The 71,558-nt window shown below is 30.3% G+C and overlaps 8 protein-coding genes across 12 annotated transcripts; 4 read left to right on the top strand and 4 right to left on the bottom strand.

The window, feature by feature from the left end:
* The first annotated feature begins 362 nt into the window (after positions 1-362).
* Positions 363-782, top strand: LOC113863811. Its single transcript, XM_027497530.1, has 2 exons — positions 363-510; positions 598-782. The coding sequence occupies exons 1-2, from the start codon at positions 391-393 to the stop codon at positions 691-693; spliced, it is 216 nt and encodes a 71-aa protein (XP_027353331.1). The 5' UTR covers positions 363-390; the 3' UTR covers positions 694-782.
* Positions 783-3,163: 2,381 nt separating this feature from the next.
* LOC113863345 (very-long-chain aldehyde decarbonylase CER1-like) lies at positions 3,164-11,795 on the bottom strand. Its single transcript, XM_027496901.1, has 10 exons — positions 11,724-11,795; positions 11,410-11,624; positions 11,045-11,277; positions 10,286-10,505; positions 8,787-9,162; positions 8,575-8,682; positions 7,095-7,298; positions 6,828-6,923; positions 5,288-5,461; positions 3,164-3,546 (listed from the first exon to the last, which is right to left on the bottom strand). The coding sequence occupies exons 1-10, from the start codon at positions 11,781-11,783 to the stop codon at positions 3,373-3,375; spliced, it is 1,860 nt and encodes a 619-aa protein (XP_027352702.1). The 5' UTR covers positions 11,784-11,795; the 3' UTR covers positions 3,164-3,372.
* A 7,467-nt stretch (positions 11,796-19,262) lies between these two features.
* Positions 19,263-21,997, top strand: LOC113863742 (probable protein phosphatase 2C 4). Its single transcript, XM_027497428.1, has 5 exons — positions 19,263-20,185; positions 20,345-20,630; positions 20,712-20,825; positions 21,194-21,458; positions 21,882-21,997. Exons 1-5 carry the CDS (start codon positions 19,263-19,265, stop codon positions 21,995-21,997), a joined length of 1,704 nt encoding a protein of 567 aa, XP_027353229.1.
* A 3,793-nt stretch (positions 21,998-25,790) lies between these two features.
* LOC113862880 (pentatricopeptide repeat-containing protein At5g16420, mitochondrial) lies at positions 25,791-27,898 on the bottom strand. 2 transcript variants are annotated; one of them, XM_027496154.1, is made up of 2 exons: positions 25,923-27,898; positions 25,791-25,829 (listed from the first exon to the last, which is right to left on the bottom strand). In XM_027496154.1, exon 1 carries the CDS (start codon positions 27,862-27,864, stop codon positions 26,248-26,250), a length of 1,617 nt encoding a protein of 538 aa, XP_027351955.1. In that variant the 5' UTR covers positions 27,865-27,898; the 3' UTR covers positions 25,791-25,829; positions 25,923-26,247. The 2 variants fall into 2 exon arrangements, with proteins under 2 accessions (XP_027351955.1, XP_027351954.1); XM_027496153.1 differs by having other exon boundaries at positions 25,799-25,829; positions 25,916-27,898.
* A 7,052-nt stretch (positions 27,899-34,950) lies between these two features.
* On the bottom strand, positions 34,951-40,943 carry LOC113861621 (pectin acetylesterase 5-like). Of its 2 annotated transcripts, none has more exons than XM_027494567.1 (12): positions 40,638-40,943; positions 40,482-40,564; positions 40,275-40,404; positions 39,587-39,660; positions 39,365-39,454; positions 37,821-37,945; positions 37,486-37,546; positions 37,295-37,348; positions 37,093-37,170; positions 36,904-37,009; positions 36,546-36,691; positions 34,951-35,416 (listed from the first exon to the last, which is right to left on the bottom strand). In XM_027494567.1, exons 1-12 carry the CDS (start codon positions 40,858-40,860, stop codon positions 35,309-35,311), a joined length of 1,278 nt encoding a protein of 425 aa, XP_027350368.1. In that variant the 5' UTR covers positions 40,861-40,943; the 3' UTR covers positions 34,951-35,308. The 2 variants fall into 2 exon arrangements, with proteins under 2 accessions (XP_027350368.1, XP_027350367.1); XM_027494566.1 differs by having other exon boundaries at positions 35,309-35,416; positions 39,365-39,450; positions 39,559-39,660; positions 40,638-40,936.
* Positions 40,944-42,355: 1,412 nt separating this feature from the next.
* Positions 42,356-52,772, top strand: LOC113863562 (DNA-directed RNA polymerase III subunit RPC10-like). Its single transcript, XM_027497192.1, has 5 exons — positions 42,356-42,498; positions 50,407-50,412; positions 51,040-51,156; positions 51,240-51,330; positions 52,461-52,772. Exons 3-5 carry the CDS (start codon positions 51,043-51,045, stop codon positions 52,586-52,588), a joined length of 333 nt encoding a protein of 110 aa, XP_027352993.1. The 5' UTR covers positions 42,356-42,498; positions 50,407-50,412; positions 51,040-51,042; the 3' UTR covers positions 52,589-52,772.
* Positions 52,773-56,496: 3,724 nt separating this feature from the next.
* On the bottom strand, positions 56,497-62,280 carry LOC113863054 (dol-P-Glc:Glc(2)Man(9)GlcNAc(2)-PP-Dol alpha-1,2-glucosyltransferase). Of its 3 annotated transcripts, none has more exons than XM_027496443.1 (9): positions 62,067-62,280; positions 60,636-60,952; positions 60,441-60,529; positions 59,040-59,373; positions 58,381-58,645; positions 58,147-58,284; positions 57,860-58,064; positions 56,934-57,076; positions 56,497-56,856 (listed from the first exon to the last, which is right to left on the bottom strand). In XM_027496443.1, exons 2-9 carry the CDS (start codon positions 60,723-60,725, stop codon positions 56,597-56,599), a joined length of 1,524 nt encoding a protein of 507 aa, XP_027352244.1. In that variant the 5' UTR covers positions 60,726-60,952; positions 62,067-62,280; the 3' UTR covers positions 56,497-56,596. The 3 variants fall into 3 exon arrangements, with proteins under 3 accessions (XP_027352244.1, XP_027352242.1, XP_027352245.1); XM_027496441.1 differs by having other exon boundaries at positions 56,518-56,856; positions 60,636-60,861; positions 62,067-62,238; XM_027496444.1 differs by having other exon boundaries at positions 56,518-56,856; positions 59,184-59,373; positions 60,636-60,861; positions 62,067-62,238.
* A 5,157-nt stretch (positions 62,281-67,437) lies between these two features.
* Positions 67,438-68,351, top strand: LOC113862395 (WUSCHEL-related homeobox 3). Its single transcript, XM_027495484.1, has 2 exons — positions 67,438-67,830; positions 68,121-68,351. Exons 1-2 carry the CDS (start codon positions 67,438-67,440, stop codon positions 68,349-68,351), a joined length of 624 nt encoding a protein of 207 aa, XP_027351285.1.
* The last annotated feature ends 3,207 nt before the right edge of the window (positions 68,352-71,558 follow it).

Genomic DNA, 71,558 nt, shown 5'->3' with positions numbered 1-71,558 from the left:
TCGTTTATCAAGGAAATTAGGATATGATACTATCTAAGCAATTATGGACCGTTTGCCAAAGTGTGCATATTTTCTTCATCTTAATATCAAATATTCTTTACAAAAGTTTACTTAATTATATATTAGAGAAATTATAAAGTTATATGGTGTACTAATCGCTATTATTTCGAAGGAAATCCTCACTTTATATCTAGATTTTCTGCCTAAAGCAATAAATACAAAGCTTCGGTTAAAAAGATAAAAATATCGTTAAATTAAAATTAAAATTCGTAAATAACAAATAATTAAAATATTGTTTTGAGACAGTTTGGTGGTAATTAAGGAAGAGGCACCTGCAATTACTTAAAGTGCCTGAACTGAGGTAGTGTTGTTGGTGACAAGACAGAAACGATGAACAAGAGTTGTTGTTCAGAATCTTCAACAAAACCAAACACCATCAACAATTCATCCAAACCCAAACCTCCTTTTATGCCAGCAAAGGACGACACCAAACCCGTGCTTCAAGACCCTGTACTCTCTCTCTCTCTCTCTCTCTCTAGTTTCTTTTTGTGCTTGGCCTCATCTTTTATGTGATTTATCTTCTTTATTCTGTGTCAGATTCTGAGATCCGATCCAATTGAGACAGAGGAAGCTGTGCTGAGATTGCCTTCATTCTCAATCCCCATTTCAACTTCCTCACCTCAAATGACCTAACTTTTAGGCTTTTAATCTCTGCCAATTTAAACCTTCTTTTCTTCTTTCGGTTTTCAACAATGGGTCTTCAGCTTTTTGGCTCCTGAATAAACCCATGTCATAAAGTTGTAATTTTTATTGTGTTACACTATCTTTAAGTGAATTTCAGTTATTGTTATTACTGTTCCTCCTCTAATGTTCATTTCCAATTGAGGGTCGAGTGGTTATGTGTTGTTCATTATGGAATCGATAACAATGTAGCATTCATAATGGTGGGGTTGTTCTTAGTTCTGAACAATTTATATGGTTTGTTTGTTTGTTTTCCTGGTTGAATTGCTTGCACTTGGTGGTTGGTAGAGCACTCTTTCACTTGTGATTAGTTAGTTGTGGAATGGCGGAATAGATTTTGCTGTTTTGCTTGTGCATTCAATATGGTACACACAACGAAACTCTCGTGGTGTGGCACGGATCAAAGATTTTACAGACTTGAAAAGTTTCATCTCAGAAAAATTACAATAATGTTTTTTGAACAATTTTGGAGGACGACTTTTAGTTGTTCCCTTTACTCTCTTTTTTTATTATTATATTTGGTGTATTTGGGATAAATGTACGCTGGAAAGACAACAAATAAGTATATACAATGTCATATACAACGTCAATTTTTAACTGTTCAACAACAGAACTACAAAAATTATGAATGGCTTGAAAGTTAAAAGATTGGTTTAACTGTCAAACTTGAGCTTGGATTTGTAGCTCTTTAGGCGTTTCTCTGGTTATGTCAGATTAAGAATTCAGAATGCACATTGTTAGTGCACACAATATTGTGGTTTGAATTGATATCACAGCAAGCATAGTTATTTCACAAAAAGCTTTTTAAATTGAACTTCTTATGTAGCTTTTCGTGTAGCAGTTCTGTAATTAAGGAACTTCTGAGCGAGGTCATTGGACTGATAGTAATATCCTTTTTTTATATATGGGATTGTTGCTTCAAAGTTGTGTATTTAGTAGTTTTTGAATGAGTGCCTTTGACTTGGGTTCCTATTTTAATTTTCTCTTCAACTGTAACGATGACATGATTTTATGAATGTTTTGATGACTGTAAAGTTAGGTTACCTTTAGGTTTTATGCATATTTCTCTTTGGACATAACTTGAGAAAAATGTGGCAAGCATGTAGTTTCATTGATGGAATGTGAACCTAAAAATTTAGTCAAGGTCCTGTAACTGCCACCTTATGTGGAATTTGGCTCCTCCAATTTGCAAATTGTGACAATCACTTCAATTCTGAGAAGTAGTGCAGATTGTAGCTTGCAAATCTAGATAATCAATTTGTGGAAGTATAGGAAATTAGTTGTGTCAATTTATCTCCCTTTCCTAAGAGTAACTTTATTCCTAATGGCTTGTGGATAGATAAATACATTGTTTGATTGGGCTAAAATAGAATTGGAGCCCATTAGTGGTTTGTCCTACTCCATTTAAATTCTCTTTTAAGCCCGAATGGTTGTGCCCAATGACACCACTTCAACCTATGCATCATCACTCAGTTCTTTCTCAAATGAATTCAAATTGCTATTATTTGCTGCTTTGAAATTCTGATCACTAGTATGTCACTTTGAAATTACATAAAAATAAAAATTTTAATTTTTAAAAATAAGTATTTTGATTATATTAAATAAGATTAAATTGATAAGATAGTATTTTTTTAAAATTTAAAAAATAAAATACAAAAATTAAAATTAAATTATAAAATAAAATGCTTAACAAATAAGAAGTCACATGACATAATAAATAAAAAATTAACACATTCTTTTTCGTATGAGATGACTTTCACGAATCCTCTTATTTAAGAATTAGGAGTCACATATTACATATAAAAGTATATTATTTAAGGGCTCATTAGCATTGATGTCTATACAATCCTCACCACTGGAATGTTCCAGGTCTAGCACCTCAAGTCAAAATTAGAGAAATTATAATTACATTTAGGCTTTGTTGAGAGTTTGAAAGAAGAGAGAAGGAAAGAGTATGAACAGGAAGGGTGAGGAAAAAGAAGAAAGTTAATAAAAAATTTCTCTAATTAATGAAATTTAAAAAATATGCTTAAAAGGAGATTTTGAAGGGTTTATAAAATTTTCACTTCTTATTTAAAAATTCTCAAACTAGGGTTATTAATAAATAAATCTTCCTCTTTCACGTTCCAAAAATTAAATTTCAAACAAATCCCAGAGTTTGGCACAAGTCTCTGAACCTTTTGTGAGCAACACTTTCATCAACCCACACAAAGTTTGCTAACCTATAGCAGGACTACATTTTATTACCGATAGGGTGCAAAACTAATTTGGATTTTATTTGTACCTGATGCATTAGCGATATAAGATAGCAAATATTTAGTGACTAACTTAATTATATTCCATATTGTTTGACACATTTTGCAATTAAAAATAATGGCATTAAACGTTGACATTCAAGAAAGATGATCAGGAACAAAGATTAATATGTGAAGAAAAGTTTTACTTTTTGTTGATTGAGTTCTACTTAACCTCTATGCATGCATAGTTTGAAATACTAGTTCAACGCATACTCATAACTCAAACAACATCAATTGGAGTCTTTAAACCCACAGCAAATACATGCTTAATATAAAATACATGCTGACAACTTAATCAACAAGGATATATTATTAGTAATTTGAACCCAATTTTTTAGGGTTGATCAATGGGAATCTTGAGAGGTTGAAAACCATGACGAATACTTGCTTCCCATATTTTCTTAATACTAAATATGGTGAAACCACACTCATGGACATTCCATCCTTCTAAGGCATGAAGTATTCCCGCAATACGCCAAGCACTCATTACTCTTCTTGGAAGCCAATTCTGTTAATACAAATCAATTACTTTTATCAATTTTATAATCATGACATTACAAATTATTATGAGATGTTTTTATTAACAAGAAAAGGATATAATGTTTTGATGAACAATAAAAGGATATAATATTATGTTTTATGTAAATTAACTAAGTTACAAAGAGATTAGTATTGGGTTCAATATTGCTAATATTTAAGAGGTATGAATATAATTTGTCCCAAAATTTATAGTTGAATGATAGTGTAATAATTTTATATCACAACTTTGCTAGTATAAAACTATTTTTCATTTTAGTTACTTTATATCTTTCTGGGTCAGAAAATATTTTTTATTTTCATGTTGGTATCATAAATTAATAATAATTTAAAATTATTAACAAAAATAGGACAATTTATGAAGTATGAATCTATGATCTTATTCTCATAAATATACATGTATAATGATTTTTTAAAATTAAATCACAAAGTATGATACATATATTAGCGATACACAATATTTCTTTTAAGAAATTATATTAGTGTTCGCTAGATCAAAGACTCGAAAGCATTCTTTAAATTGATAAATTATTAATTTACTGATTAATTAATGCTTCTCAAACTTAATAAAATTTTATATTACCATCATTATTAATTTATAGAGGTTTTGCTGTATAATTTAGTTGTATATAGTTTGTTTTTAGTAATGTATAATTTGATGTATGGAGAAAAGAGTTTGCCATAAAGCTTCACCCCGATATAAATGGTACTGGACTCAAACAATGGTATTGAACAATGAACATGGAGCTATATATACAATATATAGTAATGTTTCTTATTTTACATTCTCCCTTTTTTCTAATATAGCTAAGTGTTGGGATTTTAATAGTCTTTCCCCCTTTATTAATCGTTTTACATTTTTTTAATCTTTTTCTTGTACTAAATTGTTTCATGGATTAAATATACTCTTTGTACTCTCATGAGTAAAATTCTCGTATTATCTTGCAATTGATACACACACTCACACTATGGATAACTAATTAAATGTGGAAGTAATTTTACATTTTCAATCACAAAACTCTTAAAAATCTCAAGATGCTCTTCATGTAAAATATAAACATTAAATGTTGAAGTAATTTTACAATTTCATTACATATTGACTGAATTGAAAATAAAATTGGAATGTTATGTTGGTCTTTAGTATGGGTTGGACTGATAGTTGTTAATATATTGCTGTATATTTGATATAAATAATTAACAAACAAATTTTTTATAATATATATAAAATTGCATCATTAAATTTTAAAAACTATATACAACTTAAGTTACTAGACTTTTGGAGCAATAGATATTTTTATTTTATCAATTTATATTGTGCTATGTTTTTACGATAGAGATTTGATAATTTTTTTAGTAATTATCCAATTTTACAAAAAAATATCATCTAAAATGATTACAAAGTTTAGTTGTTTGTGATAAATAATTAGATTCTATTAACATAGTCTCTTAGGACTAATTTTAACATCTAAAAGTGGTTAGAATTTATTTAAAAAGAAAATATTTATCATACTTTTTTTTTATTGTGATATAATGTTAATCGACTACTTTTTCAATAAAATATTATCATTGTATGATGCTTAAAATTAGCTCTATATTAACATTTTTTTTCTTCTGAATTATTATATGTAAAAGTGGTCTAATGTGCATGCCAATAATTCGTGATCTTGATCATTTTCTAAGATAATAATATATGGTGAAGAGTAGCTACGAACCTCACAAGAATGCAAATTGTGGAATGTACTTGGAATGATCATTGCTGGTGTATAGTGGTAGAAGCAATCTTCCCGCATTTTCTTTGGAGGAAAAGGAGAAAAAGGTATGAACAATGATCCTTTTGATGCATTCATTTGTTCATCTTCATCCCATCCATCTCCAATTAACCATACCTGCTAGATTCATAATGTTATGGAATGTAATAGTAAGATACGACTTCATTGATTTATTGCTAGGAAGGGTTATTAACCAAGATTATTTTTTGTACCACTTTTTTTTTGCATCACTTTTTTTTTTTATAATTTAATATTTGAAAGTGTATTTAATACCTTTAAAAATTTATTTAAAAAATCATTTATACATTTTTTAAAATTTAATTTTAGAAAGTGATTTTATATCCTTAAGATAATAAATTTCAAAAGTCATTTATAAATCATGTCTAGAAATTAAATTTCAAAAGATAATTTTATATCTTCGGAGACAAAATTTTGAAAGTAATTTGTAAACCATTTTCAAAATTTAATTATTAGAAGATATTAAACACAATTTTGGAAGTCATGATAAGAAGGGTAGATTGAATAATAAAAAAGAATAGTATAAATAACAACCTCCTTATTGATTAGTGTTTAAATAAATTTCTTTAGGCTTATTTATTAGTGTTTATATTGTAAGAAAATTGAAAAGACAATGTTCTTCAAACCAGACCGGTTACTGAACTGGTTAAGACATTGATTCAAGGTTCAATAATTAACTGATAATCTTTAAATAATTTTTTTAACATAAAAAATAATAATTAAGAAAAAAAATAATATTTATGATTACATAATATTAAAAATTAAATATTACACACCATTTTAAATTTTAATCATTCAAAATACAGGTAAATTCAACATAATATTTAGGTTTAACATTAAACGACAATATCCACTGATGACAAAAATGTCTAGCATAACTTCTAAAAGAAGATTGTTATTGTTGTTTACCATAATCACTAATAAATAGGTCTAAAATTTTTTATTAAACAACAATATTCACTAATATTAGTGTTTACACATAAAGTCAACACAATATTAATATTATTTAATATCAAACAATAATATTCACTAATAACAAAAATATTCAACATTAAAAAATGTCTAGCATAACTTTACACATAAATATTACACACCATTATTACCATTTTATTTTATGTTTAGTATGAAAGTATTAGTTAACTACTATATGCTAATAAATAAACTTTTTGAGAAATCACAATGTTTTACGTCATGCTAGCAATAAAAGCACAAATAATAATCATGAAAAAAAGAAGAGAGAGTAAAAGCTTAAATATGCTTTGCCATTTTGTTAGAGTAGTGCAAAATATCCAGTGATTCTGAACTAAAACATCAAATGTGGTTTATCACAGCTTTCGAATGAATCTATAGCACGACTTACAATAAAAATAAAATAAAATAAAAATGAAGGGTATAGTTAGATAAATATTCATAAGAAAAAACTGAATTCAGTCAACAAAATTTGTTTTTAAGAAAACGGATTGACCTTTGGAGTATTGATTGAGGAAAGAACCAAACTTTTCTTGGATTTAGTGACCCTTCGTTGAAGCTTTTTCAGCTCATCCTTATATAATACAGCTACCTGCTTGCATTTCTATCCACCGTTAGAATAAAACTCTAACAATTAAAAGTTTTAGAGCATGAAAAGTTTATCATATTTCAGTTGATGATTAAGAAAAAAAAAGTTTCTGATAAATACGGAAACGACATTCATAATTTTTGTATCAGATTCATATTAAATATATATAGATACCTTTACGTTTCTGTAGCTGCATAAAGCTTTGACAACAGCAAAAGCAACCTTGTTGAAGTTGCCTCGAAGAAGCACTTGAGTTGTCCCTTTAGGAATGTTGTTCAGCACAATAGCAGCTGCTAAGCTGCTTCCATCTATAACCTTTATTTTCAGCTCTGGCAATCTTCGTATATAAAGTTCGCCATAGGCATTAAGCTCTTGGCTCTGCATGCATTCAAGGATAGTATTCAAATCATAACTGTTATCTCTGAAAAAGAAAATTATATTATAATTAAATTTCAACTACTATTATTAAAGTAGGATTAATTATAATTTTTACGTTTCGGTTATACACATGCAAAATTATAATTTTTAATACCATTAAACGGAGGCAATTATGTGTTAATTAGGATAAATTTAAGAATTTAATTTAAGTACATTGATAATGTTTTACATTTTTATTTTTATTCAATCATAAGTTATCATATCACTGCAAATAGTTAATTTTTATAATAATAAATATAGAAGTCGTATTTGTGGTGTACTGTAATTAATTGACTGTGTAAATATATTTATACTAATAATGCACTAAAATTAATTTTAAAATTTAAATAAAAATCTATTTATAGGTAACTAATGACAATGGAGAGACTAAATTTGTGATAAAAATAACTTTGATAAGAAGTTGCGGTAGTGATAGTAGAAACAAGAATAGTGGGATAATGATAATAGTTAGTAATGATAGAAAAAAAATGAAGGATATTTTTATGTACAACGAGTTATTAATTGTGATTCAAAAGATAGAAATTATGAATTGAAAAATTCTTTTTAAAATCAACAATAATTGCTTTTAATTATATTATAATTTCATAGAATTATATCTTAAAATTATGATATTAATTTTAAAAATATTTCCTGAATTATAATCTCATCAATTCGAAGATTCAATTTATTCCATAATTCAATCTCATGATTTGCATACAGACATAAGGATATTCAGATTTTTTAAAACTAGTGTATGCTCAAAATTTTCAAAACTAGTGGAAAGATAATTCTTCTTCTTTTTTTAAAAGTATTTCTAGTGGAATTTGCTCTCTCCAAACAGTTTTCATAAAATGAAACGCAGATATTTTTGTCAAAATAAACACTTTTAAAATGTTTTTCAAATATATTAAAATAGATAAATAAGAATGAATTTAATTGTGATATACTAACGAAATAATTTTTTTTATATAATCGACTAATTAAATGTCATCCTAGATATAACTTTAAAAATAATTATTAAAATTATTTTTAATTTTATAATAATGTAATTATATGATGACTGATAGTGTAAAAAGTTTATTATTGTCAATATATTTTAATTAAATTTAATAATAATTATATAAAAAAACGTGCAATTACTTAATACATTCTTGAGTTACTCCCTTGGTCAATGTGATATGAAAGTAAAATTGATAAAATAATTAAATTAACGAAGGAGATATGCATGTGGACTAACCTGATTTAGAAGTCCTAGAGTCAGCACCTTTGCACCACTTAAGTCAGCCTCCTTTATCGCTTCTTCAATTAAGTTGTTCAATGTTTTGCTATGCCATTTCAAGAAATACTGAAAAGAGAAAGAATGTGACATTGAAAATCACTATAACCTAGTTTTGTTCAGGACGAGAACACAAAATTGAAAGTCACAATTCACAAACGAAAAAATCTTACTTGTATTCTAAATTTTGGTACAACCCAGGATTGCAACTTTAGATCATTGAAGATGTTGCTTTCAAAAACAAAGGCACGACCATGGATCCATGTCATAAGCATAGACCACATTGTAAAGGGCCACAATAAACGTAGGTACCATTTAGAGGTTTGAGGGTTGGAGGCTATTGAAGCAAAACCTAAGCGCAGTTGATAGACGGAATCAAGCGTTGTTAAGTGTGTTAGGTGCACCACATCTGCTGATTCCTTTGCTCTCTTCAAAGAGGTTTCATACGTAGCATCTGAGGATGTATCCACAGTGCCATAAATGTAGTCGTAAATAGGCATGAAAAGTGAGTAATTTGTCCTGAATTTCGTATGATGCAGCGAGTGAAACCTGTCCAAACCAAACATACTTTTTATCTATCTATCTATATGTAATATGTAATGTGTGTGTAATTTTCTACGCATAAAAATTGATTTGCTCAATGAAAATGAAGTGGACAAATAAATATTATTAGAAAATTAAATATTATAATATACAATTACGTTATGAGAAAATATGAATAGATAAATTTTATGCCTTAATATTTTATTCTTGCAACTTCTACAATTTGTTTGAGATTACCTTGAGGCTTAAGAGTGTTTGTCTACTATATATTGTTTCCTAAAGTTTGGCATAAACATTAGAGAAGCAAAGAGGATATATACGACATCATTTCTTCACTTTTTTTATTACACTTCAATTTATAACTTAATTGATTCATTAATATTGTTAAACTAAAAAGTCATTTGATTAATGATAATATAATAGGAATATATTCAGTAAAACAAACTGAAAGTTATGAATTTGTAGATAAAAACTTGTTACTGTATAAATAATTTATAAAATTAAAATTGTTTGACTAACCAACTATATATAACTAATTTACTTGTGTTAAATGACTTAAAAGGTTATGTAATATTATATTAATTTAATACTAAAATTAATTATCACTTATTTTATTTATTTATGATTAATTAATTAAATAATTATATAGAAAAATAAACTTTTTCTTTGTATATATTTGAAAATAAAATATTCTAAAACATATGTTTTTTTTAATATGAAATATATTTGTATAGAAGAGATAAGGAAAAAATAAAAAAAAAATAAAAATGATTGAGATTGTTGTGAATGTATAAAAAATAAAAGACACTGAAATTAATGTATGTATATTAGGTTTTAGTTGTATAACGAGTAAAGTATTTTTTTTTAAAATAAAGAATAAAATGTAATAAAAATATTGAAAACTAGTTTTTGAAAGTTAAACTCTACTTTAGATAATTTTTAATAAATTAACTTTAAAAATTATAAGTTTCTTTCATTTTATATTTAACACAACTCTAAAAATTTACTAATTAAGTCAAGAAGTTACAATTAATCTTTATGAAACATAACTTAAGTAAAAAAAAATGGTTTGAAGAAAAATGTGATGGTAAAAAGAATCATAATTCAAAAGAAATAAATGTAGACTTACGATGGTGTGTACAGGAGATACTTCAAGTGGGGAAAAATGGAGAAGATTCTCTTTGGAAAGAACTCAAAGTTGCAATGACCCATGTTGTTCATGAAATCAATATAAAAGATGTAGCCATAGAGTGCAGCTACAGAGGATATTCTTGTGAACAACGGAGTCAACATTGGTATTGCAAATAGCGTGAAGTATGCTAAGTGCTCAGCAAATGGGTGAGTAACAGCTGTCAAAAGAATATTTTTTCCAAAACTATCAATGTTTTATTCGCCTTTACTTAACCATATATTAGAATATTCCAAATTGCACTTATTCTAAATTGTTTTATGCCATCGTTTATTTTTTTTTCACACAACTTACCAAAAAATCATATTAATTAGAGAAAATGCCTATATGTTCTCTCTCTTTCTCTCTGCAAGTTTGTTCTATCAAGTGAGAAAATGTAACGTAGCTGTTTCTAAAGGAATTCAAAGACAATGCTTCTGTCATGCTATCTCATTTCAAACAAATAATGAGATCTATTTAATCTATTAATGAACACTTTAAGTATTTTGCTTATTGATTAAGTGCATGTTATCTCCTAAAATGTTTAGTGCAATAAAATATAACGGGGAGCTATTTTATTTTTAGAGAACAATAGTGATTAAATATAAAAAATTGTGAATAATGATAAGGATTAGACATAACTACTTAAGTGGTGGCCAAGTATTTAGTTTTATTGTGGACGTAGAACATGTAAAAGTGAAGAAAGGATCATATATATACAGGTGATAGGCTCAGTGACTATGGAGGCATGGTGGTGAGAATGGTAGCGAGCGTAGAGAAAATGATGATGTAATCCTCTGTGTAACCAGTAGTAAAGGAACTCTACTGGTCCAGCATGTAAAATAGCTGTGAAAATCACACCACTTGTTCTCCACCAGGGCAAGTTAGAAGCCACAGGAAATATGGTATATCCTATATAATATAGGAGTGCAGTAAACAAAATTTGGTCATCCCTGCAATAATTACACAGTAACAATCTTCATTATTAGATCACATCCTTCAATTTAAAAAATATTTGCTATACTTTTTTAATTTTACTGTAATAAATAGATTAGTAAAATATGAAGAATAAAGAGAAATTGAACCAATTGCTTTCTCTGTCCACTTGTTGGAATTCAAGGCCTTTGTCAGTGATCTTGCATTTGCCTTTGGCAGTTTGATAGCGAGAGACAGAAATCCAGATCTGGTTGTGTAACATTCTCACCAATACGAATGGGAATATGAGATAGTACACTGGATCCGCTTCATTTGATATCAGAGAATACATGCTATGAGCAATCCATGGGGTTACAATCACGAACTTCATTTTCATTCCCATAAATCAAAGACATTAACACGTCAACCAATAAATGCTTTGTACAAAATAATTAAATGAAGAAGAGAGTATAGTAAAGTGAACCTTGAAGTTCCCAAGAGGCTTCCAAGGCCAATCTGTGAGAATGCCTGGTTTGCTAGCCATATTGTGTAGATATGGTGGGATGATGCATGAATGAAGGAAGGAGTATATATAGTGTTTGAATGAATGACATGCTCACCTGCAACCCATATTCATTAGATTCAGCTACGTATAATTTGGGGTGGGAAATAGTTGACTGTTAGCCATTCATTGATTCACTGTACAAGTTGGTTTCAGGTGAGGAATTAAAATTTAGCAAATTTTGATGTTCTTATGGCATCTATCACTTAGGGTTTGTTTTTAATTCTTTCTCCTTTATTTGTAATTTATGCAAAGATCCATCGATACAATAAGACTATAGCAATAAATAGGGTGGTCCATGGAGGTTAGGATCTTGTTGTCCGCTCCACCACATGGAAAATATTTATTATTCAACTTGCAAACTTCCTAACCGTCAAGTAGTGCATTTAGTCATTTTTAATCTGTTTGCAATTTTGTGCTATGTTAATTTAATTTATCTCTTTACCCCTTCTATTTTTACAAACTTATTCTATTGCAGATTTTAAGTTTCAAATTATAAAATAACATTCTATGTAGTTAGTTATTTATTTTACTTTCACTTAAGTAAAAGTACAAAAAATGCACTAACTAGAGAGTGCAGTTGTCACAAAAAATAGAGGAAATCCTATCCAAGTAAGCGACAACTGATGTGAGTTATTACATTAAATAAGTTAGCAAGATGATATGTAATAACATATTTTAAAATTATAATATTTATAATTTAATTTTTAATCAATTTTATAGTTAAAAATTTTTAAATATTAAATATTTAAATCAAATCTTTTAAAAATATTTTTTTTTTAAAAATTAATATCTTTTAAAAACATAATTGTTACCGTTACAAACATAAATGAATAATATAAGAATTATTCACAAGAGTTATAGTCAATATAATAAAACTCTTAAAGATAATAATTTGATTAGAGTCATTAAAACTTTATTTTTTTGGTTCTCATACTAAAGGTCAAGGTTCACATAAGAGTATTTGGTGTATCTCTACTCATTTTGCATCCATATATATTTAGTGGACACATCACAAAGAAAAAGATAAGTATAAACATTTATAAATCATGTCAAAAGAAAATACTTATACTTAAATGAATAAAAATTTATCCAAATAATCAATCAAACCAATCAACCATTTTAATTTCAATGTCTTTTGTTTGTGAATTCTTTATGTAGTAATTAATTAATTATTTAACATTATAAATTTTAGATTGAGATCGGGAGGTCTGTATTTGTAATTTGGCTAGTGCTATAGGTGATGAGAATCAAAGAAGACCTATTGAAGACAAAGATTTAAAGGCATTGGAAGAACTTCAAGGACTAATGACAAGGGTAAGGGCAAAGAGAATAAATGAAGACTCAGAAAAGATTGTTGTTGTCCTAATTGAAAGAGAGCTTAATTTGGAGTTAGAAAAGTTCAAGATGGTAAATTAATATACTTAAAGAATTTGGACTCTAATGAGTTTTATTAGAATTTAATTATTATGTTTAGTTTATTTATTTTAATATTAATCATTACTTATTTTGAGTTTTTATTTAGGATAAAATTTTATTATTTTATTTAGTTTATTTGAATTTAGGCTTGTTAGTACAAGAAGCCTATTAAAGTTTGTGTTAGTATTGATTTACAAGCATTAGACATATATAAGCTTTTGTAAATACACTTTTAATTAGTTTTGAATATAATTTGAGATTGAACACTCTTGTGAGAGCGTGTAACTCTAGGTTATTGAGTGAGCCAGTTTTCTTCGATTTTATTAAGAGATCAAGACTCTTGTGATGATAATTTCTTGGCTTATCAATCTTGCCATTGTGGCGCTATTTTCCATCCATATTCTATTTTTACTTTTTATTAATTTTATTCTTATTTCAATTCTTATTTGTACCTAATAATTTCATTTTTATTGTGTGAAATTTAATTCAAGATCGTTTAATTCGGCAACACGGTTTGTGATTGTCATCGTACATCTTCTCTCTTTATAGGAGACAGAACATAAGTGTACATTTTCATTTTATGGTCACTATTAAACCAATCATGGTATGCTCTAGTGTCTATCAGGATAAGTTAGTAGAATTTTCATTGCCTATGACAAGCTAGCCATACTTAGTTTCTTGTAATTCTTAGACACTCTCTTATTTCCTATAGTCATACTAATATTATTTTTTTCTCGCTTATATCGTGTCATATTCAACCACTTGTGAATTAATTCATATTCATAATCACAAACATAAATAATCTTACAACTATTATTTTGTCTAACATGTTCATTATCATATCTTTACATCAAGAGAACAATCAATTCTATGAACATGACCAATTTCAGATTTTATGCAATAATTTGTAAAATTCAAAACTAAATTATTACAAGTCCAAAAATTATGAATTCATCGAAGTTTTATTTTTTTTAAGTATCTAATTTCATATAAAAATATAAACAAAATTCAAACACTTCTAAAGAGCTAATTTAAATTCAGTTTCTCTCTACTGTTCATTTATTTTCTTTCTCAGTACTCAGCATATTGGACAATTTATAATAAATATATTTTAATTCCAAAATTCACAAAACTAGTGAGATTATTCTCTTTCAAATATCTATTTTTAAGGAAAAATACTTTCACAATTTAGACATTTATATATATCATTTTAAGTTCTAGTTTCTATCTACATGTCACAAGTTATCATATTTCAACAACATATTATGGAAAAAAATCATAGCTCATTCAATATAACACAAAAAATCATGAAATTAGTGACATTATTTTTCTTTAAACATCTAGTTTTACAAGAAAATACAACAAAAAATTTATCACTCACATATTTCAAAATGAAACACAATTTCTCTTTATTGGTCACAAAGTTTTACTTGCCTTTATTAGTCCAATGAAAAAATGCTAATTATTTTATTTTAAGTCCAAAAATAAAAAATTAGTGAAAATATTTTTCTTTAAGTGTCTATTTTCATACAAAAATATAAATAGAATAATGATATTTATGAATTTCAAAACAAAAATAGTTTACTTATATTGTTCTGAGAAAATTATTTTTCATACAACCATGTATTTGAAAAACTATAATTAATTAATTTTAAATCTAAATTGAGTAAAGCTGGTGAAAAATTTCTCATAATTCAGTTTTTTATGTAAATAAAATATCTATAAATTTTTTTGCAAAGAAATTTTTGTATTTTTAAAAAATTATAGTTTAGTCCTTAAATTTTATATTATTTACAAAATGTAATTTTTTCTCCAAACTTAATAAATTTTAGGTTGTCCAACACTTTTCTAATGAGTTCACAAGTCATAATTTATGTCTGCATAAGGTCTAAAACATTCTTTTGGTCCTACCATTTATGTGATCAAGTGTTTTGAACTTTTAAGGCATATTTTGAGTCAATTTTATGTATAATATATTTATGCAAATAAAACAAAAATTAATGATTATGATCTATAACTTATAATAAGTGATTATCTTACACAATCTTCTGTTAAATAAACTTTATAGTCGTCTAATTACAATAAAATAATTATAATTATAAATTATTGTAAAGAATTAATTTAAAAAAAATTAAATGTACTAAAAATTTTAGATATAAATTTTTATTTGACAAATTATAAGTTATACAATATCTATCTTTTATTATCTGTTATTGCATCGTATGTTAATTTATCTAATATATAATATTAAAATAATTTATACATCAAATTTACTATCAAATTTTATGAATAATATAATTTAATATTTTAACATTCAATTAATATAAAATTAAATTACAATTATATAAAAAATAAATTATGTAAATCACACGCATAAAATATCAAAATTTTGTAGTCTAAACCCATCCTTACCCGAAATGATGCCCCACCAACCCATCGTGTTGACCCACACTCCAAACTGATGAAATTCACCTGAAACTTGTATCCTTAAAATTTGACAAAATTAGAATATTACACCTCAATCTGATCCTAATGGTTGATACTCACCCCTAAGTTTAACCCAAAAAACTTCAATGAAACAAAATATTTGCTGTTAGAATTAAAACGTATAGGTAATAAACTCCATGTTATTTCATATATTGATAAGTTAATTAACTATTTAAATTGTGATAACGCTAACTAAAATTATTCAAAAAGTCAAAAAGAAATTATTAGCATTACATAATAAAATAATTGATGTTAAAAGTGAAATGTAATAATAATGTATAGTTTCATCAAAGTCCTGTAAACAAACTATGCTGCATATTATTTTTTATCATTACCAATGAATGTGGATAACTCACTATTAATCTCTGCTTTGTCTTTGGTATCTCTAAGAAATAGAGGAATCTCATAGTTGAACAGCTTTCAGAGATTCTCACAGTTGTTGTTCAACCATATCATATCAGTAACCAAAGGTGATTACTCCATTATCTTTATATTTTAGGAAATACTAACATATATTTTATTTAGACCAATACAAATTAATGATGTATATATAATTCAAATCATATTATCAATTAGTAAAATTAATTTTAATGATTTATATATAAATTTTGCAACAGTTCTTACGTGATTTATTTTCTTTTTTAGAAAACCAATATTAAATCAAATCTATTGAGTATCAAGATAAATTATATTAAAATTAATAAAAAAAATTAGTTATATTTTTAAAATTTACAAGAAAAGATATTACTATAAAAATCTAGTAAAACATAAGATAAAATATATTTATGTTGAAAAAATAGATGAAGTGTAAAAGGGCTATTGATTATAACATAATTTAAAACAATTTATCAATACTGAATATTTATAAATAAATATATTAATGTCACATTTTAAACTAAAACCTTCAATATTCAATTTTGAAAATTTATTTGTTTGTTTTATTACAAAATAATTTTATCTAGTAAAATAATTTAATAATGATTAAATATTCTAAATTTAAGAAATTTTTTTCATATATACATTTTTTATTCAACATATATCATGCATATATTCATAAAAATTTGACATATAAAATTTAAATAATTATTAGTTATACATTCAAAAATTAAATTAAATAAATATTTTTACAATAATCATTATTACAATACGTAAGAATAAAATAAAAAATTAAAATTTTTTAATCTGTACCAAGGTCATTTAACCATTAAATGTTTAAAAGTTTTAAATAATATATTAATTTAAATGTGGTACATTATCAATATAAATTTTTTACACTATTAGTAAATTAAAATGCATCATAATATAAATTTTATATTAATTATTATTTTTAGTCCTATTTATAAGAAATAGCGATAAGTAATTTTTTCAAAATTTTTAAAATAAAGACATATTTTTAAATACATTAATGATTATAATTTTTCTATACTTCTATTCTGTGAAATATACGTTAATAACATACTCTCACCTTTTATCTATATTTATTCATTAATATATATATATATATATATATATATATATATATATATATATGGGAAAGATTAAATTATATCAATGTTAATTATATTTACATTTACACCATTAATAATTAAATATAAAAAATAATATTCATCGATTATCAAATTATAATTATATATAACTTATATTATTTGTGTTAAATTTGGTTAAAATCAAATGTTCATAAAATTGTTATTAAATTATTCTTATTTTCATAAATTTTAAAATGTATATTATATTAATTTTAATGTATATAAATAAAATATCAAATAATTTTAAATAAATTTCAAATTTTACATGTATGATTTAAGTGATTGAAATTTTTAATCTAACAATTGATTTTAAAATTGAATCATTTAAAAGAAATATTGAGCGATATAAAACAGCATAATTTACATGATATAATTTAATATTTTTCATATATAAATATATATATGATATTTATTTCTTATAGAACTAAAATAATATTAAAAAATTAACGATTTTGTTTAATATGATAATTTATATTAAATAACATTGTAAAAGATTTATATTGTTAGTATATTTAAATTAAATTTATAAATTATATCCAAAGTTCTATATCATTTATAAGATAAATTTTATATATTTTATTTATTTATCTTTGTATATGATTTGAAATCTTAATTTTCAAATAAAAATATTTTAAAGAGTTATCTTAAATAATAATATTTTTATGTATTAATTATCTTGCATGCGACTTTTTATTAATTTTTTAATTTAAATTTTATATTTTAATTATATTCATATTTGTTTATTTTAAAAATTTTAATTCTTTAAATTATTCTTATTTAATATAATAAATTATTTATGAGTAATAATTAAAATATTTATCTCTTAAATTTTATTACATTATTAAATTTAAAAATTAATTAAAAATATATTTTATGCTAGCTAATATTTATAGTTAATATAATAAGGTATTTATTGGTAATAATTAAAATATATTAAATTCACACTTATTGTGGTTTTTCATTTTTATGTATGCGTACTTTGATTTGTGCAATACGCTAAACAAAAGAGAAAACATTGTACTTTTTTAATTTCCTAACAACTTGTTAGCAATACCCTTAAAATAATATTTTAATTTACTAATATTTATGCAATGCACAGAAAATTTAAAATTTGTCCATCAATTCACATAAAAAAGTACTATTACCTTTCCAAATATAGAGTTATTATATAAAAATAATTTTCTTCATTTTTTTAACAAATGATAATTAGAGTCTTTATTGAAATTAAAAAATATAATAAATACATCTTGTATTTCGTAACTTTTAATGCAATATACCATAATTTTTAATAAAAATATTTTACTTCTAATTTTTTAACCAATATCCCGAGGTACTAGTTAGCAAGTTTTTTAATTATAAAAAATTTAAAATTATTTTTAAATGTATTAATCATTAATTTTTTTATATTTTTATTTATTGTGATATATGCCTTACCGAGAAACTTATTCATTATTATATATAAATAAATATAATCATTTGTTTAATACATAAGTATTAGTTTATTTATTTAATATTATAAGTTTAAAAAGAAAAAAAGTAAAATATCTATTCGGTGATAGAAGGAAAATAGAGGATAGCAATAAAAACCTTCATAAATGCCTTCCACGCCCAAAGAAGTTTCAAGCAAAAGTCAAAAGCACCCAAATTAATTGCTATTACTATTTCAAATTAAAAAGGACACAGCCTTTCCCTCTTATAAACTCTTCCTCATTCAAACTACCCTTTTACTCAAACTGATGGTCAACTGGCCCAGAAGAAATTAAAAAACAAACAAAAAATTAAAAACAAAACGTTTATGAACTAGAAGAAAACAACATTTCCTTTTAAAAATTTTAAGAAAGTGCAAGAAAGTCAACACCACCCTCTCTTCTTTCTCATGCTGGTTAAGATCAACCCTGTTCTGTTTCTGTTCTGCTCTCTCCTCTGTTCTCTGTTTTTTCCTCTGCAATGCAAGTTGTTCTGTTTTCAGTATTGCCATACCCACATCCAAAGCTCAAAACTTGAACCTCACAATCACTTCCACTCTCCAATGGGTAACCGAATCGGTAACCTCTGCCTCTGTTCCGCCGGCGCCGGCGAAATATCCGGCAGGTTCGAGAACAGAGCTTCCTTCCTCTCCAAGCAACATGACAGAGCCCTTGGAAATTCCATCTGCTACGTGAGACCGGACACGTGTCAGTTTTCCGGCGATTCCATTTCCGACGATGACGTCACTCTCATGACTTTCCGGTCAGTTTCCGGTGCCACCGTGAGTGCAAACCCGTCAGCGACACCGTCAACTTCACTCGATAATTCCCTTCAACACGGCACCGTTTTGGACTCCTCTGCTTCGTTTGAGAGCTCTGGTTCCTTCACTTCGACGATCATGGTGCCTTTTCAACACCAACTTGCTCCTCGTGGATTCTCTGTGGGAAGGTCCACGGAAAGAGAGTTATCTTGGGGTCGTTGTGATCGTGTGGTGAATGGTGCAGGCTCTGTTGAGAAAGGTTCTTCTGAAGCCCCTTTAAAGAAGTTGAAGAGAAGTTTGTCACATGGCGGATATGTGTTTCAGAACAAAACAAGTAAGCGTAGCTTGAAAAGGGTTCTGAATAGAGCGTTTTTCAGTTTTGGAAAAATGTCCATTTTCAAGAAAAATGATAACTTCAATGCGAGAGTTAGTTGTAGTACAAGTTTGAGTGCTGAGTTGAGTTTGCATGGTGTTGAGGGTGATAATAACTATTTGGATGATGATGGTGATGGGTGTGATGTGTTAAAGGGGTGTGAGAATCTTCACTGGGCTCAAGGGAGAGGTGGTGAGGATCGTGTGCATATTGTGATTTGTGAGGATCATGGATGGGTTTTTGTGGGGATTTATGATGGGTTTAATGGCCCTGATGCCACTGATTTTCTTCTTAACAATTTGTTTTATGCTGTGTATGATGTCGAGCTCCAGGGGATGTTGTGCAGTCAAAAGTCTCATGTGGTGGAGTTAGAGGAGAAAATGTTATCAGTTAAGCGAAATGGGGTGGTTGATGGCTGTTGTTCTTCAGGTAAGAATAATGAGAACAATCCAATAGGAAATGAAGAGTTAAATTTAGAATGTGTGTCAAAGAGATTAGAAGGAATGAATAGGAATAAAGAGGTGAATGGTGAAAAAGTGGTAGAGTTGAGTCACTCAGAAGTGTTACAAGGTCTTTCAGAGGCCTTGAGGAAGAGTGAGGATGCATTCCTAAGGAATGCTGATGAGATGATTGCTCATAGCCCTGTGTTGGCTATGATGGGTTCTTGTGTTTTGGTGGTGTTGATGAAGGGTCAAGATGTTTACTTGATGAATGTGGGAGATAGTCGTGCTGTGTTGGCTACTAACACTGGCAATTCCCTTCAGCTCACCATGGAGCATAGCACTCATGTGAAAGAGGTAGCTTGTTTTCTTAGCATTGAAGATTGGTCTTTCTTAAGGTTCATGTTACTTAGTTTGTGAGATCTTTCTTAATCTCAGGAGGTTTACAGAATCAGGAGGGAGCACCCAGATGACCCTTTTGCAGTAACTAAAGGCCGAGTGAAAGGTTGCTTGAGTGTCACAAGGGCTTTTGGGGCAGGGTTCCTTAAGCAGGTAATTTGATATATGATAGCCAATGCTAAATTGCTTATATTACTGCAATAAATAAATGCAATGTTAGTTTCAGGCTCCTATACTAGGGTAAGTTATCCTTACCTTTTTCCATGTTTTACAAAATTACCCTGATCAGCCTCAATTTATACCATAACATAATTATATACCATTTCCATAAATCAAGAAAGGTTAACATAATGTAAAATATATATATATATATATATCGAATATAATGTCATTAAATTTCATGAAGCGTGAGTACAGTTTGTCCATTAGATTATTGATTTTGTTCTTCATTGCTCAATGTAATTTCCTTAATTATCAGTTAAACCAAGTAACCATGGCATGACTCTTGGTCTATTTTGCAGCCTAAGCAAAACAATGCAGTGTTAGAAACTTTTAAAGTGAGATACATAGGGGAATCCCCATACATCACATGTTCCCCTTCACTCCATCACCACAGGCTGAGCCCACATGACAAATTCCTCATATTGTCATCTGATGGGCTTTACCAATACTTCACCAATGAAGAAGCAGTCGCCAAAGTAGACTCATTCATCTCTATGTTTCCAGATAGAGATCCTGCTCAACTTCTTATTGAAGAAGCACTAAGTCGAGCAGCAAAAAAGGCTGGTAAAATGCACTTTTCTTTAACTACTAAGCCATTTATTTATAAGCTTTTTAAAAAATGACTTTATATTAAAAAAGTTATTTATAAAAAAGCATTTTAAAAGGTAGTTATTTCAATATGTTTTTTAATAAAACATACAATATACTGATTTCTTAAGCAAGACCCTTGTTTTAAAAGGTAGTTATTTCATCCTTTTTCCCAATTCTACTCAAAACAACTCAAATTTACTAGAATTTTATTTCAGATTCTTTTTTTTTTTTTTCAAAAGCTTAAATAAACGCACCAAAAAAATTTTAAAGTAAAGATTTTAAAATAAAACTAATTTTTCATGAAGGAAAAAAGTTAAACAAACAGACTATTTCAATCAGAAAGAAATTCAAATAAGTCAAAACAATCATAGTGAAGCTTGACTTTCATTGGTTCAGGGATGGAGTTCCATGAGTTGCTTGACATTCCACAAGGGGAACGGCGTCATTACCATGATGACATTTCTGTTGTCATAATCTCCTTGGAGGGAAAAATATGGCGTTCACTTGTGTAAATATACATATGAGATATAAGTATACAACAACTTAGTTCAGAGTCAATGACATTGAAAGCTTTTTCCCTTCTCTTGTTCTTGTTTTATTTTTTAGTTATCGAGTTTCAACATTCTTTTTTCAATACCAAAGTTTCAAAATTATAAGTACCTTTCACAGGATCATTTATATCATAGTTCGGTTCAAATTTAATACTTTACTTAAAAGGAATCAAGTTTATACGACTTGAACCAATCTCATTGGCAGAAAGGACTAATTTTGTTTTGAAGGCTTCTCAATCTTCTGTTTTCTTTCAAATACATTGCAAGAGAAATATAATAAAGTATAAAATTTTGTTTAAATAATAGATCTCTAACAAAAAGGCATGAGATTGCTAAAAGATCCTCATTTTTTTTGTGCTAAATTGATCAAGCTTCTAAACTATTAGTTTCAAACAGTGAGAAACTGAAGAGGGGACCAGAAAACATTTTGATATTATGTACTGTTATTCAAAAGCTATAGTCAACCTATTAAGGAGTAGGAAGTAGACTTGGATATAAAATGCTGATAGTCAAAGAACGTGTCTTTTTTATTTTCGAACTCTTTATGGTTGAAATTAATTATTATTTAGACATAACTTATGGCAAATTGATTTTGAAAACAAAGTTTTAATTAGCTTGAGAAAAGTATACCGCACGACTTTTTCTGATTGTTTAATAGCCAGTCGTTGTCTCCAAAAGATGTACAAATCATGCATGACAATTCACGAAGCAATCTAGAAGATATGAACTTCAACTATACTGTGTACAGTGATAGCACCTAACACTAGGAGTCGTTGAAGAGAAGCAGTAGGTCTACGATAACTAGAAAATATTGAATTAATTATAAAGTCACAGACCAATCTCAACCAAGATGTTTTAAATATGATATAGGTCTAAGATCTTTTATATGTACCCAAGTGAATCATTCTCTAAAATGCACTACCCATTATGAATGCTTTAAGATCATCCAAGTTGGAGACTCAGAGCTCACCCGGAAAAATCTTTTTACCATATTATGTATATATTGACTTCAACTTTTGTTGCATTAGGTGATGACATCGTAGAAGCTTCTTATCACGGTGAATCTTCCCTTTGCTAACCTTCTGTCAGAAACTACCGTTAAAAGTAATTAATATATTAATTTTAAAAAATTAACTATAATATTGACTTTTTTTTTAATTAAAGTCAAACTTTATCATTATATTAATAATTAAAATTAGAAATAAAAATCAATATGTAAAAACTAATAAATACTCAAAACTTTAAAAAGAATATAATATTAAAGACCATTAAAAAAATTGTAAGAACCTTATAAAAAAAAATTGAGTATAATCTCTTTTATGTGTTTTTTTAATTTTAATTTTAGTTTTTGCATTATTTGTTTTCTTATGATATCAAATTATCAATGCTCGATATTTAATTTTTGTTTTGTAATGTGATGGCATCATGGCATTGTCTCGTTGTGGTGACTCGGGACAACTTGTGTTAGATATAAAATTAATTAGGTGTTTCACCTAATTTTTAAGGAGATTTGTTAACATGCACAAATTGTTATAATTTACTAGCATATTCCAACAAAAATAAGTAGATATACATTAACAATTATGCATACTAATACATCCACTAATTACATTACAAGTTACCCTTCTAGTGTATTTAAAAAAATTATAATTTATTAACATACTCTTACAATTTATGTTAGAACATATATGAACAAATCATGCACATGTAATGGTGGGTAACCAAATCCCACCACCGTCATCATTTTGCTGCTTTTGTAGCTTCGTGAGAGAGCGAGAACGAACAGTGAATTAAAATTAAAAGAAGTGCTTGTGCTTTGGGTTGCAATAATCTATGTAAAGAAACAATCTCTCCGATTATAAACTAACAAAGATTAATGACACAATATGACTTGCACTGTTCCACAAGCATCACCTGTGGATAATTAATGCATAACAAATGGAAAGTACACCAAATTGGTCCATTCTTTCAATGTTCAGAATGCATGAGATAAAATTTTAAAAGAGGACCAACAGCCAGATATTATTTTATCTATTTTAATGAGCATCATTGTTATTATAATATTTATTAGTTAGTAAAATCCTCAGAAATTTTAAAGGAAAAATAAGTTGAATTAGAGTGGAAGCAATCTGTATTAATTCAGACATGCCAACCACAACTTAATCCATCTTAGCTTCTCATATGATCAGGCCTAGGAAGAACATTTCTGCAATGTATAATAATTTTAAGAAAGGAAAACACTCACATCATAATAAACGCAAATGAGAAAAGAAAGAATTTCTTCTCTTGAAAAGCATCACAAAGAGTTACCAACAACCAATACAAATAATCCATAAACTGTAGTCAAAATGGCAAAGTTGAACCAACCTTAACCTCATTCATTGGTTATCAACCAGCACAAGATGCAGTGTCACAATAGCATACCTTCTTGTTCCAGCTAAAGAAATCCGAATAATTTTGACACATCAAGCTAAGAAACATCACATATTTAATACACAAATTTTCGAGCAGCACAAATCATACCACTGCCACATAGGTATATCTAAGGGTAAGCTCTAAACATATTTATTTAGTCAGGTATCAAGGAAAATCTCACCAGACCAGACCAATCAATATTGCAACAGAACAATCTATTTTACAGTTCCTCAACTGATCGAATCCATAGGGTATATCAAAATGCAAAACAAGAATACAGGGAAAACCATGACACTGCATGAACTAAGAATTCAGTTTTGATCGTATCTTACTGTAAAATTTTTCAAGTTATCATCCAACATAATGATGTGGCATCATATGATTAGATGATACTATAAAAAAAAAATTAGAGCTTAATTTTGGTGTATTATGTGTGAAAATTCTTGTACTGTCAACTAATTAGAATACATCATGAATATGATTTTCATATTAATTATTACAATAATCATTATTAATATGACAAGCTGGCCTAGAATAGCAACTATAAAATCTAGCCCATGGTCAATGACATACCTATCATAAATGTAGTTTATGAGGAAAACAAGGTGCAACACTTCTTTACAAACAGACTTGGTAAAAACAATCAGTTATTGTACCTTCCAATGACTTGATTATCTTTATGAAGTTCAAACACAGTAAATACTCATTGAGGGTGATTTCTTTTTAACACCAACAACAATAACTAAATCATATTTCATTAAGTGAGATAAACTACATAGATCACATGACGACATTGAACTCGATCAAAAACTAAATTTTTAAAAATTTGGTTAATCAAAATATCTCCTTTAATAACTTGTCTAAAGTACTTTTGGATCTCCCTTGACCCGTCTTTACTGGATTAAGAGTTATGCAATCCACTTTTTTTACTGGTACCTCCAAAGGTCTTCTGTCCACATACCTTAGACAATTTTCAGTCATATTTTTCACTATAGGTGTTACTCCAATATTCTCTTGTAAACTATCATTTTGGAAATGAGGCAATAATCACTTATAGAATTTAATTTCCATAAGTGATTAATATATTTGGAATTTTATTTCTAGAAGATACAAAAAAGAAGGGTGGTGTATTCAGAAAAAAAGGGGTGCAAAAACAAATTTCTCTCATTGAGCAGTCAATAATGGAATGAGACTCTCCCATCAGATACCGGAACCTGTAGAATCTAGTTATTAGATACACTCAGGTTCAGTTTCCATAGCCTTATTTATTCGTCAAGCACTCCACAAAAGGACCATGTAATGCAACATGCAAATATTCACCCATTCCCTTTGTTCCAGGAATTCATTCCCAGCTTTGGGCAGACAACAAAAACATAGCCTGCAATGCAAAACAAACAACAGAATTAGAGATTGACAAAACCCATGCCACAATCCAGAAATTGACAGTAGTAATTGAATAATCACAGGCTACCCACCCATGTCACCATATTTTTATAATGAACTTTCCATAAGTCGAAGGGGATGAAGATGATGATTAAATTTTGTAATGAAGAAACTTGGGGTTGATGAGCAACCATAATGGTCTGCCATTGTAATTGATCAAATTATGGACAAAAATCCAGTAAAGAAATGTTCCCAGTCAGTCAATTGATTAACACTTCGTAGTTCACTAACTGGAGAGCATACAAGCTATAAGAATACCTCTGCATCAGATAAAATTGCCCTGCGTTCAATCTCCTTTTGTCATCACATCACCTTCCAAATCAGATACAACAACACATCCCAAAAAGTTTCCATTATGACACTGCATTCTCTATTAATATCCTATCAAGTTCAGCTGCATTGCCATCTAAATTGCCCACAACATGTTTTAAGAAAAGATCCCACAATTCACCATCAACTCCAGTTGATGCAGCCAGTGAAACTACCTTGTCAATTTCTTCTTTCATTTCACCTGAAGCAGAAAGCCCATCAATCAATATTGAGTAGGTCAATTTGTTAGGCAAACAACCACTTTCCAACATCTCCTCCAGAAGCCTGACACCCTCCTTCACATTGCCAACCTTACAAAACCCTTTAACCAACACATTATAGGTAAAAGAATTAGGAGCACGACCCTTTTCCACCATGTCATCCCACAGCCTTCCTGCCTCGCAAAGCTCTCCTCTCTCACACATCCCATCAATCAGTGTGTTATACGTCAAGAGACTCGCAACCGACCCACTTTCCAACTCATCAAGCATGCTCCTTGCCTCCAACACCTTCCCCTTCTTGCAAAGCCAATGCACAATCGTACTCACAAGCGCACCATCAGGCCGACAATTCCTCCTCAAAAGCCTCCTCCACACCTCTAAAGCCCTCTCAACATTCCCTTCCTCGCAGAACAAATCAACAACCTTACAACACAACGCCGAACTCGGGATATAACCCTTCCCAAGCATATCCTCGAGCAAGTTAACCGCTTCCCCAGACTTCCTCGCCTTACAATAAGCCTCAATCATAACACCATAAGAAACCTCATTAGGCTCAACCCCATTCTCCTCCATCTCATCCATAACCCTAATTGCATCAACCAACCTCCCTAACCTACAAAACCCATTCATCAAAACAGTGTAAGTAGTTACATCAGGCACCCACCCTCTATCCAAAATCTCACCAAAAACACTAATTGCACTATCCATATCACCCCTCCACACATATCCACCCAAAACAGTGGTATAACTAACCACATTAGGCACCACACCCATTGCAATCATTTCATCCAAAACCCGAACCGCAACATCAACCCCGTTTTTCTTACAAAGCGCCTTGAGCAAGATGTTAAAGCTAACCACATTGGGCACAACCCCAAATCTATCCCTACAACTCTTGAACACCAAATGCACCAAACGGTACCGTCTGTTCTGAACCAATGCGTTGAGAAGAGCATTCAGGGACCTAATGGAGGGTTGGACACCAAGGGATTCGAGTCTAAGGAAGGTTCTGAGGGCATTTTCGGGTTTCCCGGCGAGGCCGTAGCCGCGGATGACGGTGAGGAGAGGTTCCTCGCCGCATTGAGAAGGGAGGCGCGTGAGGAGGGACTCGATTTGGGGGAAGAGTCGGGCGCGTGAGAGTTTGAGGAAAATGGCTTGGTAGGTTTGGGGGTTGTGGGATAAGTGAGGGTAGTGGTTCTGGGCGTAGTGGAAGATTTGGAGGGAGAGGTCGGGGTTGTGCTGGCGCGTGATCAGGGATGCTAAGAGCTTCGGGTTGAGTCTGTGGGGCCAGGGCTTTACTGGAGGCTGGATTTTGTACGACTCAGGGAGGGTTGGGGCGGGAACGGAATTGGCGGCGATGGCGGCGGCTGTGGCCGTGGAAAATGGGAGAAGCTGGTGGACGCGCTGCGGTGAAGTACATGACAGCGTGGAGGGGAGCATTGGCAACCGCAGAGTGTGTGATCAAGAGGATGCTCAAAGTACAGTTCCTCCTTCCAGTTCAAATTATATAATTCAGTGGGTTTGTAAATTAATATAATAAAAATTAATAAATAAAATTTTTATTAAAAATTATAATTTTTTTAAATAAAAATTTATTGTGTATAAAATTTATTCCTTATCCATTATGCATTCTTTTTCTCTAGAGGGAAGTTTGGATTTGTATACAAAGGAATTCATGTGATGGAATACTGCCGAAAACTCCATTCTTCTCAAAGAACAGGGTGCAACCACTTAACCTGCAATTACAAAAATAATTAATCTCAAGTGTGTTAAACGTTATCTCAATAATAGAAATATTATTAGAAGCAATCACAAAAATGTTATAAATAGTTGATGATAGGTTTATGACCTATTACAAGTAATCAAAAATCATGTTTCAAGTATTTGATCTTAGGTTCATGATCTCACTTTGAATGTCGTTATTTTCGCTTGGACAGAAGGCACTATTGCTAATCCATAAGAAGATTTTCAAGAACGACATTCAATGTGACTAAAGAGAAGAAGGAACAATTGCGTGATGACAAAGTTGTGATAATTTATGAGTTATGAGTTTAAAAATTCACCATAATTTTATAGAAGCAAATCTACTCCACACCTGTATAAGTGGTTTTATCAAGTGTACATTCCAATTCATTCCACCCCCTATATGGATTATGTGTTTAACTAAGAAATTATACAAATTATAGTTAAATAACCTCTAAAAATATTAAATATATGTCAAAATATAATTTAATTGTAATTTCATCAATATATTAAGTTGAAATATGTCTCAAATTTTTATCTCAACAAACTTAAAATAAATATTAAAAATAAATTTAACTCCAATAAACTTTTAAAATATATATAAAAAAATTCAAACAACTACCATGCATTATACATGCACAAGTAAATTATTTGTTATAATTATAGCCAAAATATTGTTTGTATAGCAAAAAAAATTACTTGCTAAAACACGTTTTCAAAATTATCCAGTTTTTAAAATTATTATATTTATATTTTAATTTTTTGTTTTTTACAACTTAAATACATCAAGTTATTAAATATTTATAATAGACTCAGGAGAAAAAGTAAAATATTTGATAGGATCTGTTTAAGAAACGTGGAAAGTAAGAGAAATTTAAATATTAACAATAAATTGTATATTGTTAGTTTTATTATTGGAATGTACAACAAATGTGGCATGTGAAGGATGTGTGCACGAGTTACTAGTTAATAAATTTGCAAGAACAATTTTATAGAATAAAAGTAAAATATCTTAATTATTAATTTATTTTTAAATATATCCAATGATTAAAACATTGTGATGCAATTATGTATCACTTAAATGTTAATTATGGTGTCTAAAATATTGCACCAAATTACCCAGTGGAAGACCCAAGTCCTTATTTAGTATTTACAAAATAGAAAAAGTAAAGACAACATGCATCATACACCGTAGCATTAGGTACGAGTGTTAGTGTGTTTAATATTAAACTAAACTATTTTCAAATTGCTAAATTGATCCGAAAAAATTAAAAATAAATTGATTCGAAAATGGATCGAATTAAAAATTGTATTTTATATTATTGTTTGGTTCAATTTTAGATTTTCATTCTTAAAATCAAATTAAATCACATTTATAATAAATTTATATTATTTTTATAATATTTTTTACAAATATATTTTTTTACTCAAATTTATTATAATATTGTATAAATATATAATACATAACTTCTATTTACTTTAGATTTTTCTCTTTATAAGTTAAATATCCTTTCTTTATTTTGTTAGGTCTGGAATTTTCTCTTTAAAGTTTTTTAATAATGAATTACAATATTTCTTTGATTTTAAATTTTATTGTATTTAATTATGGTGCTAAGAGGACTTATCTAAATCTATAGCCTTCATATATTACTTTACTTTAATGGTCTTGATTTTTGTTTCTCTTCATCTCTGCCCCTTTCTTTAAAGTTTTGATCTCTTGAAATTTTTTCTAACTCTTTCTTCCTTATGTACATACTTTTTTGGTTACATACTAATATTTATATTTATAATTGCTTTTTTTATACTTTTAAAAGGAGAGAGGAAGATCTTTTCTTTTATTTGAAATTACTAATTAGACCCTCTCTATCTTTTATAATTAACAACTATCTTATTCAACCTTTAAATTAGAGTTAGGTCATAAATTACATGGTTCATTTAATAAATTATTAAAAAATAATCTAATAATTTCTTATTTGACCTTTGTGATGACTTGAAGATTTAACAAACTATAAGTGCGCATTATATATTGAAATTATCAAGTCATCATCTTTATTTGATTTGAAATGATTGGACAATGGCGATCACAAGTTCTTAAACAATAAGATTCCTTCTAAATATAACATAACCAACTCAAATCAAATAATTATTAAAATAATTTACTATGAATTGTGATTTAATGTGTTTTCAATACTCAACCTATTGTCATACTAAAGCAATACATAGACATAACACAATTATAATAATAAGTAAATAAACATAAATAATACTTTTATTAAATTCACAAGTGTCACAATAATGTGAGCAATACAATCCATACATATACGTAAATCATGCTATTATGTTAACAATGACTTATCTATAATAATATCCATTCTTTTAACATGGCCAGAAACATTTTGGGCAACAATCCCTTAATTAATGGATTTGCCATCATCAATTCAATACTAATATGCTAAATAAAGACTTTTTGTTTTTATGCATCTTTTTTGACTGATAAGTACTTCAAGTTTATATGCTCTTCCTTTGACTACTAATCATTCTTAGAGATAAAAACAGATACAAAATTATCACAATACATTTTTAACCGCTTGTTTATACTATCAACAATATCAAACTCTAGGACAAAGTTTCGCAACCACAATTTGTGAACAATAGTATCAAAGCATGTCACAAATTTTACATCCATAGTAGATGTAACAATAATGAACTATTTTTTATTCTTCAATTAAATTGTACCTTTAGCTAGTAGGAAAATGTAACTAAAGGTGGATTTCATAAAGTCTACACACTTAACATAGTTTAAATCCGAGTAACTAATCACTTCAAGATGATAAGATCTTTTGTATATAAGTATGTAATTCATAGAGCCTTATAAATACCTAAGGACTTTATTTGTATCCTTCATCTATTATGGGATTACTTTGATATCAATCTAAAATTCTAACAAAAAAATTGATATTTGGTCGAATACATGTCTGAACATACATTAAACTCTCAATCACTATGCATAAGGAATAAATTCCATTAATTTCCATTTCAACTTATTTTTGGGACATGGATTTCACTAAACTTATCTTTTCTTTGAATTGGAATCACCTTTGATGAACACTTTTTCATTTTGAATCTCTCGAAGACTTTGTTAATATAACCTTTTTGAAACAATCCTAACAGTCCTTGTGATCTATTACGAAATATTTCTATTTTTATCACATAGGATGTTTCACCCATATCTTTCATCTCAAAGTTTCTAGAGAGAAATTTTATTACATTATGCAACAAGCCAACATCATTTGTAGCAAGAGAATATCATCAACATATAGAACTAAAATAATGTACTTGTTCCCACTAACTTTCATATCAATACACTGTCAACGATATTTTTTATAAAATCATATGATATAATGATATCATTAAAGTATCATTGTCTAGAAGTTTGTTCCAACTCATATATTAACTTCTTTAACTCATACATTAAAATTTCTTTTTCTGTGGTCAAGAAACCATCTAGTTGGTCCATATAAACTTACTCTTCCAAGTTATCATTTAGAAAGATAGTCTTTACATCCATTTGGTGAAGTTCTAGGTCATAATGAGTCACTAAAACTATAACAATAGTGTCCTTTGAAACTGAAGAGAAAATCTATTTATAGTTAATGGAATCCTTTTGAGTGTACTCTTAAGCAAAAAGTTTAGCTTTATACCTTTCAATATTATTTTTTAAGTATAGCTTGGTATCCATTTACAACTCACTCGTTTTGAACTTTCAGGAAACTCGCTAGCTTACTTTGTTGTCATTCATTAATTTTAACTTTTCTTTTATAACATTTAATCACTTTTCAAAATTATTACATTCATTGACTTGCTTAAATGAGATTGGATCTTCATCATTACTTTAGTCACATTCATGCTTAAGTGAGTAAACCACATAATTATATAAAATAATAGATTTTTTCTACTTTACATAAGCAACTTTGCTTGAATATATGTACTGCGAACATCATACTTTAATCATTTATGTTGATCCCTCCAAACAAGCACAAACTTATCACTAAATGTCTCTTCTATTACAAAGATCTCTAGATCGTGAAACCTATTTAAAAAATATTTTTTACTTGTATTTGCATTTTAAGTCAGACCATAAGTTACATTGATCATTTAATAAATTATTAAAAAAATATTTTTAGATTTTTATTTTTCTCAATTGAATATTTTTTTTTTACCTCTTTATCAATAATATTTTTTCAATTTTATCCTTTTAATCATAATTTCTCTTTCTATTTTTTATTTTTCCAACAAATTCATTTTTATTTTGGGCTACTATTTACTCTAAATTTTTATTTCCAATAGATATTTTGTAGTTCAATTTAATTCAATTTTTAAATTAGATTCAAACCAAATTGAAATGCATCTTATTTTTATGTGTAGTTTGATGGTTCATATGATTTTTTTTTTAGTAAAAATTAAATTGAATCGATTCCCTTAATGTGCATAAAATCAAGTCAAACACAAATAATTTATTTTTTTTAAAATTAATTTGGTTTAGGATAAATTGGTTTCGAAACTAGCTTATAAACAAAATTATAGTTCGTGATGTTATTAGACCGCTTTCAACATGGTAGTAGAAAATTATAGAAGTCCTGTATGTAAATTTCAATTTGGGATCCTCTTCACTTTATGCAGTAACAAAGCACTTCAGTTTCTTCCATTAGTAAATTTATTTTTGATTAAAAAAAATTGAAATTGAATTGTCCTTTAGAGCGAGATGTTTGCTTAAGCGAGAAATATTTCACTTAAGCAAATCTATTTTTTCTTAAACAGTTAAACATAGAACCATGTTTCTTAAAGTTGCTCCTCTTTTTCTCTCCTCAAAGTCAACAACAATCACTTGCTCCCACTATTTAACTCTTCTTCTTTTTCATTGCCCTTTGTTGTTGGCTACTCTCATGGCAAAAGTAGGAACAACTTGGTTACATGGCCACGAAGAACTCCAATAATAGTCCCTTAAATCAGTGTCTGTTTTGAACCCCTTTGAAGAAGAGAAGAAGAAGCACAACCTTGTTTCCACCGTAACATAAGTTTTCATTGCTCACATTGGCAATTTGGGAAAGCATTGGCATAGTGGCAATTAATGATAACAATGATAGTGGTGGTGAATTTGTAATTATTAAAAGTCTTATTTTTTCATACAATTCTTCAAAATCTAATTTGTTTTTTCTCTTTACAACGATGAAATCAATGCTTGGACTGTAAGACTTTAAATGTCTCATGTGAGGAGCATGTGATTTGTCTAGGGTCTAATAAGTAATTAATTAATTATTAAGGACTAAATTGTAATTGAGTAAATAAGAAGCGGTTTCATAAATTTTAAATAATTGCTGTTTGATGGAAATAGTGAGTGAAACGGTTACGATTAAAAACGTGTGAAACAGGTTCTCTTCCTGACTGTAACGTATTCTCTCCCTTCACCATCAATAACGTAGAGATAATAGAAGGATAAGTACAAGGAGGTAGAAATCGGTTTTTCTCTCACATAGAAGAAAAGTCATCAAGATTTATTTGTTTCTTTAATAATGGACAGAGGTTAGTCAATTCGTTCATATGAGAATCATGATATTTAAAGTTTCAAATAATTATATACCTTTTTTTTTGTTAAAAACTTACATAGACAAGTGAAATGTTTCTCTTTCTTATATAAATAGTTTGTTCCAAAGAACATTCTAATTTTGATTTTGCTTAAAAAAAAAATTCTCCTAAGAAAAATCAAAATCGAATTGACTCTTTCCACGGAGGATCTAAACTTATAAACTTCATGCTACATTTTTATCTCACCCCAAAAGATTAGGAACCACGTGTTTGCCTATTTGATTAGGTGAAAATCCAAATAAATAATTGGTTTAAAGTAGACTTTATAAAAGAAATCGGTTAAAAATATTAAATAGGTAATAAACTTGTTACTCTAATGGTTTAGATTTTTTAAGTGGTTTTGATTTGGGTCACTATAATCGCATCTTTTTGACTTCTCTACCTTGCACACCATTACCCTTTGGTCCTCACATGATACCCTCTTTCGATACAATTAAAGAAGGCCATAACAGCAATGATAGTGCCCCAACAGCAATGTCAACATGATGTTGACCAAGCAAAAAAATAAAATAAAGCAATGTCAGCATAGTTAAACATTCCTCGCCCAAAATTATAATATGGAAAACGATAATAAGTTAGTTTTCTCTCACTTTTTTCATCTTTCAAATTTTGGCCACTTTTGTTTTTCTATCGTCTCCATTTCCTCCATTTCATTGCTGCAATCCCACTTATCAATTCCATAACACCATCAGATTTGTCTCTTTTTCTAATTGATTTCCTCCATTTTATATTTCTAATTGATTTTCAAAGTAATGCATAATTCAGCGCCTCTTCCATCCCCCAGAAATATACAACAAATACATGTTGTAACAATTATTACACAAAGTTAAATCCAACCCAGTCTAAATTGTACTTGATTTTCATGTCATTTGTCAAAGTTCTCTTTCCTTTAACATCTCAAAAGTAATAGAAGAAAAGGTACAGTTGTCATGTTAGACCCACACATCCACAACCTGAAGATTGGCTCAAAATCTCATTAACTTATATTGGCAATTTACGAGTTACGATGTGTTTGGTTTTGCGTCAGAGGTATACATGTTTTTCAAATATATAAGCTATTCTAAGCAGTGTTTAAAGTTACGTACATGAATCTCTTGGACGTGGAAGCAAACACATAAGTTGTACATCACCGATAATAATAACAACAACAGTGCATTATTTTTATTTTCAATTCACAAAAATCTAATGTGCTGAATTGGAAAATCAATAAAAAAAAGTACTAACTTCAGAAGATATCCAATTCAGTTATATACCAATGACGGAACGAGAAATTACTTGCTCAAGGGGAAACTTCATCCTGCATGGCTTTAATGTCTACTGACTGAAGGTAGAATGCGTATCACAGATGAACTAACCCAGTATATTCTCCGACTCCACAATCGAGGCAAAAATCATTTGACGGGCATAAATAGGAGTATATTCCTTCATGAACTTCAAGAAATGAAGATCCGAGAGAAAACTGGCAATTAAAAATGGGGTCCATAGCTTTATATTATTTTCAGGTGAAATCCATATTGTAGCAAGTGGGATTGCACGGATACGAGCAGTCAACACGCTTCACCACTTCTCGGTCAAAGAACCAATCGGCAACAGATTCAGCAATTGTCTGCTCCAGGACAACAACAGGGAAGGTTAGCTAAGAGAACATTTTGGCATTAAAGCTAGAATGTAACCTCAAACTATGTTTTTTCTTTTCTTTTCTCTCTCTCTCTCTCTCTCTCTCAGAATATATGTGGGAGTGTGGCTTATATATAAGAAAAGGAGAGGACAATGCTTTTTTAAATTTTTGCATTAAGAGTGTTATATAATATCTAAGCTTACTAATAATTTTAATCCCTATATTTTAATTTATGCGTAATGTTGGTCTCTTTAATTTTAATTACTCACATGTAGTTTTTATAGTTTTTCATTTATTTAAGTTAAGTCTCTCACTCTAAAATTTCATCCAATAATTAACAAAAATATAATATACAATTGATTTATACAAATTTGCATAAAAAGTATTAAATTATTAAATAAGAATAAATGTAAACAATTAAAACTACGAAATCTAAAATTACACATAAATTAAAGAATGAAGATAAAAATGCAATTAAGCCTAATATTTATATAAATAACAAAAGATTAGAATATTAATTTATGCTAATTTATCATTTTAATTTTTTATTTAAAAAATTATCTAGTTAGAGAATATTTATTAGAAATAAATATTTTGCTCTTGCCTCCCCTTTTTTATTAATAACCTCTCTCAAATATACCCTTAAAAAAAGTATAAGTCACATCAAACACTTGACTGTAAGGATTGAAACATGGGTCATATTATTAATGGCTGTATATGGTTTATAAATGGAAACAACCACCCGGAACTGCTTATTATTTCAATTAAACATCTTTTCTAATGCTCCTAAGATTATAATTTGTCAACTTTATGAATCTAAAGTGTCAATATATTACAAAATCAAATTTCAATTTAAAGCAATAGGAAACGCATCAAAGTTCACTGCAATAAACAGTCATTAGTAAAACATTCAATCACTCAAACCAACCACTTAATAGTTAATACTAAGCACATAAACAATCTTGGGACAAAATTTAAAGGGAAAAAATGGAGTTGTTAAAAGCATAAATAAAACTATTATTTTTAATGACTATCATAAAGCAAGTATTTCAAAGGAATTGGGTCAGTGCCACATCTTAAGTACACAGCATATGTGAGGTGCCAAAACTATGATTACCTTATCGTTAATTTTAGGAGAGTTGGGTGAATGCCATGTCACTTCCTTCTCAGTCTGGCAATGGATAAAGCAGGAATTTATAAACATTCCAATCTGCTTTTGTTGTCGGAATTCATTCACAGCCTTCAGCAAAGAGCCACGGAAACCTGACAAGGATAATTTCCTAAGTTATTCAAAGTATGGCTGCTACATTCAGGTCCCGGTGTTAGATCATTATATATTCTATGCCACAGTTGAATCCAACAACTGTGGTATTTCGAATTTAATCCAATTGAAGGCTTATATAAGTTAATGAACAATCGAGACTCAACAAAATATCCAGAAACTATATGGCAGTTATATTATAGTGTTTACTTACGGTCCAGTTTATCAACCATGTTAGCATTACAACTGTGAATGTTCAGTCTGCATCTTTTCCAGAGACCATGGGGATCAGATCCATGAGGTACCAAAATATTGCGTATCTAAATACAGTCTGATTCTGTCACAGACAAATTAAAAAAAATATGTTTTATGACAATGAAATACGCATATTAAGGGAGCTTACCTGCCAATAATCATAACCTGGATGAACAAGGAACACAGGAGTCTTTATGTTTTTAACAATTTCAGATGGAAAGAGACACTGCATTACAAGTCAACAGTTAGGTTGTTCTTTGGCTGAAACAAATGAACCAATTAACCAAATTTTACGGTTACAAATTATACCAAAGGGTGAGACAATGACATTTGAGAAACTAAAAACCTGCCTTAGATGGTTCCATTTTAGCAATGCACTCTTTGTGCAAACTTTTTGCAACACCCTGATAACAAGATATGTGAGAATTAAATAATTAATTGGAAAAATCACATTGAACTTTTTTGGATTTATACTCAACAGATAGGTATAATTATAGCTCCTTCCAGAAACATTGTTATATATAAGCAAGCACAGCATTACCTGAAGCTGGACAACATCACTATAGAAAGATCTAATTGTATTATTTCCACTAATATCCTTCCTGAAATTTATGGAACAAAGATTATATTAATTTATTTTACTTAGTAATATATAACATGGAAGATGGTGAACATGCCACGTACAGGTACAAATCCCAATAGCATTTAACGAAACTTCAAGTCTACTGCTAGTCACATTTTTTTTCTGTCAAGAAACATCAACCTAGGATCACCCATCTAGTAATGAAACATAAGGACTTTTGGCAACTTTGAGTCTACATTTTACAACAAAATATCATGAAAGGGAAAGACAATGATATCTTGAGAGAAACCTACTCATCTAGGAAGAAGCCTGCATCAGCAAGACACTTGACAGTTGCTTCCTTTGGAAGTACTTGTCGGAAGTTATCACAATGAATAAGAGCTGCCAACCCTCCAGCAGAGCATCCTGAAAGCAATGCCTACAAAAGTAGCCTTAGCGATCATTACATGCTAACAGGCTTTATGTCAAGGCTAATGCATCATAATTCATAAATAGTTCATTATGTCAAAGCATCTCTGGAGTAAGATATATCTGACTATTAAAATTCACCTCTCATCAAATACAAGACAAAGGAACTAAAAAAGACAGTAATTCCCTTCACTTGCAATTGCATTTGTTCAAATTCATAAGCTGTGTTTTAGCATTACTATCTATGTTTATTGCTTAAGTTCATTAAAGAAGAGAAAAAATGGAAAATATTTTTGCTTATGCGCTAGTTCATTTACAATAAAGGACAACCATTTTCTTATGTTAACCAACTCAAGCAATAATTAAAGTAAAGAAAAGTTCTTTGATATAAACTAACAGAAAGATTATGATAGCAGACTACCAATTAAAAGGATGTATACTACTAGAAAGAATAGAGAGGAGTGCAGTGAATTAAAGGAGTTAGTTAATGCTGTTGACAGTCGCAACAGCAATGACAGTTAGCATGTAGAAATGATTAGTCACGCTGTCAATTTGCTGTCACTTAGTTGAGATGACTTTAAAAATAAGAGATAGGGAGACGAAAAGGAATCATCTTTTTGGAGGATTGTCAAGAAAGAAGAAGAGCCAGGACTATTGAATTTCCTGGGTGTAGAGTTCTTTTGGGACATTGTCATTCTTCTATCTCAGACCTGTCTTGCTGTGATTCAGATCTTGAGAAAAGAATTCAATCAACAAAATCTTTATTTTTTTTATTTTTCTTCCTCTAATTCTGATCCAGTTCTACCAGATTAATTGCATAATATGACTTTCACTGTTTCCCATGCATCACCAAAGGATAATAATAAGTGCAAAACAAACAGAACATATGCCAAATTGATCCATTCATTTAACGTTCACAAGGAAAGTGACAAAACTGAGAAGAGGACTGCTAGGACTGAAGGGGATATGGGCTCAAATGGGGCCAAGCCCACACTATAGAGAGTTTACACTAGAAGAAAGAAATGTATAGTCAAGGAGAGTGACGTGCCAGAGAGAGAAGTAAGTGGTTAGCCAAAGTAAGGGGGAGTCCGTAATAATGGGACTGGTGTGTGAGAGGGGGTATCTTTTGATAATCAAGAAGTTAGTTATGGATGGAGAACACTAGTTCTCTATAGAGGCTTAGCTCTGGGCAGTAGTACTCATTCTACTGATTTTTCCTTTATATCAAGTAATACCAGCATCATTTTGTATATTTCCTTTGTTTGAGTTGTTTAAATTCCTTGTTGATTTTACCAGTATGTATTAAGGACTGATGGCCAGATATTATTGTATCTATTTTAATAATCATTATTCTTACTATTATTATTTGTTTGTACAATCTCAGAAATTTTAAAAGAAAAGATATGTTTGATTGTGGTGAAAGTATTACCTGCTTTGCCTTAGACATGCCAATTGATAAGAGTTCATCAATAATAGCTTCCCATATGATCTGGCCTCTGAAGAACAAGCCACTTCCTCTCTACGGTATAAAATAAATTTTAAAAAGTCACATCAACATAAACCCAAATGTGTAAAGGAATTTTTTTTTTATCTTGATATGCAGGACAAAGATCTACCAATGACCAGTACCGAAGGTAAAATCAATCCTAACCTCGCTGTCCGGATGACCAGCAAAAGATGCGCCATCACAATAGCGTATCTTCACCTTGTTCCAGTTAAAGAAATCTGAATAAGTTTGACACATCATACTAAGTAACATCACTTATTCAATATAGCTAACAATCTATATACATACATTATACAATTTCAAACAGCAAAACCAATGCAAGATATACACATATCTAAGGGTGAGCTGGAAACATATATTGTCAGGTTTGAGGGAAACTGTCACCAGAACAATCAATCATCAATATCACAACAGTGGCAATCTATTATACAATCTAATGATAGATATAATCCACAACCCCGCAAAGCCAGAATGTCAAAACAAGAATATCGATGCAGTGCTACGTCAATGTAAAATATTGTCACCATATCAGTCAATGATGAGAACATAGCATCCATGGTTGGACAATAATAGAAAAATGTCGTACATTGGCGCATTGAACTTAAATGAAAAATTGCAAATTCCTACAACATTGGGGTAAAAAGGAGAGAAAGAGAGCCAGTATCATTCCTTAGTATCAACTTAGGTTGTGATAGAAACAGTGAAGTGTTACTAAACCCTTAAAATTTAAATTGCGGTTGCTGCGGAGATTGCAGTGATCTCAAAAACCTTAATATTGGTGGAAAAATTTGATATTTAAAACCATGATATAAGAATGTTACAGATAATTTACCAGGGTTCTGAGAGGGGTCAGAGCTCAAAATCCCCAAAAAAGGAATCAGTGTCTCCATATACTTGGAAGAGCCCAGAGGAGTGAATTTTCGCTGAGAACATGAAGCTACAGAATTGCACCACCCTCCTCCCTGCACACGCGATTGAAACCAATATTTCCGAAAGCGAACTCAATTTCACAGAATAAATGAATAAATAAAAAGAAAACCTCGGTGTGAATCAACCAGTTGCGAGATCCGGATCCGAACCCGTTTTGAAAGTGGTAACCGGGGGCGCTCCCATCCAAGCAAACTGCACAGGGAAAATCAAAACGCTAATTGAATCAGAGTGAAAACGAGGGGTGTGTTTGGGAATAGGAGCGTACGTGGGCGTGTTTGGTTGGCGTTGTTGCGGAGCAGGGTTAAGGGAACCAGGTTGGAGCCGGAATGGGAATCGGAATAAGAATCTAAATGGGAAAGGAGTATGAGCGAGAAGAGGAGAAGGAAAAAGAATGCTGCGATTACGTAGTCCTTAGTGGACCAAATTCTCAGACTCCGAAGACGAGAAGCGGTAATGGCTATAGTCGAAGAAGAAGACGATGAAGGCATGGCGCGATGGAGAGAGAGAGAGAGAGAGAGGGAGTGGGAATGGAACACTGCCAGTAACGGAAGTCAACGCACCGTAGATGTGCGCTTCCTTTCCTACTTCAGCTGTCTGTTTGGAGACATTCTTCCCGAAAAATGCTTCTAATTCAAATTACATTTCAAATTATATTTAGGTTTCTTATGTATATTTTTATGTGGGCTAATATATTTTCTAAAATTTCAAAAATATATTGATCTTTCATTAGGTTTGGACATTTTTTTTATGAACATGAATTAAATTTGAACTCTTTTGACTTAGTTTGCTAAATTTTATCATTTATAATAATGGGCTTGCTAAATAAGTTAGATCATCCGTTTTACCAAACTTCAAATATTACTAACTAATATTTTAAGTATTAGTAAATGTGAAATAATAATAATATTAATTTTTTATTCTTCGTCAAAACTATCAAGAATTCTTATTAGTTTTAAATTAATTTATTTTTATATTGATAATTATATAAACTAATGGTCTTGGTTAAAGGCTTTATTGTACAGGAACTCACCTTCAAACTTCCTCCTCCTGCTTTCTTCCTTTCTTGATTCTAGGACTCGACAAAAAAAATAAATATAAATATGAAGGATTTGCTTAATAAAAAATTAATATTATTATCATTTCACATTTACTAATACTTAAAATTAGTTATCCCATTAACTAATTTATTTTTATTATTCTTGATGTTAAATTATCTGAAGTTTTAAAATTATTTATCCAAACATAACTTTAGTTTTTTTAAATAATTTATTTTAATCTATTTTACTTTATTTATTATTATTATTATTATTATTATTATTATTATTATTATTATTATTATTATTATTATTATTATTTTATATTAGTTTATAAATTAAAATAAATTATTATAAAGTTAACCACTGAAGTAATCAATATTTATCATTTGAAGAGTTAAAATAAATATTATTTAAAAAAAAAAGAAAGCTTTTTGGCCTATCTAATTATAGTAATGGATTTGAAGGTATATTCATATACCATTTTTGTTATTTTATAACCTTTCTATTATTATTTTTAAAAGATATAAAACCATTTCAAAAAATAAATTTTAATAATAATAATAATAAATGTGATACAAATAATAGAAAAAGTGAAGTGGGAAAAATTATCTCATTAAACTACCATGCACATTATATATATATATAAAGATTTATGATAAATTTATTAAATGTATAAAATATTTTTAAATTTTAAATTAATAAATATATATATATATATATATATATAAATATATTTTTATACTAATATAAATTAAATTTTTTTATATTTATTTAATTTAAATCTAATAAATAATATTACACATCCTACCGGTGTATCTTATATATTAATGAAAAAACCACTTAGCTTGTAAAATCGTCTATTATTGTAACGGAGATCCTGATCCAAGAGCCCAAATTATCCAAATCCAACCCTCCCTCTTTGCTCCTTCCAAGTGGAACGAGGCCTTTTGACCCAGTGACACTTTCGCTCTTTCTTAGGAGGTTCTCTCCTTCATCCCTAATACGACGAACTCTCATCTTCTCAGTTGGATATCTCTAATGCTTGTTCAACGACTGAACCCTAATCGTTGCTGCGCGTGGTGACTGCTGGTGAGTACTTCATTGATTCTCGCTGATGGTTATTGTATTTGTATGCTGTGACTGTAATCCTTAAGTGTTGATGCCTAGTGTTGCTTAATGTCCTCTTGAATTTGGTTGTATATTCTCGGCATGTATGCTCTATGATGGTTCTGTTTAACCTGTAGCATGGCGTGAATGGTGGACTCTGTTATGCTTTTACTGTTAATGTACACTGTTCTGCACATTTTTGTGTTAGAAGTGTTTTGTGTTTCATGGTTTTGCTTTTAGCTCGGTTTAAATCCAAGGGTGGACTTGTATGATTGATTGTGGATGGCAGGTCTGGCAATACCTTGTTAGAGCCTGATTTTATTTAGCTCTAATTAGAGTGCGTTCAGTTTCATTGCTTAGGAGTGAGAGGATGGAATTGTTAAGTAGTTCAGTTTGTTTCCATGTCCTTTTTTGTTTTGTTGGCATGACTAATAACACAATTTTCTTACTCTTGTCTTTTAAAATGACTCTCTTCCATCAGAATATTTCAACCTCAACATGCAGAGCAGATCCAAATGGATAAATAACTACATTCTTTCCCTCATGTGTTGGCTGCTTTCCGGCGCCCCCCCCCCTTGATTAGGTCCAAAAGCAAAATAAAACCATATCAAATGGACTTGTTGAGCTTGTCTAAAATGGAACCAAATTATAGAAGATCTAAATTTATAAATAGATATCAGGGCACAAGCTTGGTTAATTCTAATGTTTGGATTGTGAAACTGAACGCTAATTGCTAACTAAAGGGTGAGTGACATTGATAGTGACTGAATAGGTTTCAAACTTGGAATATGTCTTGTTTTCTAGCTAAATATTTCTATGGTAGATACCGTGTCATTTAGGATGGAGTACATTTGTGCTTGTGATCTGCTCACTTCATGCCCTTTCATGTCTCAAACACTTTGAAAGATGGGTTAAGAACTCTGGGTGCAGTCAATTGATGTTACAGTATGTGCTCAGTCTAACTTTGTGGCCCTGTGAACTATTATCTTTTTCTTTTGACCTTGCTGTATGTTTTGATCTTTGATCATCATAATATGTTGGTTTAAAAACAAAATTATTAAATCAAGCACTGCCTATTATATGTGGATTGCTTGCTTTTCCTTGGTTTGAAGTAATTGTTGAGAAGATAAAATCATAAAATTGAAAGTTATGATTGCAATTCATCTGCAATTCTCACTGCACAGTCAAAAACCTTGAGTAGCAATGTTTGAATACTTTTGAAGTGTTAATTGAAGCAGGAGCCAACTATTGCATCAAGGGTCTGTACTTCACCATTAAGATTGGTATTTTTTAAGTAGTTTATTAGATGGGATTTTGCCTATAAAGGCCACTGATGTACACGGTTATTATACACAAATTAGTGAATGAAATATTGAAATTTGTGTTTGATGATTTTCTTCCTCTCCTTTAGTTCTTCTGTTGCATAAGGATGTGTGAGAAAAATATTTTAGTGTTAAAATGTCCCACTGATATCATGATACATGTGAAAAGCAGCAACTGTCTCTAACTACAGGCTTTCATTATATGATCTAGTGTAGAGAACATTTTTAACTGAAAATGTTTCTTTTGCACATTGTAATGGACACTCTTAAGTCTTGTTGTGTAACAGTGCTTGCTTTGACTGACTCACAAATTTTATTTTATTTTTCTCTTTTTAAATTTACTTTTCTATTTTAAATATTAATTATACATATATCTTTAACTTTTTATTTAAAAAATTTATTATTTAATAATACCTGTGCAGCATATGAAAATTCACTAGTTAAATTAAATATAATCTGATAATCTATAATTAAAATCATTAGTTTATTAGTTGTTATTGGGCTATGCATATTTCTTGTGCCCTGTGCTTTTACTTCTCAATATAAATATATAGAGAAACAGACTAACAGCATTGAATTTGTGTGGTTTTGTTCTTGAACACATCATCTGTAAGTGTATGTTATCTCCAATCATTTTGCTCCATATTCCTTATTCATTGCTTGTGTGGTTTTCTTTTTGAAGTTTGAACACATTATCAGTCAACTTTTGAAATCAGTAAATAAAATATAATCTGATTGTTAAAATTGCGATCTTACTCGCAAACTGGTGAAATTTTGTAAGATCACAGTGTTTACTTGTCAAATTGATGGGATCACGCAATCCACCGAGCTGGTCAAAAGTGTTTTTCTGGTTTAACCCAAGACCCATTTGGATGAAATCTGAAAATTCCGATGTACAAATAATTTAAAATTGCCAATGTACTCATACTGGAATCCTGGATATTTGATATGCATATCATTCAGTTACCTCTTTATCCAAATTTAATTACATTACCTTTTTAAGTCTTTTAATATATATATTTTTTCTTTAAATGACGATATAATTAATATTATACCTTGAATATAATATTTTTACTTAAATTTAATTGTGATTATGTTTTTTAAATAAAATTTTCAACAAAATTAAGATCAATAATATGATAGTGATAGCAAACTAATATAAATATTAGATATATTATAAAAATAAAAAAATCAATAAAATGAATGAATTAAATATAAGTAATTCTTTGTTCCACGTTGCCAAGTCAGTTTTTTGGCCTGAGTTGTCTTCTTGTAGATCAATATCTTAATTTCTATTCATTTTTCTCTTTAGTTTATGCCTTTTGTTTGACTAACACGAATGAGGATCAACATTAACCAACTCTACTACAAGTGCATTTGTGCACGACATGAGTTTAGATGAACGCCTACACTTTGTATTCCTTCTTAGAAATTTCTTCTAAAACAACAGTGATTAAATGTCCAACGTATTTAATAAGAGTAAATTCAAAACTGGAAAAAAATCAATGAAAGATCAAGTCTTCACACAGGTACATATTAATGAGTTATTGCATTGACTCATCCCAAGAATGTTGCATGGATTGATATGTGAATATTTTAAATAGTTGTTATAGTAGCAATACATTGTATATGATCCTTTTTGACTTAAAAGTCATTATAGTTCCCTACATGAGGGGTTGTTTGTTTTAATACATGTTGCTTATACCAAGATTGATTATCATTTTGATATTAGATATGGCATTAATCATCAGTAGATATTAAAGTGAACTAGGTGAAATATGTCCCTTCCTCTATAATGAGACCAATGTCTATGGACCCCTTCATTGAGTGAGAAAAAACAAGTTGTGCTCAAACATCTAGAAATAAAAGATTGAACTACATAAAAACACATTTTACATCTTGCGTTCAGTTGAAATCTGTAGACAAAGGAACTAAACCATATGATAACGTTATTCATGGATAGGTTAAATTGAATGATAACATTGTCTTTACTTAGGTAACATTAATGTATTGTTAGATATTGCTGTCTTTTGTAATACTTGAACGTGATTTTAATGTCTACCATTATTCTAGGAATGCATAAGCTACATTTAGAATAAATTGAAATTAGAGTTTAAATTCGTAAGTGAATATAATTGGCAATCCAAGACTACAGTGCCATATTTAAGCAGAACTTATGGTCAGGCTTAATAGGCCAACCTATATTAAAAGATCTGCTAACCTGAGTTTTGTTTTGTAAATGACTGTTCATGTCTTACTTGATGTGGTTAGGTTTCTATTTATTATATATACACAGTTATAGTAGGGTAACAACAAATGTAAGTGTTGAGAGAGGAAATATTGAGAAGCATTAGAATGAATCTATGTGTTTAGGACACAATGGAGTTATTCAATTTTATAAAGAAGAATATATAATTACAAAATTTACAGTTACTATATTTACAAGATTCTAATAGATTCTAACACTCCCCTTCAAGCTGGAACATATAGGTCATATGCACCAAGCTTGTTACATATGTAGTTAATTCGAGGACTCCTTAGTGACTTAGTGAATTTATCTGCTAGTTAATTATGGGATTGACAAAACTAGTAGATATTTTCCCAGACATGACTTTCTTTCTGACAAAGTGGCAATCAATTTCAATGTGCTTTGTCCTCTCATGGAATACTGGATTTGAGGCAATGTACATGGTGGCTTGATTATCACATATAAGTGACATATGTGTAACCTCTCCGAACTTTAGTTCTTGAAGCAACTGTTTGAGCCATATAAGCTTCTGATTTGCTATAGCCGTAGCTCGATACTCTGCTTTCTCACTGAACTGGACTACAACATTCTGCTTCTTACTTTTCCAAGAGACAAGGTTATCTCCAACAAATATACATAATCTAGAGGTGGACCTTCTGTCTATGGGAGATCTTGCCCAATCTGCATTAGAATATCCCATAACTCAAGTGTGTCCTTTGTCTTCATACAAAAGACCATTTTCTGGAGCTCCTTTGATGTATCGAACTATGCGAGTCATTGCATCCCAATGTTCCTTACATGGAGAGTTGATGAATTGACTTACTACACTAATTGCGAATGAGATATCTGGATAGGTAACAGTGAGGTAGTTCAGCTTCCTACTAATCGTCTGTACCTTTCAGGATCTAGAAGAGGCTCCCCCTGATTTGGTAGGAGATTGACATTGGGATCCATGGGAGTATCGACTGGCTTAGAAGTTAACATTCCTGTTTCTTCCAGAATATCCATTGCATACTTATTTTGGGAAATGATGATCCCATTTTTGGACTGTGATACTTCTATTTTAAAAAAATATTTGAGTTTTCCAAGATCCTTTGTCTGAAAATGTTTGAAGAGATGCTGCTTCATCTGTACGATGCCACGATGATCACTACTCGTGATGACAATATTATCAACATAAACAATCAGGTAGATGCAACCGGTAGGTGAGTGACGATAGAAGACAAAATGGTCAGCTTCACTCCGAGTCATGCCAAATTGTTGAATCATAGTACTGAATTTGCTGAACCATGCTTTGGGTGACTGCTTGAGGCCATATAAAGATTTTTGCAGTCGACATACAATAATAGAGGATTCCCCTTGAGCAACAAAGCAAGGAGGTTGCTCCATGTAGACTTCCTCGAGTAGATTACCATGTAAGAAAGCATTCTTGATATCCAACTAATAAAGAGGCCAATGACGTATAGCAGCAATGGACAGGAATAGTTGTACAGAGGGCAATTTGGCCACGGGAGAGAAAGTGTAGCATAATCCAACCCGAAGATTTGAGTATAGTCTTTGACAACGAGATGGGCCTTAAGCCGGTCAACCTTGCCGTCTGGACCAACTTTGACCGTATATACCTACCGACAACCAACAATTGACTTCCCTGGTGGTAGAGAAATGAGGTCCTAAGTTCCACTGATTTGTAATGCACACATTTCGTCTAGCATAGCTTGTTGCCATCTTGGATGGGCAAATGCATCACCTGCACTCTTAGGAATATAAACACAAGACAAGAAAAAAAGGCAAGAATAATAGGAAGAATAAAGACGATGATAATTTAAAGAAATATAATGAGAAAAAGGATTACGAGTAAAACGTATACCTTTTCGAAGGGCAATGGGATGTCAGGTTTAGAAGGCGGGACCGAAAGATGAGGCAAAAGAGGTGGCTCCAAAGGTAAGTCCATGGTGGTGTTAGCACTCGGTGGCTGCAATATAGGACGAGTACGGCATTGATAGACTTGCAAAGGTGGAGGAGATGGGTGTGGAGGGGATGGAGACTCCTCTGGAAGACAGAAAAGGATTGAAACAAGTGCAGTTGTGGACGGGGAAGACTCGAATGTAGATGTTCTACGCCCAAAGAATGAAATGGACTCAAAGAAAGTAACATCAACAGAGATGAAATACCTACGAAGAGTAGGGGAATAACACTTGTATCTTTTCTGAGATAGTGGGTACCCAAGAAAAACACACTTATGTGACTGAGGAGAGAGCTTGTCAATGCCAGGACCAAGAGCATGAGCAAAACATATAGAACCAAAGACTCGAGGTGGTAAAGGATGAAGAGAGTGGTGAAGGTATAGAACTTGATGAAAAATTTTACCTTGTAAAACAGATGAAGGCATGTGGTTAATGAGATAATACGCAGTAAGTATTGTATCACTCCAAAACTGATGAGGAACATGAGAGTGAAGAAGAGTTCGGGTTGTCTCAAGTAGATGCCTATTTTTGCATTCTGCAACTCCATTCTATTGGGAGTATGAGGACAAGATGTTCGATGAAACACACTATGAGATGCCATAAAGGTTTGAAACTGAGTAGACAGATTCTGACGTGCATTATAACTTTATAAAGTGCGAATAGGGATACCAAATTGATTTTTTATTTCATAAAAAGTAGATTGAAAAATTGAAAAAAATTTTGAACATTCTTTCATTAAATATAACAAAGTACAACGGGAAAAATTGTCTATAAAAGTAACAAAATATCTGGACCCTAATGTAAAGGAAATACGACTTGGACCCCAAATATCTGAATGAACTAAAACAAAAGGGAAAGAAGCCTGACTCATAGTGCAACTAGAAAAAGAATTACGAACGTGTTTTCCTAATTGACATGACTTGTAAGACAAAGACTCTAACTTAGAAAGATTAGGGTATAACTGTTTCAACTTATCAAGACCTGGATGTCCTAATCGAGCATGAATCAGAAGTGGAGATGTTGCTGCCGAACCAACAAGAGAAGGCTTGTTGATCTGATAGAGACCATGGGACTCACATTCGGAGCCAATCATCCTTCCCGTACTCCAGTCTTGCAAGAAAAATATAATTTTTAGTAAAGGAGATGACACAATTAAGAGACAGGGTAAGTTGACTAATGGACAATAAATTAAAGAAAGCCTTGGGGACATAAAGGACATTATGAATAGAAAGAGAATGAAGAGGATGAACAACACCAACACCTTGGGACTGAGTTTGAGAGCCATTTGCCACGGTAACAAAAGGTAAATAACAAGAAGTAGAAAGAGAAGAAAAAAGGGATTTATTACCAATGATATAATCAGTGGTTCCCCCCAGAGTCAAGGACCTAAGGACCTGAAGAGTGAGAAAGACCAACGAAAGAATTATTAGTGTGTGCAACAAACAGCAGTGGAATTGGAGGCGGAGTCAGAAGTGGACAAAGGAGACACAAAACTATGAGCCACCTGGCAGTGCGAGGAGGTCAACCATGTAGAGTCCAACACTTATCCAATTGTGTGTCCTGGTCGGTGGCAATGATCACACCAAGGATGTCCTTTGCCACTTTTTCGTTGTGAAGGTTGGTTGGTGTTGTGAGAAACCAAAGCAGAAGGGTTAGTAGGAATAGAAAGCAAAGACTCAAAGGAGGCTTGGGGAGGGGGGGACACATCACGAACATGAGAATATTCTGTGGGCAGACCGTATAGAGCTAAGGACATGAAAAACTTCTTACGATTTTCAAGTTATGCAGCTAAAGTGGCAGTGGAAGGAAGCAATTCATTGAGCTCACAGAGAAGGCTAGACACTGAGCCAAGATAGGTCAACATATAATCCTTAATCTGATGGGCACTAAAGATAGTCATGAGGTCTTTACAAACTTGATAGAGTCGTCGATAATTGTTTGTAAAGAGTTATTGTGCCTATGTCCAAACAGCTTTGTAGGTTTTGTGAGTACGAAAGACATTACAAAGAGATGGATGAATGGTGGCTCGGATAATACAACACAATTGAGCGTTAACCTTTTTCCATAGAGGACGGTCGGCCTCTGGGACATCGTCTGCTGTTTGGGTGAGATGTGTCTCATAACCTTATCCAACAAGCCAAAGTTCAATGTAAGAAGACTAAGAGGAGTAGTGCTTACTATCCAACTGCTCAAAAGAGAGAGGTGCAGTGACATGGTTGATAAAAATCGAAGTGTCAGATTTTGGAGTGTTGGAGTTAGCCATTAGTCAGCGAGAAGAGAGAAAAAAATGGCCAAACAGCAGCAAAAAAGGGCAAAACAAGGGCGAATAGATGTCCAAACAACCAACCGAGACCAGATACAGGTAGAGGAGAGAGGGGCGAGCAAACCCCAGTTGATGGCGTCAGGAAAGGATGCCGGATGTGCCATCACATGGTGAGACAGAGGGTGGCACGTGAGGACTCCGATGAAGGCACAGTCAGAGGAGTTCGGCCGTTCTGTCAAAGGCGACCACAACAGCGGAGTTACCATAGTGATTGGAGGTCAGACGACAGCGGCGGCGCCAGCATCGGAACAGGTGAATGAAATGTCAGAAACCGGAGATAAAACATGGTTTTCGAAGAAAATTTGCTCCGGTGAACAATGGGTCCATCAGGAAAAAAAAAACATGGATTAAGGTTGCCTCTCCTTAGGCTCTAGATACTATGTTGAGAGAGGAAATATTGAGAAGCATTAGAATGAATCCATGTGTTTAGGGCACAGCGGAGTTATTCAATTTATAGGAAAGAGTACATAATTACAAAATATACAGTTACTATATTTACAAGATTCTAATAGATTCTAACAATAAGAAAAAACAAGTTTTTTAAAAACCCCTCTCTCTCTCTCTCTCTCTCTCTCACACACACACACACACACACACACACACACACACACACACACACAACAAAAATAGTTATTGAAGCTCTGTCACTGTTTTTGTAGGATATAGAAGATGGAGTTTTGCCCAACTTGTGGTAACATACTGCAGTATGAAGTGCCTAATATGGGTCGCCCTTCAAGATTTTTTTGTTCTGCTTGCCCATATGTTTGCCACATCGAGAATAGGGTAGGGAGCAACTTTAACCATTGCATACTTCTTTAATATGTTTTTAGGTGCTTGTGCATGATTTTCATATTTTCACTTCACAGGTTAAGATAAAGAGAAAGCAGAGGTTGGTGAGAAAAGAGATAGAGCCTGTTATCTCCCACGATGACATGAAGAATGCACCAACAGCTGAGGGTACAGTTCCTTTACTTCTTTGTTTTTATTCTTCTGATAAAAGTTATCTTTGGGATAGTTGTTGTTTAGGATGTCCTGCAAGCTTATTCGGAATTTATGATATATTGGGTTTTAATGTTGAAACTTAGAAGCCTAGATACTCTAATTTTGCTCAAGTGTTAGTGTCCTACTCGCATTTGATAGCGATAATTATATTATACATTCCAAATATCTGCCCAAAAGTATCCCCCAATTTCTTTTTATATATTTTTAAGAGATAAGGATAAGAACACACTTTGCGTAAGGTGCTTTAGTGTAAATGTAGTTATTTCTACAGACTCTGTTATGTTATGTGGGAAGTTGATATAGGTGGGAGGTCCTAGTGTCAAAATGTGAATCCAATTTCAGCAACAAATATTCTATCGCACTTGTTTGTGCTGATATAGCATCTTTTCAGGCTGCCTATACAAGTTAAAATTTTTATGGTTTGGCCTGAGGATGATGTGACCCAATGCAAGAAGTTCTCCTAATACTTTTAAAATTAAAATTAATTAAGTTGTGAGAAGAATGGAAGTTGAAGTTGTGGTCTGGTTCAATTTCAGCTTTGAACATGAACTGGACCGATTTTCAAGTAATTTCACTGGATTGTTGAATCATATCTACCACACTAATTATGTTCAGTTGTGTCAGTTTGCATATTCAATTTGGCTTGTCCATGCCTAGACAGGAACTTCTTGACATTTTTTGCACTAAGCTTGTTTTGTTATTCATCATGGACTTCCATTATGATTTTGTTTTTTACATTTTTAGGGGTTTTGGTTGGTTCAAAGTTTGAGAACTTTTTCCATTCTTTGAATTTGAGTTGAAGGTCTTTGACCTTGAAGAAAAATATAATTGATTGCTTGTTTGTGAAGTAGTCATGAATTAGACACTACTAAATTGCACAATAATAATGACTAGCTACTCCTACTTCCTCAAAAAGAAAAATAGATTATTCTTGCTAACAATACCGTAATATGGTAATTCTAAGAGATCGTGGTTATTTGTGTGATATTTCTTCGTTCGGTTTTTTTATCATCATTTGATTCACTTGCTTTTCTTTCTGTCTGTCTTCGTTTTTTTGGTCATTCCTTCCCCTTTCTATCTTGTAGTGCCATGCCCAAGATGCAACCATGATAAAGCTGCTTACACAGAATTTCAGACTCGGTCAGCTGATGAACCTGCAACTATTTTTTATTTGTGTTTGAACGAAAAATGTAAGCACCAATGGCGTGATTGACTTATGCTATATATTTTTTAATTGGCTAACGACATAATAGCTTTTCGAGCTGATTGGTAATTGGGATTACATGAAAATTAAGAGGGTTTTAGATATTTTTATTTTCTTGCTAACAACTAAAAGGGCTAGGTTATTTTTATGTTATACATCGAAGTTTGTTTTAAGGATTAGAAAACTGAGATGGTAAAAATTTCCGAATATATTTTATATTAAAGACTAAAAACTGCCAATAAGCTAAAACATGAAAGCTGTGTTCCTTTTTTTTTTGTATTAATTATTTTCTCATTTTCATTGCTTTCAGCTCATTTTTGTTATTTTTCGGTACTAAATGTGTTCTTGCTTTTTGCTTTGATTATTTATCTAAATTCGATTCCTTTCAATTCATTTACGCCTACTATTTAGTGGCATTATCTGTGCATCTGAAAGTCTGATAATGTAATCTACTTCATGACTAAGGAACAACTATAGTGACAAACCCGTTGACCAGTTTTTGGTTTTTGGTTGGATACTAATCGTGTATTTCTAGCTTTTGCAAGCCGGGTGTGTTTCTCGGCATTGTTTTGAAAGGACCAACCAAAAAATGTATATTTTGACCTTGCACTAGTTCTCATTTGTTACTATTTATTACGGTTGTTTATAGGCTGTCATGGATGTAAGTAAACTACAAACAAATCTATGAACTAAAAAAAATAAAATGCTAAAAGCACATAAATTCGTTTGCTGAGGATTGACACGGCAAATGAATTCATCAGTTTTCTTGAAAAGAATTCTCCTACATTATGAACAATTACATTTACGGTTCACATTATGGAGGATTCTTTTAATGTTTTTTTTTTGGGGGGGGGGGGGGGGGGGAGAGGGAATATGAGTTGCTAAAATCATGCTGGGTTGAGGACTACCAATTGAGGATCGAATGCTTGTATGAAAAACTGCTGGCCATAACAGACGTTGAACTAGTATAAATTTTCTCTGTACTACAGCTTTTCCCCATAAGCTTTCATGTATTTCCAACCCAGTTCCTGTCCATAATCAAAGCAATATACATCAGTAAATGTGAGATATATTTTAATATTTCTGCATATCGATCTTCCAAGCTTGCCAAACTAAGAAAAATTATACTCAAAAGTAGCCTTATCTGCGTTGCTATTAACAATGCAACTCTCCCTAGTTTAGGAATGTACTTGAGTAAACAACTAAGATTCAATCCAAGTAAAAACTTTGTATAAAAAATGAAAAATAAATTAAAACGAAGTTATTTTTTCAAATTTTAAAGAAGTTAAACGAGACAATTTCTCAAAAAAATAGAAAAACATAAGTTGTTTTTAATAATTTACCAAAAACGAGTTTTAATTAAGTATTTATTTAATAAGCTCTTGTCACGTGAAAGATACAACCATTCCATCTAAAGCAACCTAAATGTTCTCTCAATTCAGAAGCAGACACTGGGAATGGCGTAAAATCTTCGAGAGCCTCCCTTTGCAGGGTGCTCCACGCCCTCACGTGGGTTTTTTTCTTTGTCTTTTTTAATTATTTTTTTTTTCTCTCTTGTGAAGTTCTTTCTCATGTATGGTAGGTTTTTTGTCTCACCTTGTTGAGAGTTTTTCTTCTCATTTTTTTTTTCTATTTGTTTATCTCTCCTTTCACCGTTTATCTTATCTCTATCATTGTTTTACTATATTTGACTCCTTTCTTTCGAGCATTCCAATTCATTCAAACCAACTTCAGTAATCCAAAAGAAGAAAAAAAAGAAGAGAAGTTTGTTTCTTGTGGTTAGATTTGTTATGCTGGAAAATGAGATTAGTTTTTAATATTTTTGTGTTTAGTATGGCAGATTGCTAAGTTGTGTTTAGTATTGAATATACATGCTAGATCTTTTACTGAATATTCATTGTGCATTGTTGTAATGCTCATGATATTTAGCATCTTTTGGTTGTAAGTGTCGTTAAACTTTCTCATCTATGAATGTTTGACCCAATAAAAGGGGCATAAAATTGATTGTGAAAATTTTAGGAACAAGATAAAATGGACAATGTCGCAGTACATAATCTTATTGAATAAGTTCCTTTTATTTATTCTAATAAATTTCATGATCAAATTTATATCAGAAATCTTTCTCAGAAGTTGATTGAGCTACTGAGTTATGTGAATAATAATTGGATTCAAATTTAGTGGGTACTGATAAAAAAAATGATTCAAAATGGTTATTTTTACCTATCAAATAAGTTTGGGTTTAGGTTCACGGACATGTAATTGCACTCAAAAGTTTTGCAGATATAGGTATACCCATACTATCACCTACACGCACTCATACATACAACATTTATTATATTTTATAACTACAATCTAAAATAACTTTAAATATTTTTAGTTAAATAGAAAAGTAATGCTTTTTTTTTTACTATTTTATGAAAAAAAAAAGACATTAAAACATTTATTCAACTAAAGTATGTGTAATGAATTTGGTATGGAAAAGCCATTGGGTATGGGAACTCACCCCAAAATTGCTTTGCATGCTAATATACGTCATAGAAGTGGTTCTTTTTTTTTTTTTTTTTTTTAATGTTAGTATACATAATAAGAGTTAGGATCCGTCAATATCAAATATTTTACTTAAACATTTACAACACTTAATAACTTTTTATAGAATACAAGATTATTGATTAATTCAACTATTAAATTATCTTGTATTCAATAATATTGTATTATCTTTTAATCATATACATAAATTTCACTTAATTTTGACATTTGTAGATATATTATTCAAATTTTGATATTTTCTTATATTTTAAAAATATATCACTCATTAAAATAAAGTAATGTATAATGTAATAATAATATTTTTTTTATTAAGTTTTATAAAATTAATCTATTTAATAAATCTTTAAAACAATAGTTGAATTATTTAATCTCTATTAAACAGTAAGTATTAAAAAATTTACCACCTACTATTAACATATCTCAACTCATAATCGATACAAATATTCTAATACTCTATCCAATCCTACTCTTGTTATCCCTAGCAAGCAAGCATATCATAACTTATCCTTCAATCTTATATTATAAATAGATGCTATTATTCCACAAAACCATTCCAACCACTTTAGAAAAATAAACCTAATAACATCTTGAATTCAATTTGACCTAATGAGAAGGTCAATTTCAACGGTCTATAATATAGAAATTGGTAGACAAATTAGGTTTTAAATTCAACATAAACCAATGCAGCTTCATTTATTTTGGGTTTTAAATTTGAGGGTAAAACTCTAGTGCGTTTACTTTCAAGGTGCCGAGTAAAACCCAAAAGTAATTTACCTGGAAAAAAAGAGCATAATAACCAATGCGCTAGCTCCTTAAATTTTGAATGAGTTAAGGATATAATATACTTTAAATTAAATTAAGGATGAGAGACGTACACCATCCTTGTCTACTTTTTAAAACAACCTCTCTTCAAAAGTCTTTTACTAAATTTTCAACCGGATAAAATAAAACAAATCCAGTCACCTTAATTTTATATATTTTAAAATATCTTTATATATAAACAAATTTTCAACAACGTTTTATTTAAAATGTCATTTTGGTAATTTCAACTTTCAAAAACTATAAGAAAATATCTTCCTATTCACTGGTCTCAAACAAGCTAACCATGATCAAGTTAGAAATTCCCACGGTAGAGATCGGTTCAAACAATTTTAACTAACATTATTCTTAGCAATTTTGGCCTTAACGATACTCAGCTCTTGCAAAATTCAACACGAGTGAAGAGATTCTGTTATATAACCAACCTAAAACCCACTTAATAACTTACATTAAGAAAAAAATATTAAATCAAAGGGGGGAACCATCATAACTTGAAATTAAAAAAGAAAAATCCATACTTTTCTTCAAGTAATTTAAAGGATATCATATTAATTAAAGAGATTTGAAATTTTACTCTTGTAAAACTTGTGGTAAATGCCTAAAAAGGGCAGTTTCAATGTGTTACAAATCTAGTTTTTCTGATGAACTGATTCACCATATAAACCTTTGAATTCCAGGTTCATGATCCCAATGAAATGGCCGAAACAGAAACATCATCATTGTAAAAATATTGACACCAATATATAGTGTGCCTGTGAAAAGCCAACTTCGATCATCCCTAATGTCACAATGAAGCGCCATGATATAGAATGGTATAGTGTAGTATCTGAACTCTATTAGTGGAGCTGGTATAAGAACAGCAGCAGTAGCCAAGAAGTATGCCAATACCCATATTTTACTTCTAAATTTTCCTGTTTGACAAAAGATCACAGTTTTAATCACTAGCAATTGAATCAATCAAGAATGCTCATTATGTGTATGTACTAACCTAACATGCGGATGATGGAAAACCATGAACATATATAAACTGGGACCAGAAGATATTTAATAGACCAGTGAGCCATGATAACTTTCCTCCAAAGATAAAAAGGGTAATGCCGATTATCCGCAAGCAGGTATGGATGAGCTACACTGGAAAAATGGAGAAACAAGTGAGCAAAAATATCGAGATTAACATGTCTTTGAGATACACAAGATATAATAAAAGCTGAGTTAATATTTTTATAGTAGAGATTTAGGATGAGTTGAGCTTCATGCGAAAGTTTTGTGACACTCATGCAACATAAGTGAAAAAAGTTATCACTTGATATGACATAGTTAGAACTGCTGGACAACCTGTATTACGAGACAATCAATAAGGGACTGTTTGGTTTCAAAAATCATTTTCTGTTTTCATTTTTAATATTTATTTTTAATTACAGAATTGTCTCCTTGTTTTATTTTGTTTTCTATTTTCAAAAATTTGTTAAGAAAAATTTAAAAATAATTATTTTTTCTGTTTTTACTGTTTCCTGTACAATTCTTTGAAAACAGAAAACAAAATGAAATCAAGGTAGCAATTTTGTATTTAAAAGTGAAAATAGAAAATGTTTTCTGAAACCAAACAGTCCCTAAATGGTCCTGACAATGAGTACCCTAAGACCTAAGGACATCAATTCAGGAATCAATATAGAGAAAGTTTATAATAGAAATCATGGTGATGGTGCATTAGTAATATTAAATGTTACATTTCCTATAAAAACTTTCCACAATTGATAAACATTCTCCGTGAGTATAAGGAAGTTGGAAAAATGAGCTTCAAATTTTACAGAATCGGAGCAAAATTAACCTAACAATTTTACATGCATTTAATTGTTGACAATCAAAATACAGATTCTGCTTCTATTCTACTGAGTGATATGAGTCTGACATAACCTGAAAGAGTGTACTGAGAGAATGCCAATAACAAGGGCCAGGAACATCTGACAAAAAAGAGGGGGCCTATTCTTCCAGAACATCTGGAACAAGTCCATAGCCTGACTGACAGTGAAGTGCATAGGAGCCTGGGCCAATACAGAAACCAAGCTAAAATAGAGAATCTGAGCAAAATGTGGGGTAACTGCATGTGCTTCTTTTGCACCTGCAGTGTCAGTAGGGTATGTGAGAAAGAAGGTCTTAGTGGCCCAAAAGATCACAAGTGAAAACCGGAATATGAATGTTACCCAGAACAACACTTCCATTCCAACTGACAAATAATAGAAAGGCCACCAACACCATGATAAAGGGGCTAAATGAAATTAAAAGCTTCCACTTCATATCCCACAATGTTAAAAGGATCGCTCTTATTTCATCAACAAAACCTGCAAAATAATATCAATATATACATTCTATATATATTGCACAAAATGGTAGTATAAAAAAGGCATCATGATTTTCTTAAATGTGTGAAAGCAAACCTGAAGAAAAGGAAGGAGAAGAACTTGAACTAGATGACAGTTCAATGATATCCCTAGATTTAACAATTTTTCGCTTTCTCAGATTTAATCGCTCTGTACTTGTACCAGTAGCATGTGCAGAACCTAGCTTGATAGATACATCTGACTCAGCAGTTTTTGAATTGTGCTTTCCATGAGTCAGAGAAATATCTATGATCCCAGTGCATGCAACAAAAATTACCCATATAATATTTGTTTGTCGAATAACAACAGCAAAGGCTCCAATCTATATCAATAAAATTGAATACATTACCACCATTCTATAAAAAAGAATTACATATATAATTATCTATATATGATACAAAAAGTATCCATATACAGGAAGCATCAGTAAACCTATTCATCAAGAGTTGTAGTGTTGTACAGACAATAGTAAAAAAACCAAGAGACTAAATAGTTTATGATCTAGAAGCAAGCATACAAGAGATAAAGGATAACAAAGATCCCTTTGAACTAGGCATAGCCATGAAAATAATGATAGGAACTAATTCTATAAAAGTTGCTTTTTCTGAAATCAGACTATAATTAAGAATTGATATTTGATAGAGTAATATACACAATTAAAAAGATATATCAATTTAAATAATTGTTTGCAACATTAAAATCTAAATATACCTTACCAATGCACTAAACCAGTAATTATTCTTCAAACTTGCAAGATACATGGCCAGCACTGCAGTAACAGATGCAACATCTGTATAATAGAGAAAATTGAAGAACCAGTGAAGGGGGTACAAGGATAGGACCACTGCACGAAGCATCACCTTTCTATCGTTAAGTGTTGGCTTCAAGTATGTAACTATGTCATATAGAATTATGCTGCAGACGACTGTTAAGACACCATTAACTGATCGAAGAATTGCAGCAGAGCACATGTCAGAAAATGATGAAGCAGCTTTTACAAAGTAAAAGCCTGGAAACAAAGAAGCAACATGGGCAAGTGAAAGATAGTACCTGCAGAAGTTTTTAAATTGCAAAGATCAACCTTGATATTTGATACTGCATTATACTTTCAATAATTTATTCAGGCAAAATGGTTTAATTTTTTCTCAATCTTCTGATCCAGAGATTAGAGAGCAGCACATCAAATATTATCTTCTGGCAGAACTGAATAGTTACAAAGAGTTTAGTATATCCATACAATTTGTAGTTATTCAAAGTGGCCCAGGTTCTCTTCTGAAACTGTATTTAGGATTCACTCATTCTTTTAAACAGAAAAATCATTGCATAACCTTATGTTTGCTCCCATTAGTATGATTATCATTTCTTAATCATACTACACTTAGATATACAATGCAAGCATCCAGTTCTAATTTGCTATATTTGGATTTTTTATTAACTTAATACATGAATGATCCTTCAAGCATGCAATACCCAGAACACCTTTCTCTATGTATTTGTCAATTATCATCAACTGCAAGTCCAGCTCCAGTACAGAAGCAGACAAAAAAATTTATAGCTGTGCCTAGAAAACAATAAAAGCATCACATCTTGTCTGGAAAATATCCAAATTGATCGTATATTCTAAACTGTTTCAGTGTCAAATTCACATGAAATATATTAGCACACCACAATTAAAAAAAAAGAATAATATAGTACAGTTGCTATACTGAAAGTTCTGCATACCCCACAGATTGGTATCTAGTTAATTATTTATGAATGATTTTATACTTTCTATTCTTCATCCTACAATAAGCTTTTTCCATTCACTTTCATTTCATCAAACATAAGCAGTTTTATTCTTTTTTTACATTCTTTTTAGTTAATAGAAGGTTAGGGGAAGGGAGGCTGCCCCATTCCAAGGACAAGGCATGCCACATGCTTCACAAGGGTAATACTGCCAGTCAAGGGAGATTTCTGGCAGTGAGAAGTCAACCTAAGCCTTTCAAGCAAAGTCCTTCAATTCTTTGCTGCCGAACTAACTCCCTTTGGCATAACAAATAAGCAGTTGGATATAAACTAATGGGATCAAGTTTTTCGTGAAGGTGGGGCTGGGGCAGCAAAGAGAAAAGAGAACATACAAGCCAGGAGGAGTCGTAATCATAGGGTCCCAACTTCCAAAATTTCCCTTGCAGTACTGCTGTGCCTGTGGTATATGAAATATCTCATCCTGCAAATTGGGAATATCAGTCATATTAAATGAAAGGTAAATTTCTTAGGTATCATTTTAAGTATCAACAACTGTCCATTCCCCAGTTTAATAAACTTTTCCTTACCATGTATGGCTCAGGAACTATGCGATTAACCATTATGGTGGTAGGAATAACCCATAAGCTCACTATTGTGGCAAGAGCTATTTTTCCCATTTCCCCCTCTATCTTCAGCAATAACAGGACCACGATGACAAATGTAATTCTAGATGTCGAAAAGTATATATCAATGTCATGTGCAACAGCTATGAATCCACATGCTTAAGCAGTATTTTCACAATAAAGCCTTTCCCTGAAGAACCAAGCTGAAGAAGTTATATGAACTGTATAATTGATGTAGAAATCTTTTCTCTGAACTTGAAATTGCATTACCTAAACAGGGACTACTGCAAAGAAATTCATATATCTAACAATTACATGACAATAGACACATAATAGGGTGCTTTATCTTCTCAAAACTAAAAATATCCATAATTCAAATGTAAAAGAAATATCTAGCTCCCAACTAACAAGTAGGCATTCAAAAATCAGCCCAAACCACAAAGTGTCAATTTCTAGTAAGTATGACATTATTCCATTCAACAACAAACCTTCGATGGAAGTTATAATTTGTTTCAAACTAAGTCATAGTGACAATAAAAAGTTTAAGAGGGGTTAATGATATTGGAGTATAAAAACTCTAGAGTCTAAGCGGGTTGAGTTACATGCAGATAATATAGTAAGTGATTTATGAATAGGGTATGACAACTGATTTGAGAATTGCGGACAATGACAACTCCACATAAATCAATAGTTTTGTACATCATCATTATCATAATAAACTGCACAATTGCAAGTCCGGTAAGTCTTGGTTCATTTTTTAGCTGATTGCAACATTACATAAAATAAAAAACACAAACATTAAAAAGGAAGTCCGATAAAATTTTGCAGAACCACGTATCATATCAGATAGCCCTGAATTCCTTTCATGCTCACCAACTAAAAGTTTTATTTATTTATTCTCAAGAATTCTCAAACTAAAACTTTTTTTGCATCATCATACTCATTGATAACTATGTTGAACTTTTCAACAGAAATCATGTTAACACTCCATAATTTGATGTTATTCCACAACAATGTCAATAACAACATTTTATTAAAAGAAAAAAGAACAAAAGCCAGCACATATCGATGCTCACTTCTCACTGAAATTATAAGTTAATTAAGTTATTACATTTCTCATTTATCCAATCAATTAAGCTAATAAGGTTTACAGCCTCCAATCAAAGGCTCTATTGTGTATTCCCTAAAATTAAAAAAGAAAAATTGCAACTTGACAATTTATTCGAGTACCCTTTTTCCCTCTGAAGACATACCCACACCTTATCAAACCCGTTTGCAAATACAGTAGATGCAGACATAATCCACAAAAGGATCGTTGAAAAATATAAATGTGAGGGAAAAGGGGGTCATAAAAGATGGGGTAAAAAAGAAGAAGAAATCAAGAACAAACCATACCAAAATGGTACCAAACAAGTACATGCACATTTGGAAAGAGAAGCGGCTAACGCGGAAGTGCACACTGTGATCTTCGACGAACAGAGAAAGAGAAAGAAACCCTTTGAGCTATGTTTGAAGGGATGATTGAATTGAAGTTTGATGATGTGAAATGTTTTGAAAAATAGAGCTTAGAAAAAGGATGAACTCAAATAGAAAAAGAAATTTGGAAAACAAAATTGGTACCCCAAAAACCCTGCTATTAACAATCCTTTGATTTGGGTCCCCAGCTCTCACTATCCAACTCCACTTCATTTCATTACAATATATATATATATATATAAAGATTTAATTTAGCTTGAACTTAATTATTTTTTTATAAAAAATAATGTAATTTAGATTAAAAAACAAAGGACAAACTTAGAGCAAAAGTAAACTATAGCGCTTATTAAGACTTAAAATGAGAATTGTTTAATAAAAAATTGTTGTATAATGGGTTATGAAATTATAGTGGTTATTAAAAGGGAGAAAGAGGCCTGCATTAAAAAGAGTTATTTTTAATAAGTAATTGTTACATAAGGAAAAACTCATGCATACGTATATAAATTTGATTGGTTAATTTTCTGAGTTAGAATAATTTAATCTATAAAAATTTTAAGTAAAAAAAATAAGAACTAAGAGTTTTAGGTTAAACAATAAAAAAAATTAATTTAAAAATTTAAGATTTGTAAGAAAATTAGAGTCAAAATTATGCATAACCTAAATTAAATTAAAAAATGAACATATAATTAATTCTAATTCTGTTAGTCTAAGACCATAAATTTTCAAGTATTACATTGAGAATCAATTTAAATTAAATTATCATGGACGATAAAGCTCTTGATATTTAAGTTTTTGACATAACTATTTTTTTTTTCACTTGAATAAAAAATTCATGGTGAAACTAGAACAACCGCTGCCAATATTTATAGATGCTTAATAGTATTATATTTAACTTTCTCTTTTATTCTTAAAATTATTATATATTAAAATAAAGTCAGTTAATCAAATGTTATTTAATTTTAAAATTAAATAATATTTTAGACTATATATAAATTGTTACACTTAGAATAAGGTGTACACACAATTATTCTTATATTATTTAAAAATTCACTTAATAATCTTAAATTAAGAAACCAAATTTCTACAGTTTTAACGTGTAGTGCAATATTTGTATAGTGTTTTATGCAACTCCTCCCTCTTCTCTCCTAGCACCCCTCACTTTCCCCCCCTATCCTCACTCTCACCAGTTTCCTTCTCTTTCTTGTTTTTCTTTCCAAACAAAAATTTTAATTTTCAGTTAAGTAAATTTTTTTACTTAAACAAAAATCTTTTTTTTTTGTATTTTGTTTAAATTAATCTAAATTTACTTAAATAAAAACATATTACAAATTATAATTCACATTAAAATTGTAGAGAATAATCCATATCCCTTAAAGCAACCTACGACAATACATTTTAACACCATACATACTCATTGTTGAGAATTGCAATTAAGGGTAACACTAATAATCATGCCACGCAAGAATATTCCATGTCAATAAAATATTATTTGATGAAATATGTAATCTATTTTTTGCTGTTATTTTACAGATGCTGACTTTAACCTTAAAATATCTTTCAGTATATCACTTCTCGGCATTATCAATTCACATAAACTAGTGTTATAGCAGCTCTTTTTAATATATATATATATATATATATAGCTTTATTAGGCTCATTTAATTTTCCTTGGGCTCAAGAAAAAAATACTAGAAATTGATTTCCTAATGGGTGTGTAGGGATTTTACAAAGTTGAAATGAATAGGATTTATTTTGTTTATTGATAAGGTATTAAAAAAATTATTATTTTATCTCTTATTAAAAAAAATTCTTAATATAGAAGACAAATTATATAGGTAAAATCAACATTTTAATATTTTAATTCTTCAATAATATTATAACTATTAAAAAAAATTATTTGCCACATATCAGAAAAGAATATTATTTATAAAAATAATGGAATAAACACAAAACAAATATAATAAATTATAAATGCATTCACTGTTCAACCTACTGTTACTTCAATTCTTTTAGCACATAAATTGGACCACCATTTGATTTTTCAAATGCATTTAGTGATTGAACCATAGGAATGGATGTTGACCCGAAAAGAAAATTGGACATGCCGACCGTAGTTCTTCATCACTCAGCACTATTCCTATGGATTTAACTAAAATTACAAGTATAATGTTAAGTCAATATAACTCTTCAAAAATTAAATTCAAGTTTTATATTCTCGTTTAAGAAAAGATCTTATACTTGTATTTAATGATATATTAACTTACCATTTGATAAAAATTGACGATTTGTGGAATTACTAATAAAAATAAATCTATAAAGTAAAGTATTAACATACAATTAAATAATTTGTGCTGTAATTAAACTAAAAAAAGTAAATAGTCTTTTACTCATTCAAAGTTTACTTTTATATTAGATATAAGTTTTTATTTTTTATTTTACATTATATTTATTATATTAATATTTTATGCAAAACCTTTTTTATTATATGTTATGTTATTTGGGAGATTAATTTAATAACTAATAAATTAGCTCATTTAATACTTTTATTTAAAAATCTCTTTTATAATGATTTTTAGATGCAATTTTTATCCTTTTAATTTGAGAAAGTTTAGGTATTTTATAATTTTTTGCTTACTAAAAAGATATGAGTCCTTACATTCTTATTAATTTGGATTTAGTTTCTATAATTTTTTTTAAAGTTACATTTTATTTCTCACGAATAACTAATACTTATTGAGACACCGATCTCAGAAAAATCAAAATCAAAGGCTAAAATATAGTGATCGCAATAAAAGGAATACAAAGACAAAAATTTATATTACACGTCAAAGGAAGAAAAAGAATACAACAGCATGCGTATGAAAGCAAGTAATGAAAGGTTTGGAATCTAATCCAAAGAGACATAGAAGCAGCAGAAGGCGACAAGCACAGGCTTTTACCAAATCATTTTAAAAATTGAGCCAAGATTTAATGGCCCACATTGATTTATCATTGTGATTTAACGCTATAATACTGTGTGAGTTGAGCCAAGCTGAAATAGTAATTGTAATTAATTAAAAACATTGACATTTCATAACAGCACAGTACAAGAAAACTCTGTAGAAAGTAACGAAATACGAAACAAGAGCATGGAATATGATGAGACCAAAAAATATGGTATAAGATTTGTGGTTGACTTCACTTGACTGAACATGAAGGGGACCCACAAATTGATGACGTGAGGGAATTGGAAAATGAACGGTGGAGATTGTGAGGAATGTTGACAGAGATGACAAGTCCAAAAACGGACAAGGCATTGGACACTCTGAATCATGCATTTATGGGCTCTAACTGTTCCATGCTTGCGTTTTCAAAATGTCAGCACTAAGGACGAAGCATGCACTTACACACACCCAATGACCCCACCTGTGACTCTGAATCACTTCCCATTTTGCCAAGTCTCACCTTTCCTACCCTTGTCCCTTCCCCTGTCTTCATACCATTTTTCTTTTCATCACTCTATATGCTTCCCTGCTTCTTCATCTTTCACACTCATAATCATCACTTTGTAAAATAGCTTTTATTGACCTTAAATCCCAAGAATAGGGTACTAGATACTGATATAGTCATGAAGGATCGATGCGGAATTGGTTTTTTTTTTTATATATAAATATTCATTATAAAAGTGATAATTTGTCATATTAGTTCAAACATAACTTTAAAATAATTAATTTTAATATAAAATTATCAAACATATTAAGATTTTTTAATAGATATCAAGTATCAATAAAAAAAAGATGTTAATTCAGTTCACAGTAAGTTGAATTTAGTAGTAAATTAACTCAACTCGGTTCACCTCTAGAGTAAGGCAGAAAAACATTAACTTGGGTCAACTCAACACAGCAACTCTGTGGGTTGACTCATCAAATTTAAAAGTAGTAAAAGATTATAAAAATATAAAAAAAATACAAAAATAAAAAAACACAGACATTGAAATAGATATTAAAAAAAAATAACTTAATTTTCTTAAATATCTTGATTTTTTAGGATTATTGAATTAATGAGAAATAATAAAATAAATAATATTATAATAAAGTAACAATTAAAATTAAAATTTGCGAATTGATCCAACGCACTGTAGATTGAGTCGTATAATTAATAGATTAAGTGAAGTACATAAAAAGATTCAACTACCTTATGGGTCAATATTTTTAAACTCAATTCACTTATAATTTACTCCAAGCTGAGTTAATTTACATATTATTTAGTTTATGTATACTATAACTCATTTTAACAACTCTTGTGAATTTTGTATATATTAATTTTTATTAGCTCTATGTCATGTGTCTTGGATTGTCAAATTTGAAAAGAAAACATAGACAATGTCGCTGGTTATTACTTATTAGTTTGTGATTATATAATTGTTTAGCATATTGCTCTTGTGTCATCCAAATGCAAAATAGTTTAGTAATATTAAATAGATTACCTATCAATTTACTCGCTTAACTGACATAATCTTCTTAAGGATTTTGGATCTTTTGCAATAAACAGTATTTGGTATCATAAATAATGATCTATTAATCACATCCAGTTACATAAGACGTGCATCTCATTACACCGAATTCAACTTTTTTTTTTAACTCTACTTTATTACACGAAATATTGCACAGTTCTAACGTAGGAACATTGAATTTGATGTGGTGAGGCACATGCTATGCAATTGTGAGGTCAATAATCTTTTACTGTACCAAATATTGCACTATTAATTTGATCGGATGTGAGATATAGAAAATTTAATGGAGTACAACAACATCCTCTATTTTTAAAAAAACAGTTAATTTTGTTGGAAATGTTTTCAGCTTAGTTCTTACATGTTACAGCAATTATTAATTATTAGAGATGCTTAATTATCAGGAAATAGATATATATAGTACTGAATTAGCCTTACTTGGGGAGAATCTGATTCATTCTGTTAAGAAAAGTTAATAATAAGGTCATGATGACTCATTCACACACAATCAGTTCTCTTCATTCACTCATCTTATTTCAGAATCTCTCTCTCTCTCTTTCTCTCTGTCTGTCTGTGCATGAACTGAAACCTCACTTGAATGCTCCTCTAAAAGGAACATCAGCATGAGACTAGTACTTTTTACCTATCTAATTCACCACTCTCTTTTATGCCTGCTCAATCTCTTTCCTTTTTGTCTCTTCCTCTCTACTTCACTGTATCTTTCTCTCTGTCCCTCTATTTATACATCACCTTACTTGCCTCAAGAAACTCACCACCCCACAAATCTAAAGAGAGAAAGAAATGTCTCCACCAGGTTCATCAAGATGGAGCCCTACCACAGAACAGCTAATGATCTTAGAGGAACTGTATAGGAGTGGGATTAGAACTCCTAGTGCCTCTCAAATTCAGCAAATAACGACTCACCTTTCTTTCTATGGAAGGATAGAAGGAAAGAATGTGTTCTATTGGTTTCAGAACCATAAGGCTAGGGATAGACAAAAGCTCAGGAGGAAACTCAACAAGCAGCTGCAGCTACAGCAGCAGCAGCAGCAACAACAACAACAACTCCAAGTTCATCATCATTTCCAACTGAATCAGGATATCACTAACCATTTTGTTGGTACCTTTGGTTATCCTCCTTGTTCTCCTACCCAAGATTTTTCCTTTTATAACTCAGCTACCTTGCTTTTTCAGGTAATCTAATTCCTTTTTCCCCATGCATGTACAAAGCCTGAGCAATGTATTAATGTTTAGTATCTTTATTTTCTGGGTAATGTTTATGATAGCCTTTGGATGCATTTGGTAACATAGCATCCTTCTATAAATTAATGATTAAAATAAGGATGTAAATGCACATAATGCCACATGGGCAGTAATGCACATAATGTCAAATAAATTAATAGGCATGGTTTTTCAGTTTGAGCTATATATGATGTCAGGGAAAAATTAAACTGTTTTCTACTTTTTTTCATTTCAATGTTCAGGGAGGAGCTGCAAACACAACAGAAGAAGCATTGAATTGCAAGTGGAATGTGTATAATCCTCAAAGCAATTTGGTAGAGAAGAAAGAGATGACATTGTGCAATTATGGTTGGACACTTGTGGATGTTAACCAAGCATCTTCATGTTGCACTCGACCTCTCAAGACTCTTGATCTCTTTCCACTGACAACTACAAGAATCAAAGAAGACTGCAACACATCCAAGCAACTCTAACTCTCTATCATTCCATTTTCATCAACCAAAACCAAAACTTAATGTGACATTAGATGTTAATATAGCCTATTGCTTAAGGAAAAAAAAATTAATCTTTATATATATATACCATGCTGGAATGTACCAATTACCAAGAGTACTTAGTCTTGTACGTAGGACCTTTGGTTGCACCAACACCATGTGAAAGCTAGCATGATTGAACTCCAATATCTTTCTTTCTGGCTCAAAATCCTGTGGTACATGGTATATGCCAGTGTGATACCAAGATTATTTTATCCAAGAAGACCATATAATGAACTCGTCCCTTATTTCTAAGTGTTTTTCAGCCACACCTAATTACTGTCTTCACTTTCTTTTGTTTAGTAATCACACACACATATATATATATATATATATATATATATTTTTTGGCTAATATGCTGAATTTATATGGAAATTGTGAAACTGGTAACTTGTGTATTGATACTACATGGTCCCATCCTGTTATATCTTTTAAGTCTATTTAATGTGTACCGGTTGTCCTTTATTCATCAATCTCGAGTTTCTCTCATCGTGCATGATGCTAATAAAAAGACTTTATGGACATACGGTGAATCAGCCTTTTGTTAAACATGTAACTTTCTGAGGGAATGAAAAGGTAGCTGCTGGTTTTGTGAATGAATCACACCCGCACTAAACAGCCAACATAAAGTACATGGTCACAACAATCAATATTGTTGAGTAGATGGTAGTGATTGGTGCTAATGTTGCATGACACATAAAGAAGACAACATAATGGACATTTCATAGTAGTTTTTCTAACGTTTTAAGAAAACATAATATAACCTGTATATAACAAATTATAAAAAGGATTTTTCTAATTCATGCAATACTGTACAGGATAAAAAATTTTCATACATTGAATTTTATAATTTTTAATAAAAATTTATTATATCTAATGTCTTATAATGTTAACTAATTTTTAAAGTTAAATTTAAGTAATTAATACTAGTAAAATTTAATTAAAAGAAAATTTATTACATTTTTATAATTTTTTAATAAATATATTTTATTAAGGGTTTAAGTTAATAAAAGTTAAATTTTTTTATTAAAAATTACGTGATATTATAAGATCTAATACATTAATAATATTAAATATTTTATCTTTTTACAAAATGAGTTATTAATTTCTTATATAATCTAAACTATCTCTTAAAAAACTATATATATATATATATATATATATATAAGACATTATATAATTTTAATCCAACCCAAATTGCCATTGCCACCTGTTAAATATAATGTTGTTAGCTGCTATTGTTACTATGTGTAATATTCATTCGTTGTCTCTCCTCTTACCATTGTTGTCAAATAAAAAAAAATCAGAGGAAATATTTATTTTATTGAAAAAGACATATTACACAAAATACTGCTTAATTGACAAGTAACTCGATATCTCTTAAACAAAATTTCAAGTTCAAATCCTTGTGTATGTTAAAAAATTTTAGTAGTAGACTCAACCACCACATCCAGATATATGATACAAATCAGATCTGGGATTCAGATTAAAACGAATGGAAAAAATAAAATAAAATATATTATTGTGATAAAACTAGGTTGATAATAAAACTAGGGACACATGCTATTAGTAATTTACCTTTTGAGAATAAAATACATACCTGTATAGGGTAATGTATTACTATAATAACTAATTATTGTGCATTTATCTACTGTACATTGTTCTGAATTCTTAGAGGCCTAGTATAATTGGGTTCCCCAACTAAAACGAAATTTATGTCTTTTTTTTTTCTACAGTCTATAGGCCCATTTCATAATTATTTTATTTCGAATCTCTATATACTGTTTGAATACAGATCATATACTTAGGAGCAGGTGTTGTTTTTATAAGGAACAAGAAAAGGAGCGCACAGAATTAGCTATAAAACGTGTGTTTTTTTTTTTTCTTTTATTGAATACTACTTGAATTTAATTATATTTAAAAAGTAATAGAATAAGTTATTTATTTTATAATTTTAAGATCTAAAACTATTAACTGATAAAAAATTAAAAATAGATGACTGAGCAACAATCACTTAATTTTTCAAACATCATGAGAAAATACTTTAACTCATGCTGAAATTATTAGTATTTCTATTTTATAACTCTTTTTTCTGCCTTAAAGTGAATTAACTAGCACAATGCAAGTTAACTGAAAATGAGAAATCAAGTCTTGTAGTTATAAGATATATATATATTTTTTTGTGAGTGAGGAGGCTTACAGGCCAAAACCCAAAAATCATATAACTCTCGCTAAGTTAGCGGCTAACAAATGGTGAATGAAAATAGGAAGTAAATCATAAACAATTATATTCTCCTCTAAGAAACAATGTTTAACTAACAAGTCTGCCACTAGGTTGCCTTCTCTACCTATATAAATATACGAGTACATGAAGCTATTAACTCATATATCTCTTGCACCAAATCAAAATAAGTGCTTTGATGAGGACATTCATTCTTCAGCAAAGTGATTTCCTCTGAGGATTCAGATTCTATCAAAATGCGGGTACCCAAGTTTCTAAGATGAATTAGCTAAAGACCTTGTTTTATAGCCCACAACTTAGCTTGAGTGACAAAACACTGGTTTATTTTTCTTGAAAATGTCATAATAAATCTATCATTTGAATCTTGAATTATACTGTTGCAAGAGCTTATTTTCACGTACAACACAGCACCATCCCCATTCAACTTGATAAACCCCGTAGGAGGACAACTCCATTTCCTCATATTATGTGTGTACCATCTCTTGCACTAAACGGAGAGTTGATGTTCACTATTGACTTCGCACGACCCATTACTTTAGATACTATTTGATTTGCTGATGAGTATGAATGTTGAAACACTCAATTAAGTTTTTGAATTGAACTTCATTGATTTTTTTAGTTTTATAGAAATTCCTTTTAATTCATATGAGTGTTTATTGTTTTCCATTCTTCAAGTTAATTTTTTTTTTAGCATCTCTTTTGCATGTTTATTTTTACAAGTAAAAATCTCATTCCTTTGAATAGTTTTCATGTAAAAAAAAAAAATGATCCACAAAACTTAATTTAGTCTTATTAAAGACATTCTTCATTTATTGTTTAAATTATTTAATTAGTAGTAAGTGATTACCTATTATCAAGAAGTCATCAACATGCAAAGAAATAATAAAAATTTTAGCACTAACAT

Source organism: Abrus precatorius, unplaced genomic scaffold, assembly GCF_003935025.1.
Source record: "Abrus precatorius isolate BTA unplaced genomic scaffold, Abrus_2018 Scaffold3, whole genome shotgun sequence".
Taxonomy (NCBI): domain Eukaryota; kingdom Viridiplantae; phylum Streptophyta; class Magnoliopsida; order Fabales; family Fabaceae; genus Abrus; species Abrus precatorius.
Note: the sequence above shows the minus strand (reverse complement) of the source record. Positions and strands in the feature narration are given on the sequence as shown.

Bases quoted from the DNA above. Each gene is read 5' to 3' on its own strand.
- LOC113861621 (XM_027494566.1), bottom strand. From the start codon at position 40,860: ATGCCTTCATCGTCTTCTTCTTCGACTATAGCCATTACCGCTTCTCGT. The intron at 39,661-40,274 runs GTAAATTATCTG...AAACTTATTCAG, and splicing joins TGACCCCTCTCAGAACCCTG to ATTTCTTTAACTGGAACAAG. The intron at 39,451-39,558 runs GTCATTGGTAGA...TACCGTAGAGAG, and splicing joins TGATTTTACCTTCGGTACTG to GAAGTGGCTTGTTCTTCAGA.
- LOC113863811 (XM_027497530.1), top strand. From the start codon at position 391: ATGAACAAGAGTTGTTGTTCAGAATCTTCAACAAAACCAAACACCATC. The intron at 511-597 runs GTACTCTCTCTC...ATTCTGTGTCAG, and splicing joins AACCCGTGCTTCAAGACCCT to ATTCTGAGATCCGATCCAAT.
- LOC113863742 (XM_027497428.1), top strand. From the start codon at position 19,263: ATGGGTAACCGAATCGGTAACCTCTGCCTCTGTTCCGCCGGCGCCGGC. The intron at 20,631-20,711 runs GTAGCTTGTTTT...TCTTAATCTCAG, and splicing joins ATAGCACTCATGTGAAAGAG to GAGGTTTACAGAATCAGGAG. The intron at 21,459-21,881 runs GTAAAATGCACT...TCATTGGTTCAG, and splicing joins TCGAGCAGCAAAAAAGGCTG to GGATGGAGTTCCATGAGTTG.
- LOC113863562 (XM_027497192.1), top strand. From the start codon at position 51,043: ATGGAGTTTTGCCCAACTTGTGGTAACATACTGCAGTATGAAGTGCCT. The intron at 51,157-51,239 runs GTAGGGAGCAAC...TTCACTTCACAG, and splicing joins TTTGCCACATCGAGAATAGG to GTTAAGATAAAGAGAAAGCA. The intron at 51,331-52,460 runs GTACAGTTCCTT...TCTATCTTGTAG, and splicing joins GAATGCACCAACAGCTGAGG to TGCCATGCCCAAGATGCAAC.
- LOC113863345 (XM_027496901.1), bottom strand. From the start codon at position 11,783: ATGGCTAGCAAACCAGGCATTCTCACAGATTGGCCTTGGAAGCCTCTT. The intron at 8,683-8,786 runs GTAAGATTTTTT...TTCTCTTTTCAG, and splicing joins TACCAAAATTTAGAATACAA to TATTTCTTGAAATGGCATAG. The intron at 7,299-8,574 runs GTTAGTCCACAT...GAATGCATGCAG, and splicing joins CTCTAGGACTTCTAAATCAG to AGCCAAGAGCTTAATGCCTA.
- LOC113862395 (XM_027495484.1), top strand. From the start codon at position 67,438: ATGTCTCCACCAGGTTCATCAAGATGGAGCCCTACCACAGAACAGCTA. The intron at 67,831-68,120 runs GTAATCTAATTC...TTCAATGTTCAG, and splicing joins CAGCTACCTTGCTTTTTCAG to GGAGGAGCTGCAAACACAAC.
- LOC113862880 (XM_027496154.1), bottom strand. From the start codon at position 27,864: ATGCTCCCCTCCACGCTGTCATGTACTTCACCGCAGCGCGTCCACCAG.
- LOC113863054 (XM_027496443.1), bottom strand. From the start codon at position 60,725: ATGGGAAAAATAGCTCTTGCCACAATAGTGAGCTTATGGGTTATTCCT. The intron at 60,530-60,635 runs GTAAGGAAAAGT...CCCAATTTGCAG, and splicing joins TAGTTCCTGAGCCATACATG to GATGAGATATTTCATATACC. The intron at 57,077-57,859 runs GTTATGTCAGAC...CCATTTTTCCAG, and splicing joins CTCTCAGTACACTCTTTCAG to TGTAGCTCATCCATACCTGC.